A 72,089-nucleotide genomic window follows, 5' to 3' on the forward strand; every position below is an offset into this window, starting at 1 on the left:
TTCCTCCTTTTCCTGAAGCCTCTATACAATAATGCATATTGAGTTCCTAAAAAGTAATCCGGTATCCTGTCTCATTTCTCATTTCCACTCTTCTTTATAAATTTCATGCTTTCACCAAAGTCTCCAGGTGAATAATTTGAACTTTTTGGATGGTGGACTCCAGTGAGAAGGGAATATCCCAGATACGTCCAGACAACTCTCTTTAAGGTGTCTATCATTTTTAGAAAGTTGCCATTTAAATAATCCTTACTTTGATCTCAGATGTAGGTCTAAGTTTAGTCAAATTTATTTTACCTGTGTCTAAATAAGTCCTAAAATGACCCTTTTAGGGGCTGGAGAGATGGCTCAGCAGTTAAGAGCACTTATTACTATTGCAAAGGACCTGATTTGGGTTTCTACCACCCCCACGGCAGCTCACAGGACATCTGGCTTCTTCAGCCTCCAAGGGCATCAAGCATGGATGCAGAACATATACACATAAGCAAACTCAGACGCATAAATAAAATTAAATAAAAACTTAATGACCTTGTAAACAATGGCTAGTCCTCAATATATTCGAAGGGAAGGAACTCCTATCCCAGTTCACTGAAAAGAGCAGGTAGGGCTGAGTGGGGAGCCATGAAGGAAACTAACATCCCTATCAAGCAAAACCAAAAGAGTTTACCACCGAACCCTGTGTTCTGCTTGGAGATCATTGATAAACAGTTGTGATTCTGAGGGCTAAGCTCTGACCATTCTTAATTCAGACTAGCCAATGAGGGCTGTGCTCATGGCTCATCTTCTCTGTACCCCACCCCCTTGGGAAATTCTTATCTTACCTCCTGCTTTTCTTCCTCGCTGTTATGAAAACAAAAGCCTTTTCCATCCTCAAAGGCCACTGCCTCCTTCTGGCACTTTCTGTGCTGCACAATTTCTTCCCTCATTATACCTAGAACACCCTGGGAGCTTTGCCCTACAGGATTTCAGAGGATGTCGGATTCCATTGTGGTACATAGTTAGCTGTCGACAAATATACTGAAGTATATGTTCAACATGAAAGTTAAGTTGTTCTGCAAGAATTAGAAATACTATTTGTTTTATTTAATTGTGTTATTTCATTACCTTATGCAGATTTCAGAAGGAAGAGAGTCCTCCTCATTACTCAAAAAAAAAAAAAAAAAAGAAAGAAAGAAAAGAAAAGAAAATAGAAAAAATAGTCCAGGACTTTCACGTGTGTATGTGTGTGTGTGTGTGTGTGTGTGTGTGTGTGTGTGTGTATGTGTGTGTGTGTGTGTTTGTCTTTGTCTCTGTGTGTCTGTGTGTGTACGTGTCCATGTGTGTGCACATGTGTATGTGTGTACTAAGTTTCCTTTTTGCTACATATTTTATCACAACAGCATATAAGTATATTCCAATGCAAGAGACATTGAAGCCAGGTCAATTAGCTCTGTTTCAAGACCAATTCATTTTGAAGGCACAGCCAACTTGGAAGTGATATTGTGAATACAAACCTTGGAGACTTATGCCAGGGGCTACTAAAACAAAATTTTACATCCCCTTAGCTTGTGGTTCTTTGGTATAGAGGGATGTCAATGACTACTTTTCTAGGTTGTTGTGAGGAATTCATGAGCCTATGCATGAATAAGCAAAAACTTTGATGAGTCAGTGACCACAAACAGAACCTGTGGGTTAGTGTGTGACTGCAGCCAATCTGAAAATTTCCTTGAGCATTATAAACTCTGGGCGTCTGTGAGTTGGATGTCCCTGAGGATCGAGAATGTAAGAACTGATAAGCATTTATTCAAGCCGTATATGCATACCAAAACCCTTCATTATAACATGACTAGTGTTTGATTTTGGTGGAAAAATCATGATTGAAGGCATATTTAAAACTTGGGTTGAAGTGAATTGAATTTGTAGGGCTGCTTTCTGTTGGAGTAAACACATTGTAATAAACTGTAGAGATTTTTAGCCATTCATCCATCCAGGAGAAATTAGGCAGAGAAAGGTTTGGAACGAGAATGAGAGTTCTGGCCATCTTGTCACCTCACTTGGCCATTAGGTCTTCCCAGAGAAGCCTCATTCACAGCAGTGACTCATCCATGGGTCCCCAAAGGAAAAAGCTCTGAAGTGCAGCAAGAAAGGAACAAGATGAGGTAGAACAGATTTGCTTTCAACGCATGAGCTTAAATAAGAATTAGACTTGGCTCCATTGCCTCTAATGAGGTGAAGATAAATGAGTTGAATAGAGGAACCCTCTCTGCAGCCCCAGATCAGACCCCCTCTGAAGGAAGCTGCTTAACACGCTATGAGAGAGTGGTTCCAAAGCTGAGGATATCTCCCCAAAGAAGCCTGTTTCTATCTGTCAAAGTGCACTTGGAACTGATGGACTGGCTTGAAGGTGGACATAAAACTGAGGACTGAGTTGGGGAGGCCAGCAGAAAACCCATGAATGAGTCAAGTGCCAGAGAGCAGAGGAAGTCAATTGGCCTGTTCTAGGGTTGCTTACTCCTTGCTTCATACTGAACAGGCTTAGACTTGGACCCAGTCCCCATTATCATCTACTTAGTAGCAGAAACCCATTTGTTTCCCCACTACCGGGACCAAACCCAGGCCTCATTGGCAAGTACTGTATCATTGATTGATACCAAGCTCCTCTTTCTTACTTTTCTTTCTGAGGCAGGGCCTGAATTTTCCAGTCTGGCCTTGAACTGTCCCAGCAGGCCTTAAACTTGTGATCTTCCTGTCTTAGCCTCCTTAGTAGCTAGGATAACAGGTCTGTACCATAATGGTCATCCAGGCCAGAAACTAGTCCTTAAGGCATCCTTTGCTCCTTTACTCCCACAAATACAGGCATTGCCCAGATGGGGGGACCTGTGTCTGTACACCTCTACTTACTTTGTTTGCTTAGTGATTTTAGTTCTTTTGATATTTTCTCTGGTCTTAGATCTCTGCCTCAACCCTAGACTGTATTTGTTCTTCAGTTAGCAGATATACCTGATTCTGCAAGTGGGTGCAAGGTTGATTGGGTTTACTATTATTGTCCAGGTCTCAGCTTTCTTTTTTCTCCTGATATAGTTGTAATTCTCAAATGGAAAGAAATAAAATCCATGTTCCCTGCAAACACGTTCATGGCACAGTTATACACGCCAACGCATGTTCACTTAATTGACAGTCCCATCCATAAACATAAGCACCAGTGATGCCTTATCGCTGCTTCCCACATCATGTCAGCACATATCTATACAATGCTATGTAGTTCTCAGACACAGATCTTACCCTTCAGATCTGTTCTAACATCTCAGACAATTCGATATGAGTATTTTTCCTTATTAACTTCTATTAATCCTTTCAGACGCTATAGCCGTCCACATTCAGGAGCAGCATGGCGGATTTGACCACTCTTCTGTTCTGGCTCCTTTCTTTGTCTCCAGATTATCATTCCTACAGAACCACAGTGAATGGCCACAGCACACATGTGAAGGTCACATCAGGGGACAGTTGGCAGTAGTTAGTGTACTCCTTCCACACATGGATCCCAGTGATGTAACTCAAGTTGCCAGTCTTTGAAACAAGTCGCTTTACCCCCAATCCATCTTCCAAGCACAAGTGTTTCCCTTGAATAATAATTGTTAGCATATATTAATGGTACAAGTTAATGATTTCATCATGGCATTTTTTTCCACCCATGCACATCCAGAGTCTAGATTGCATCTTCTCTTCCTAACACACTCTTGCACTCTCCTGCCTCTCCTTTTTCTCCTAGTCTCTTCCCTGTTTGCCTCCTTCTATCACTTCATTCTTATTTGTTGCTGTTTATTTGTTTCCACATGTGAGGGGAAGCATGAGATTCTTCTTCCTGGTCTGGCTTATTTCCCTTGACGTGATGACCTCCAGTGTCATCATTTTTCCTGCAAATGATACAATGCCATTCTTTTTATGGCTGAGTAATACCCCATTGTGTGTATGCACTATTCTTTTTTAATCCATTCATCTATTGGCAGTCAGTCCCATCTTTCTTAAGGAGATACTATGGGAGTGAAATTGGCAGAGGAATAAAAGGGAATGGATATGTCAGCTTGTGCACGTCATTCTCAAATTAACCTAAAATAGCTAACAATTCCTCTTCTCATTACATCGTATAAAAAAAGTATTTTTCCTTAAACTTCACCAGCAGTGGACACAACCACTGCTCAATCTCTCTCTCTCTCTCTCTCTCTCTCTCTCTCTCTCTCTCTCTCTCTCTCTCTCTCTCTCTCCTTTCCATCCTCTCCTTTCCCCTCCCTCCCTTCCTCTTGATCTCTCTTTCACTTCCCTCCACCTCTCTCTCATCAGTTAATAAGTTGTTGTGCTTCTGAAGCAGTCTTAGCTTACATCATCTTGCATCATTCTTTTCAATTGTGTTGGACATTGCTATCTTTCTGCCATGGATTAGCTACTTAATGCCCACATCTGTGTTTCTCTTTGATGGCTACCTCATTAGCAGTGAGGCAAGCCTTCCTAAAGTATACCCCCTACACTTGGAGAATGATAATGAGCACGTGTGGTGTTTTCAGTAACGTATTATTAGTGTTATTGCTGTGAGGTGTCTCTTGGAAATGATGTACTGCTAAACTTTTTTTGCATGTTTCCATAGTCCTGACATCTTAGCAATTTATCACTCTTCTTGTTCTCTCCCTTTCAGCTAATATACCTGGCAGATGATTCCCAACAACCCCAGGGGGGAAATAGCTGTCTGTAGCAAATGCTTTTAAAAAGAAGAGAAACAGGGCTTGAATGTGGCTCAATTAAGAGAGTGCTTGCTTAGCATGTATAATATCCTAGGTTCCATCTCCAGCAGCTGCATAAATGGACATTTGTAATCCCACAATTTGAGTGCTTGGGACAGGGAGGGCTGGAAGTTCAGGATCATCCTCAACTACATAGCAAATTTGGAGCCAACCTAGGCTAGCTACATGGCATCCTGTTTTAAAAAAACAAAACAAAGCACACTCCAGAAGAAGAGGTGGAAAGGAAGAGAGACATTTGAGAGGACACGCTGGAGCTGTTACTCTTGCTTTCAAATAGCTACTAAGTCATTGATTATCTATGCATTTTCTCTGCCTGCAACTTTCTCCTCTTCCTATATTTCATTCTCCAACCTTCTTTCCTGGCTTCCCTTCTCTCAAAGAGCTTCCTCCCTCCTTTCATTTCCTTTTTTTTCTTCTCCAGGGTCAACTCTAGGGCATTCAATTATGTCTCCTGGAATTCTACACAGAAACTCTCTTTCTTCTTCTTCTTCTTCTTCTTCTTCTTCTTCTTCTTCTTCTTCTTCTTCTTCTTCTTCTTCTTCTTCTTTTCTCTCTCTCTCTCTCTCTCTCTCTCTCTCTCTCTCTCTCTCTCTCTCTTTCTGTCTCTCTCTGTCTCTGTCTCTTTGGTGTGTGTGTGTGTGTGTGTGTGTGTGTGCATGTATGTATGCTCAAGGAGGGTAGAGGTCAACCTTGAAGGTCTTCCACCTGACCTTTTTTTGACAGGGTTTCCCACTGAATATGGATCTTGCTGGACAGTCAGATCCCTGCAATCCTCCTGTTTTTATATTGACGCACTGGGATTACAAATGCTCCCTGCCAAGCCAGAATTTTGTTCATTTGTTTGTTTTGTTTTGTTCAGGATCTAAGCCCAGGTCCTCATGCTTGTGCAACTAACTGGCACTTCCTTAAAGGTGAAGCAGCAGCCACTCCATCAATGCTCTGGCAAGCCACAGAGCTCCCATTCAACCTCTCACTTGTTTCCCTCCCTGCAGAAAGCACTAAGTGAGACTCTTGGAAACTGCAGCAGTAGACTTGAAATTGGGAAGGGGACAGGGCGAAAACATCAGAACTACTTGTATTTCCAGACAAGCTAAGAAAATGAACTAAAACATCAGGCAACTTTAGTGCAGTAGCTTAGTCCCAAATTAACACCAAAAGACTCCTGTGTCTAAACAACCACTTGGCGATAGACAGAGTAACAGTAAAGAAAACACATTGTGCCGGGCGGTGGTGGCGCACGCCTTTAATCCCAGCACTCGGGAGGCAGAGCCAGGCGGATCTCTGTGAGTTCGAGGCCAGCCTGGGCTACCAAATGAGTTCCAGGAAAGGCACAAAGCTACACAGAGAAACCCTGTCTCGAAAAAAAACCAAAAAAAGAAAAAAAGAAAAAAAAAAGAAAACACATTGTGTCATGGACAACTAGGAACTAAAAGGCAAAAAAAAAAAAAAAAAAAAGAAAAAGAAAAAGAAAAAAGAAAGAAAGAAAGGTCCATGTTAAATAACTGCAATATAAAATAAAATTTATTTTAATATAAATGCTACAGCAATGTAATAATGTTATGTCTTCTTACATTTGGGTACAGGTTTAGCAAGATTCAAAAAAATTAGTAATCTGAGCCAGAGGGTGGTGGTATACGCCTTTAATCCCAGCACTTAGGAGACAGAGGCAGGCAGGTTTCTGTGAGTTAGAGCTCACCCTGGTCTACAAACTGAGTTCCAGGACAGCTACACAGAGAAACAATGTGAAGAAAGAAAGAAATAAAAAAGGAAAGAAAGAAAGAAAGAAAGAAAGAAAGAAAGAAAGAAAGAAAGAAAGAAAGAAAGAAAGGGAGGGAAGGAGGGAGGGAAGGAAAGAAGAAAGAAAGAAAAAAGTAATCTGATCAACTGATCATTAAAGCTCATTTGCCACATAAATAATAAAAACAGGCAAAAATGTAGCTAGAGTTTTCCTGCCTGGCCCACAGTCAGGACAAATCTCTCTCACCTGCCAGTCCCACAGCTGCTCAGACCCAACCAAGTAAGCACAGAGACTTATATTGCTTACAAACTGTATGGCCATGGCAGGCTTCTTGCTAACTGTTCTTATAGCTTAAATTAGTCCATTTCTATAAATCTATACCTTGCTACGTGGCTTGTGGCTTACCGGCATCTTCACATACTGCTTGTCATGGCAGCAGCTGGCAGTGACTCCCTGACTCAGCCTTCCACTTCCCAGAATTCTCTTCTCTGCTTGTCCCACCTATCCTTCTTTCCTGGCTACTGGCCAATCAGTGTTTTATTTGCTAACCAATCAGAGCAACATATTTGACATACAGAACATCCCATAGCACAAAAACTTTTGGTAAAGAAACATAAGAATACACTGATTTTTACAAGAGATTCAGATATATGTTATGATACTGAAAATTGTGTCAATTTAATTCTGGCAAAAAGAAATTTAATAGAACAGAATAGCTAATCTTGGTACTGACCCAGGCATGTGGGGTTTGCTACATAAGACAAAGGCATGAAATTACGTGTAGTTTCAAACTAATGGAAGTGTAGTTGATTTCTTGCAAATAAAAGTTACACTCCATTTTGAATCTTTTAAATTTTTTAGATGTATATTGGTGTAAATATTAAGGCCACTCCACGTAGTTAAAAGGAGATTTATTTAATGGCGTAACTTACAAATTAAGGGATAGGTAGGTCGCGGGGTCTGGGGAAGGTGTATCACAGTCCAGCGGTGTTCTCTGGAGCTCTGCTTGATCCACCTCCACTGTCCAGGGTCCTGGAACGGAGTGAGCGCCCGCCAATCCAGATCTCGGGTCCCCAGGCCCCTCCCTTTGCTAGAATGGCTACCCACTACATCTCCCCCTTTTTTCTAAATAAGAAAGTTCTAACCTAATACAAGACTATATACAAAGGAATGGTTATCAAATATTGTCCAGGAATAATGAGGGATAATGACCTAGATAAGATGGAACTACAACCAATGTAAACAATATCAAGCAAGAAACACATACTAAAATCCAGAGAAGTATAGAGCATAGGTAAATGGCATGTTACAAAGATCATTCCAAAAGGTGTCCTATCCTAAAAAACCTGAATCTAATACTTAATATGTTCTATCTACTAAGTTGTAACTATAACTGCTAGTCTTCAATCCCATCAAAGACCTGAGAAGGAATATAATGGTACCTGAGAAATGGTAGATGGATGCAAGCAACTTTCGGGAATCTTGCGAGAGTAGACCGAGACAGCTGGCAGCCTGGACAGTCACCTAATGTTTCTCAGCATTGTTGGTGCATTCAAATTGGCTACAGGCCTAAAGTATCTGACAGACCATTTTCAGAAGCAGGAATTCTGAGAGACCATCTTACCCTGTCTTGGCAGAGTACAGTGGTCACTTTCCTTGTGTCCCGCTTGTCCAGAAAGGTTAGCATTGCATTTGTACTGTCAGCCGTCGAGGCAAGGGCAGTTCTTTGCCCAGTAGGCCATTTTGTGCCAAGAAGACAAACTTCCAAATGGAAATGTCTTAGAAGCCCAACATTCTCTCGGGATCAAATTGGTACAGCCAGGAGCAATTGTGTCTCACATCAACAGAATTCTAAGTTATTTAAATGCCATATTCTCTAGGTCTATGAAGTGTTTGAAGATTACCTGTCCATCTGACCTATGTGTCTGTAAATCTGGATAACCTAACTAACGTAACTATAGAGATGACAAGCATAGGTGACTATAAATCTATAAGTCTTATCTACTGAAATAACCTAAGGACTAAGGCTTCACGTAAACAAGATAAACAGTCTATAAGCAAATGTATGGTAAAGAACGATGACTTCAAAAGTGTGACAATACACAAGATATTTATAACAGAGGTAGGAATATATAGTGCGATATGCAATATGACAATAATCTTAAATATATATCAATATACCGAATATCCTAAACAGAAGTAGAACATACATAAAGTATGACAGATATAAATTTACATTTGTATCAATATACAAATATTTCAAATAAGAGTAGAAATATATGTACATTATTAACAAATATAATTCTGTATTTGTATCAATATACAAATTATCTTAAACAGGAATATAAAAATAGTTTACATTTGTATCAACATATAAGAATCCATAACAGTGCAAATTATAGTACAAATTATCTAAGGCTGCTATTTTACTAAATTTGTATACTAGTATATACAATAATCTACCATAATATCTTATACCTATAATCCCAGGGTCATGGGTTCGTGCCCCACGTTGGGCGCCAGATATTGGTGTAAATATTAAGGCCACTCCACGTAGTTAAAAGGAGATTTATTTAATGGTGTAACTTACAAATTAAGGGATAGGTAGGTCGCGAGGTCTGGGGAAGGTGTATCACAGTCCAGCAGTGTTCTCTGGAGCTCTGCTTGATCCACCTCCACTGTCCAGGGTCCCGGAATGGAGTGAGCGCCCGCTGATCCAGATCTCGGGTCCCCAGGCGCCTCCCTTTGCCCTGCCTTGTAGGCGTGACAGTTGCCGAAGTCTCAATGGGGGTTGAAGCTTCCAGATCAAAGCTGGAATGGCTACCCACTACAGATGTATTTTATTTTTTGTATGTGTAGATGTTTTGCCTGTATGTATGCATGTGTACCGTGTATGTGTGTGTGTGTGTGTGTGTGTGTGTGTGTGTGTGTGTGTGTGCCTGATGCCCTTAGAGGTCAGAAGAAGATATCAGATATCCTGGAACTGGGGTTACAAATAGTTGTGAGTGATGGATGTGGGTGCTGGGAGTTGAACCTGGGTTGTAAGAGTAACCAGTGCTCTTAGCCACTGAGCCATCTTCCCAACCCATCTATTTTGAATCTTAGACAAAAATAAGTTCTAGATGCGTCAAAAAAAATAAATAAATAAAGCATCCAGCCACAAAATCATTAAAGGAAACACTGGAGAAATGAGCACCTGTAACCTTAGACTGAAGTTCTTTCTGGTGATGGCATGTAACCACCAAGAAATAAAATGAGACTGAATCTTATATTGACAACTAAACTTTCTGAATGGTAAAGATCATTTTGAAAGACATAGACCTAAGTGACATTTTGCTAAGCATGTCACCATCAGAGAGCTAGATTCCTCAGTACATAAAGAGTTGCATAAATCCATTCAAAAGTCAAATGAGGAGAGAAACCTCCTCCTTCCTCAGAAAGAGCTTCAGCAATCAGGAGCACCAGGAAAGAAAAGACCACAAAGACTGTCTCTTCACTTGGTACTGTGGGGTTTTTAGCAGGAGTTACCATAGCAACGCCTTAGTTCACTAGGGCTGTTGTAACCAGAATATTATAGATGAGGCGACATATACAGCAGAAGCTTGTCTCATGGTTCTGGAAACTGGGAAGTTCAATATAGAGGCACAAGCAGATTCTGTAGCCAGTGAAGGCCTATTGCCCAGTTCATAAATTGTCTCACTAGGTCTTCACACAGCAGAAGGTGTGAGTGCATCCTCGGGCGTCTCTTTTATAAGACACTGTGGTTTGAATATGTCCCCTCAAAGCTCATATGTTGGGAACTTATCCCCCAGATGCCAATGTTAATGGCATTTTGAAGTAAGGATTTGAGGAGGCAAATGGGGTTAAATGCAATCTTATTGGGGCCTCTATGAAAAAGTGAAGTAGAGGACTGTGTTAATCAGTGTTCTATTGCTGTGAAGGGACACCATGACCATGGTAACTCTTATTTTAAAAAGCATTTAATTGAGGCTTGCTTACAGTTTCAGAGATTTAGTCTATTATCGTCAAGGCAGAAAGTGTGGCATCACACAGGCAGACACAGTGCAGGCTAAATAGGCCATTAGGCCTGGCTAGGGCTTCAGAAACCCCCAAAGCCCACCCCCAGGGACATACTTCCTCCAAGAAGGCCACACCCACTCCAACAAAGCCATACCTCTTAATCTCTCTCAAGTAATGTTACTCACTAATGACCAAGCATTCAAATGTTTGAGCCTATGGGGGCCATTTCTATTCAAACCACAAGGACTGAGCTGGCATGGTCTTTCTTTTTTTTTTTTTTTTTTTTTTTGCCACATACCTCTGCCAGGCTGTGAGGCTTTACCAGATATAGACTCTTGACCTTGAACTTCTCAGCTTTGGAAATGTATGCAACTCATTTTCTGCATAAATTATCTAGACTCTTGACTGGGATAATACAAAAGAGGCTTAGACAGAGGAGCAAAAGTTCCAGTTATGGTTGGTCCACCCTGATAGCCTAATGTCCTCCTTAAGGCTCTCCCTCCTGAAACTATTGCCTTGGGAGTTGGGAGTTAATATATGAATTTGACAGTCATTCAAATATTCAGTCTATAGCAAGTAGCTCACAAATAAAGAGTATAGATGAGGGAAAACTGACTGAGATCCATTGTAAAAGATAGACAATTTAAAAAAAAAAAAATCTGTGTTCTCTTGAGCTCATATTGCTGCCAATAAGCCCATGTTAGAAAAAGAGGAAAGATGATGAAAACAGAAATAGCCTTATACATCCCCACTGCATCCCCACTCTTTTCCAGTATGTTTACCATTCCGGCATTACCCGTGTGGTGTCTCTGAAAGAGTCATGAAGTATGTCCCTTGGTGCTAAAAGAGTTTGTGTCTCCAAGATTAGAGAATTTTCTTTTTACAAGTATTGAAGAGCTCAGTCTTCTCATTTCTCCACAGGGCCTCCCTTCTTCACACCTTTTCATTCCTTGCTTTCAGAGCAACCCTGGTTGGATTTTACTCATGCGTGGTGAGAGTAAAATTCTCCAGCCAAAATTATGCTTTGTAAATGCCATAGGTTAGAAAAATGTCATGAGAGGCTTAAAGCCTGTGCGTTACAGGATGGCACACCTTCATACTAGTGTGGATGGTGAATTCGCTCTGGTGAGAGATGGCTTATTTGCAGTGTAGACTACTGCAAATAGGATGGTTGTATATGTGTTGCTTGTCGATCTGGCATCTTCTCCAAGTTGTGTGATAGTAATTGGAGCAACTCCTGCTCAAATGGCTATTTCTGTCCAGACTTTATTTCTAGATTTCTCAGGCCTAATAGCAATGGAAACTTAATACTTATTAGTGTCTCTCTTTACAATGTTGCTCCACAAATCTTGGTGGCCATGCTGCTGAGGGCAGATACCATATCTGTTCTGCAATGATGGGTGAAAAGTGAAGTCTGTGGTTGTTATTTTCAGCTCTTCAGTTGGACATCTTCACTGGCATCCTGCATGCTGGTCAATTCTTGACGTCCTTAGCAGTGGCTTCCTTTTCAAAAGTTTAAGTCACCATCCTGTCCGGCATGAGTGGAGAATGTGCCAGTTTTCATTGAGAGAGTGTCCAGATTAGAAGCCCTGAGATGTGGGATGGGATCATATTTCTACTTTGGGGAAAACAGGCCTCTCAAAGTCTTCTGTTTCTGCAGACTATGTCTCCCACTGGGTCCCAGCAGGGTGTTTTCTGAGCTCATTATGGATGTGCTACTTGACCTCCTGGAGATTTCTGTGTTCCTGCGCTTCGTGGTTTTCAGTCCTTGGAGAGCATTTGTTCCATGCCATTGTTACACAGCTCATAATTGGTTCAGGCTTGCGTTTTGTAGTTTGTCAGGCTGGCCGGCTTTGTAGATGGCATTGCTGACAAAGAATGCCTACAGGTTTTCAAGCACCTTCTCTCTAGGCTGCATTGTCTGCGAGCTCAAGATGTACTTCGTCATAATGTGTGACATTTTACGTTTAGTGACTTGAATGTCAGTCTGCCAGTACTCTAAACAGCCTGTACTTCGTTTTAGTTCCAATGTTCATGTGACTATAGAACTTTATCTTAGACTACATAATAAGAACACCAGCAAAGGTCTCCATACTATGCAAAACCCATTGGCACAGAACTAACATTTTGCAGATTGTCATATTATATCACCCTACGGCTTCTTCTCTAAGGCTGGTGTCCTTCGGCTCCTTCTTCTTCACTGTTCTCTGTCTGTTTTATACCCTAGTATCCCAAAGGCAACAGAACAGGGCCTGCGGAACTGATCAAGTTCCTTATGCATTTGATCCAACTGCAGATACTGGGTGAACAGGCTGGACTCTCCCACCTTGTCATTCCTCAAATTGTATTTTTAAGATAAATCTGTAAATCTGAAGAAACAAAATTAACTAAAAAGAAAAACAATCATATAAACTAATCCCTTCTTTGCAACCAGTGGGTGGTTTCTGGAGGCAGAAGACCCCAGGCTTCTTGAATCCCTCAGACCACTAATAACCACACTTGAATAATTAACCAAACTATTTTTACATTTTTACTCATTGTGTGTGTGTGGGGGGGGAGGGTGCATATATAGTCATCAGAGGGCAATTTTTAGGAGTTGGTTCTCTCCTTCCTCTATGTGGGTTCCAAGGATGCTCATGGTTATCAAGTGATGTAGGAAGAACATGTACCACTCAGTCTCTTATTCCCTCATCTACATGCAAAACCGCTGATGTGCACATGAAAAGAAGACTTCCGTTTTATTCTATTATGTTTTGATCTTAATCTGATTGAACTGCTACTCACTCATAGGAACTTTCCCTTTTAACTCTGGTAAGAATATAGGTTTTGAGAGAGAGAGAGAGAGAGTCTGAAATGTGTCTACTGGGAAGAAAGTCCTAAAACTGTTGTAGCTTGAACAGAAAATATTTCCATCTGTCACATTTGTGGATACCACATGGAGTTTTATGTAATGTTGTGTTTGGTCCTGAAGGCATACATAGATTAATTTTTACTTCCCTTGGGCAGATAGTCTCCCATTCTGGCAATTTTTAAGTCCTAAACAGGGATAAGAATCCAAATATATGAATAGAGCAAGGCCAATTAAATTGAAAATAATAAGCATGTGTCAAGTGAGAAGATGATGAAAATCTTAGGTAAGACCCACAAGGAAGGAAGAATGAGATCCTGTCTGCATAGAAAGCTCTTGCGGATGTGCCGAGCCTCCATTAATGGCCACGGCCTCTTGGAAGCCTCCCCTGATTCCTCCAGAGGCTGTGGGTGAGCACCCTGCCTTGCTGCCATCTCAGAAGATAGTTCACTTCATTCTAAATATTTACGTTGACTCCTTTTCCACAAGATTTCTTATTCCTTCATGAGGGACTGGGTTTTATTAACTTTGTGTCCCTGTTGCTATCCATATTTCTTTTTTATTTTATAATTTAATTTAATTTTACATATCAGCCATGGATTCCCCTGTACTCCCCCCCACCTTCCCCCAGCTCACCCCCCCATTCCCATCTCCTCCAGGGCAAAGACTCCCCTGGGGATTCAGTTCAACCTGGTAGATTCAGTCCAGGCAGGTCCAGTCCCCTCCTCCCAGGCTGAGTGAAGTGGTCCTGCTTAAGCCCCAGGTTCCAAACAGCCAGCTCATGCACAAGGATCCATGGCCAGGCCCCAGGTGGAGCTCCAGGAGTCCAATTGGTGAGAAAGAGGAAGGATTGTATGAGTGAGAATTGTTGAGACCAAGATTGAAAAAAGCACAGGGACAAATAGCCAAAGTAGTGGAAACACATGAACTATGAACCAATAGCTGAGGAGTCCCCAACTGGATCAGGCCCTCTGGATAAGTGAGACAGTTGATTAGCTTGAACTGTTTGGGAAGCACCCAGGCAGTGGGACCGGGACCTGTCCATATTTCATTCACATTTTGGAATCATTGATTGAGTTCCTATTACTCTGTGAGGCATTCTGCTAGCATGGAAAAGACACAGAAAGACACATAGAAAGGCAAGAAACAACATTGGACCATGGGTCTGAGAACATGCATTCCAACCCTATTCTTACTGCTCATCCGGTGTTCGACCTAGGCAATATTCCTGGTCCTTAGTTTGCTAAAAAGAATGTTTGGATTGAAAAACTTGGAAAGTCTCTCGATTCTTCAGGTCTGTTTAATTGCAGCTATCTGAATCCGATGTGTGTGTGCATGCCTGTAGAACCGCATGTGCTGTACAGTATCATGGTCTGCTTGGAATGGTAGATCAATGTGGTCATAAAAGAACCCAAATAGGAAGAAACAGATGCCCAGAAGCATGAGAATACTGAACACTGATGTGGACAGCAACAGGACTTTAAAAATTATTAGACAAGACCAGAAGAGGATAAGCACAAAGATTATAATGGCTTCTGTGTGGTACAGTGTTGCACATGGTACATAACACAGTAATCTCAATAAAGACAAAATGAGCTTCTACCTGGAAACAGTAGAATGAAGCTGGTTCAGAAGAAAGCAAGCCCAAGATAAGACATTAGAAAATATAAGGGCTTGAAGAAGAGTCCGCCTGTCTCCTTGGTAGGAAAAGTAGCAAATGAGATAGTATTTCAGTAGGTAAGTTCTGACATCTGTGATGAATGTTGGACACTCGTAAGATGGTAAAGGTGTGGGGAGACCCATGACTGTCTTGGTGGCAGGATGAGGATAAAGATATAATTTGTAAAGTTTACACTGATGCCTGTTGCTAATAAAATTGTGGCTGGTTTATGACGACTGGGAATGGAAAAAATAAATGATCCATAGGTAGCCATAACTTTATACTACTTTGTAAATTTTGGTTATCACCAGAATAATATATGCATACAGTGTTTCCAGGTGGTCTCTTTTGAATGCTCTCACAAGTCAGTACCAGGTGTGCATTTCTGTGAGCTGCGTCAAGGAGCAGCTAAACCGAGCAACAGTGCCTACTAGGTAGGAGGCCCCCAGTAGAATAGCACAAGGCTTTGCCCCATGCACCCTTCTGCTTCCCTGGGTTCCCAGCTTTTGGGAGTTGGATGCAAAATATTTGCAGGTGCATATAAACTGGGAAGAACAACAGAGTTTTGGAATGTGCACTCTGGGTCCAAAGGAATTACGTATAAAATCTATGCTCAAGTTAAAAAGAAATGCCCAAGGAAATAAACCTAAGATCAAGAAGGTTTATTTTGCCTCCAAGTTCAAGCACAGCCCATCATGGTGGCAGGGGAGGGAGGCAACTGGTGACAACACAGCTACTATCAGGAAGCAGAGGACTATGAGTGCTGCTTCTCAGTTTGCTTTCTACTGTTTACTCAGTTCCTGACTCCAGACCGCGGAAGGGTCCTATTCACCATTTGGAGTGGGTCCTTCTGTCTTGGCTAACTCTCTCACAAACATGGCCGGAGGTTTGTCTCCCAGGTGACTCTAGAATAGATCCTGTTGATATTAACGATAGTAATAATAAAATAATAGATCCTGAAAATATTAATCACCACAGAGGAAATGAGTCCCTGAGGCTCTGACAGGAATGATTGGGAATAAAAAAGAGGAGTGAGAAGGGGGAGTGGTCTCTCGAGGCTGCATCTCATTTTGCTGAAGATGCTGGAGGGAGTCTGGACAAGTACAGGAGACTGATGCTCAGCCACAGTCACACCATCAGCCTCACGCATCCCCTGTAGCTTTTCTCAGGTTGTAGTTTGAGAAGTACAGCGGTTTGCTGCACAGTCATAGTTATGAGAAAACAACATCCTTTATATATTATGGAAAACCAAAATCAAGATAAGGAAAAAAAAAAACATAGGGGGAAATATTCTCAGACGAAAGCAACCCTGGAAAGCTGATCCCCACCCAGTGCATGAAATTATCAGCTCCGCATAACCCTTAGGCAGGTTACCTAAACTCCCCGTAATGTAATTTTTCAAAAATGTATTTAAAGCTGGGCACGGTGGTACACACCTTTAATCCTAGCACGGGAAAGGCAGAGGCTGATCGATCTCTGAGTTCATGGCTAGCCGGGTCTACAGAGCAAGTTTCAGGAACAGCCAGGGCTATACAGAGAAACGCTGTCTCAAAAAAAACAAAAACAACCCACGAATGTGTTTAAGTGTCGGACAGAGAAAATGCAGGTTTTCATCATGAGCGTGAAAAGATTGGAGCTCTCTTTACACTTGCTGAACACCAAATGCCAGCTGTAGTCTAAAGTTGGGGACACCTGTAGATCTCATTCTGGTTTGTCTCCCTAGCGGAACGGCCTCCAGGCTCCTCTTTCAGTCAGCTCCGCTACACTAACTACATCCATCTCCTGGTTGGCATCGATTTTCCTAAAATAATGACTCTGGTATTCACTTCTTTGGGCACCTCCTTTGTAGATGCCCAGGGAAGTGAAGCATTAGGAGAGGAGACATTTACCATGTCCCAAGGCCCAGCTCTCCTTTCCCTACTAGTCTTCATATTGGCTGCCATGGCAGCAGGCAGCTGAGAGCCAAAGGGAAGGCCATCCTTCTGTTCTCTAGCCTGCTGGCTTTCCTCCATCCCACCTGAAATGACGGTAACCTGATTTCTCACCCGGATAGACGTGAAAGCGCTGTTTCCCATAGGCAGCCTGCAGCCCGATTCAAAGCGCTTCGTAATTGAAACTTACTTTCATTCCGGAGTGACCTCCGGCTGGTTGCTGCTGGTCTATTAGCTCTTCCATTAGGCTTCAAGCTCCATGAAGCAGTGACTAAACTTGCTTCTTGGCTTTTCCCTTGGGGTCTAGTTTGGATCTCTGAGAGTCGAGATAAGATTGTGCAGAGTGGGAATGCTTTGAATCAAGTTAAGTGGGGTGGGGATGGGGTGGGGGACTGTCACCAAACGTTGATTGGCTGGTTCTTGGGATCTTTTTATCCCTGTCTATGCCTGACCAAGGCCGATTCGTTTTGAGTGTGATATGATCCCTACCACACCTGCCAAGCATTTTTTTTTCTTTTTCTTTTTTTTTTTTTTTTTTGGTTTTTCGAGACAAGGTTTCTCTGTGTAGCTTTGCGCCTTTCCTGGAACTCACTTGGTAGCCCAGGCTGGCCTCGAACTCACAGAGATCCTCCTGGCTCTGCCTCCCGAGTGCTGGGGTTAAAGGTGTGCGCCACCACCGCCCGGCTTTTTTTTCTTTCTGAACTGCTCTGGAAGAGTTTGCTTTGGCTTTCTGCACGTGGGCTCCCTTCCTTCTTCCTCCCAGCCTAGCGTGCTCACCTTGCTTCCTCATATGAGGAAGGAGCCTAGTCCTTCCTCATTTCCTTCCATCTGCCAGTATTTATATCTCCTTCTAGCCCCGTTTCCCAACCAACCTCAGGAAAGGGGGAAATGGTTTTGCTAGTGAACTATTTGCACAGGTGGCAAAGACTGGGTCATCTCTTGGGAATGCAGCTCTCTAGGGCCACTGCAAATGGGGTCATCCACCTTCCCTTCCCTTTCTCTCTGAAGCCCATCAACTCAAAAAGATTTCCAGCTGTTTCCTTAGCTTTCCATATGGAAATAGCTAGGCTGGATGTCTGCAAGCTAAACTAAGCATTTCCTTCAAACATTCGGAACTGGTTTGGACTCCAGAAAGCAGAGGTTGACACTGAGTTAGTTTACCCAAGGTTTAGGAGCAGCTCTACACTCAGTATGTATACTTGGATAAATCTCATAGACTAGAACCATGGGTTACGTTCTTGTTTATTCTCTCAACATTAAACTACCTTAATCCTAGTTGTAATTTTGCAGCAAACTGGGTCTCCTTGCCAGCTCACTAAAATGGTACATCTCATCCACAACTTTGCTATTTAAGAACAGCTTAGAAATCATCAGTAGGAATTCAAAAGGACATCTCTCTCCTGGATGATGGAACTGGATGCCTTTCAGAAACTCTTCAAGACCTAGAGAATCTTAAAATACCCTTTGCGTCTCTACCAACTAAAGTTGGCTGTTTAAGGACTGTTATTATAAAACAAGACAGAAATTTTACCAGCTTACAAAGTGTTGCTTTTTGTTTGTGTGTTAAGTTTCTGTTTTAAAAAAATATTTTTAACTATGAAAGTTGGTGTAGTAGTAAGTCAGTTAAGCAGCAAATCCTGGGGAAAGGCTCACTATCATTTTAGCAACTATTTCTTGAACTGTGACTAAGTATAAGGTACTGTAGTGAATAATAAAAGTGTTAATTAAAATTGATTTTGACCACGAGGCATGGAAATGTCAGACAGTGAACATATGTATCAAATGCCCTAGGAAGGAAGCTTGTTCAAATGTTCCGAGGAATAAGGCTTGTGTGGGCTATGGGAGCTGAGTCATTTAAAGGACTTTATCAAGGAGATGGAACATGAGCTTGGATGATTAGTCAGAAGTCAGTAGTGAGGACAGGAGCTGATGGGAGTTAGTTAGATCTGGATGGTCCTGCTGAAACATTCTTTTGTTGTTGTTTTCAAGACAGGCTCTCTCTGTGTATCCCTGGCTGTCCTGGAGCTCATTGTATATAGACAAGGTTGATTCTTGAACTCAGTTTGACATGCCTCTGTCTCCCAAAGGCTGGCATGATTTAGCACTCCCACACTCAGCTGGCTAAAACATTCTTAACGGTCTCAGAAACAATATGGCATAGGGTATAAATAAGAAACAGAAAAACATCAGCCAGGTTTCAATTGTGTATGTGCTAAAGGGAACCGAGAGACTAAACCCATCTGAAATCCCAGATTCATCTGTAGGCAGCAAGGTCTAGTTCTTCCACTATTGTACTCTCTCAGGAGTGTATTATGGGATAATCTGCTACCTCCAGGTAAACTAGTTAGTACAGAAGAGGAACCTAAATGCTGGAGAGCAGTTGAAAGGTTACTCAACAGTAGTTAGTAAGTGCTGTGCACACCTGGAAAGGATGAGATTGTAATACAAAGGCGGAACTAAGATGCCGTGAGTCACAAAATTTCTATGATTTAGACCCTTGTAGAAAGGGGGTAGATAGGGGGGAAATGTACCATTGGACGGCCAAGCCTAAGGAATGGCTCCACTAATAAGCCAGTTGTGACAACAGGACCACCACAGTGCATGGTAGATGTGAGTTCAGCCAGCAGCATGGAGATACGCATGTGCTCCGCAAGAGGCAGTTGAAAATGTGAAATTGAAATTCCGGGCTAAGATCTGAAATACTGACGGGGACTCATCAGCATAAAGGCCATTGTGGAAGCTGTGGGGATAGATATGCATGCCAAGGGGGAGTCAAAACAAGCAGCCGAGGGCAGGACTCTAGGGGGTTATGATTTACTTTGTGGTGAAAGAAGAGCCAGAATGGAAATAGCAAGGTCTGTGTAGAGACAGGGAGACTTAGGAGGGGAGATTGGAAAGAAAAAAGGCCAAAGTTATCCAGGGGAGCAGGGAGAGAGAGAAGATGAAAAATTTAGAGAGGAACTGAATGGGTTTTTTGTTTGTTTCTGTTTGTCAAAAAGGGTGCATGGGTGACTTTTCACCATGGATGCTTGAAATCTTAACGTTCGGTTAAGTCTGAGATTTGTCTTTGGCCTGTTAGGTATTCTGTGTTTTTCGTGTGTTGGTCAGGATGCCATCCACCTTGCTTTTTGCTTTTTGAGACAGTCTCTCCTTGGCTTGAAACTGGTGGGTTCCACTAAGCTAGGAGGCCCTGGGAGCCCAACTACTCCTCCTGTCTTAGACTCCCCAGTACCCGGCTCACATGAGCATGCCACCTTATCCAGATCTGGGGGAGAATTGAATTTAGTTCCTCACCTTTGCAAGGCAGACACTACCAGTTGACCTGTCTTCCCACCCAAGTCCCCATTTCTTTAAAATGGCATCAATAATGACGGAAAGTTGTGTGCCTGGAGGTGAGGGGCTTGTGACTAAGGGACAGCTGAACATATTAAGTGACAAAATTAGGTGAACAAAATATGTCTTGAGCTCACATTGCGTTAATATGAGGAGAAGAGGAAGAAGGAGGAAAATCCCCAGAAATTCATATTAGTCAACCAACATAACCCTTTCCCAAACTGTGAGGATTTAAAAGTTACTCTTCCGTCTTCATGAATCACTGTTTCCTTTCTTTTCAGAGCACGAGAGGAAGTTATGATAGCCACTGGTGGAGTCATCACCGGCCTGGCGGCCCTGAAGAGGCAGGACTCCGCCAGGTCCCAGCAACATGTCAGCCTCAGCCCAGCGCCTGCTGCTCAGGACCAGAAACCAGTCCGAAGGCGCCCGCGAGCTGACGTCGTGGTGGTTCGTGGGAAAATCCGGCTTTATTCTCCATCCGGCTTTTTCCTCATTCTGGGAGTGCTGGTATCCATCATAGGGATCGCCATGGCAGTCCTTGGATATTGGCCCCAGAAGGAGCATTTCATCGACGCAGAAACCACCCTGTCCACCAACGAGACGCAGGTGGTTCGGAACCAGGGCGGCGTGGTGGTACGCTTCTTTGAGCAGCATCTACATTCGGACAAGATGAAGATGCTTGGCCCGTTCACCATGGGCATCGGCATCTTCATTTTTATCTGTGCCAACGCCATCCTTCACGAGAACCGCGACAAAGAAACCAAAATCATCCACATGCGGGATATCTACTCCACGGTCATCGACATCCACACGCTGAGACTCAAGGAGCAGAAGCAGGCCAACGGCCTGTATGCGGGCTTGCTGGGAGAGGCGGAGGTGAAGCAGAATGGTAGTCCCTGTGCATCCAGGCTGGCCGCCACCACCTTGGCCTCCTTCTCAGGGATGCGGAACAGCTTTCGCGTGGACAGCTCGGTGGAGGAGGATGAGCTCATGCCGAGTGAAAGTAAGAGCCTGGGGCACCTCAAGCCCCCTCTGCTAGCTGACAGCGCAGTCTCTGTCTTTGGCCTTTATCCGCCTCCATCCAAGGCCGCGGACGACAAGACCAGCAGCTCCAAGAAGTGTGACACCAAATCGATCGTGTCATCATCCATCAGCGCTTTCACGCTGCCTGTGATCAAACTTAATAACTGTGTCATTGATGAGCCCAGTATAGACAGCATCACTGAGGTGGCGGACAACCTCAAGAGCAGGTGCAGGAATCTTTCCATGGATTCCCTTATGGTCCCACTGCCCAGCTCTGGTGAGTCCTTCCAGCCTTCCAGTACATTACTCCCGAGGAACAATTCCGTTGGGGAGTCCCTATCCAGTCAATACAAGTCCTCTGTGGCCCTGGGACCCGGGACTGGACAGCTCTTGTCTCCTGGAGCTGCTAGAAGACAGTTTGGATCCAATACATCCTTACATTTCCTCTCCTCTCACTCCAAATCCCTGGACTTAGACCGGGGTCCCTCCACGCTCACAGTGCAGGCAGAACAAAGGAAACACCCCAGTTGGCCTCGGTTGGATCGAAGTAACAGCAAAGGGTATATGAAACTGGAGAACAAAGAGGACCCAATGGATCGGTTGCTGGTTCCCCAAACAGCAATCAAAAAAGACTTTACCAATAAAGAGAAACTTCTTATGATATCAAGATCCCATAACAACTTGAGCTTTGAACATGATGAGTTTTTGAGTAACAACTTAAAGCGAGGAACTTCTGAAACAAGGTTTTAGTGTTTAAAAAATAGATCATTTTTTCCAAGGAGATATCTATACTATTTTTACCAGTGTTTTCCTTCTTAAAGCATTGGTTCTAAGCCTTTTCAAATCCAATGGTACTGTGTTAGAAATGGCTGGTTAATTCTGTAATGAAGATGGCTGTATGTATGGGTTACTTTTCCCTGCGTTACTATAGATTATCATGTGGGGTTTTATTTTCTCGCTCTTTGAAAGCATGGTTTTTTTTGTTGATATGAAGGCAAAATACCTGCATTTCTATTAAGAACTTGGCTTTAGTTTTAATTCTACCACCAATGATCATCTTCATAGAATGAAGTAGCCAGTACAGAAAGTGTAAGGTACCAAAGTGTGGGCAAGAAGTGTAAAATTCAGGTCCATCCAATACTCAATAGATGTATTTATAAAGGAGGGTGAGTGCAATCTTAAATGTGATTTTTCTGAATTATTGTTTTTATACAGGATTGCTTGCATTACTTAAAAAGAGAACGAATTTCTATTATATCTGTTAATGAATCTTACTCTGAACTCTTTGTGGGCAGTATATATCTTTTTTCAACATCAGCTCTGTTAGGGTAATATTTTAATGAAAAAAAAATGATGGCTGAGAAAGGCCATGGTTTAGTCATAGATACCAAAAAGCTATTAGTTGTAACTTTACAGACTCAGAATCAAAATTTCTCTGCAAACTGATTTGGAAATTGAGTAGCCAACGTAGTTTGTAGAATTTCTGTCTTGATACATGCAGAGAAAATGCTGCCTAAGGAATGAAGATACTATTTGCTAGTATCTAACTTTTTCTAGCCTTCTCTGTTGTCCAGTACTCACTCATTCCCATTTCCTTATTTTCCTCCAATATTTTTTTTCTATTATTTGGAAAATAGTCAGGTAACCATGACATTTCTTCATATCTCCATATACCACTAGCTTGGGTGTTGAAGAAAATTTAGGACTTGATAAACTGCCCTGTTAATTTACATTGTGATGGTCTTCTGCTAACTCCAAAGACTTTCTCATGGTTAAGAAGTGTTTAGGGTTGTGGTTCTCAAATATATTCAGTACTAAAGGAGATGTTTCCGTCAGACATTGTTCGCGTTTTCCGTGACGGTAACACAGTTTTAAGAATTGTTTGAGGGGATCCTAGAAGGGTGGTCCAGCAGTCAAGAGCATTCGCTGCTCTGGCACAGAACCCCGATTTCATTCCTGGCACCCACACGGGTGATTCACAATCATCTGTAACTCCAGTTTCAGGGGAATCTAATGCTCTCTTCTGGCCTCCAAGGGCACCAGACATGCATATGGTGTACATATATACATGCAGACACTAACACACATAGGATAAAATAAAATAAAAAAAAAACCTTAAAAAATGTCAAATGGAATACTCAGGAAATTTTACTGGTTTTTCCCCAAAGCCTAAACATTTCTGAACATTCCTCTTGCCGTTACTAGGAAGAACAGAAAGGGTACATTCATAATTGTGGCTCCCCAGAATCCCACCCTGTGTTTACACAGACATCTTCTTTCTTGAGAGGTACCCTGCTTCGTAGAACCTCAAGCCTGTGTGTTATAATAGACTGAGCTCAATATTTTACTATAAAAACATTTAATGAATTCTGTTATTCATAGAAGTGTGTGTTCTTCATACCTTTGCTATTATTTTTAAATAAAATGTACATTTCTGCTTAAAACACTGTTTTGCAAACTTTCTGCTATACTCTATTGATGGCATTTAATTTTGTGGTACATGAGTGCTCTGATTTTTTGATATTGCTTCTGTTGAATTAAAGAGATGCCCAGGTGCTCTTTTTATTAGGCTATTTTCAAACTTGGTTATGTTGAGATGGTTTTCAACTCATTTTCATTGATTTCCCGGGAAAATAATCAAACCCCACATATATAACAGCAGGCAAATGTTAGTGGTACTCCCAATTTCAGCACAGTGATTCCCAACATGCCTAGTGTGACACATGGCATAATTTGCAAGCCTCTCCCCAAAAAGTGGTCCATAAATATGAAGAGGGTCAGGCAGCATGACTCTTGGAAGATCTAAACAAAACAACTCGGAGCAGAAAGCAATGATTCGTGCTTAACAGTCTTGTTGTCAAAAAGCCTCAGGTTTTTATTTACCAAACAAATTAACTTTATTAAATGATAAACAGTCTTCACATTTAAGTTAATCAGGCTCATATGTCACTATTAGCGTGAGACGGCTCAGCTACTGTATTAATTTGGCATCTTCCCAACCAGGAAGACGGCTTATTTCATATTTTGTATATGACTCCCATGCTCTTATGAATGCTGAAAATTATTTAGAACTTTGATTTCTCCCCATGAGAAGACCCAGGAACTTGATCATGGTTAGCTGCTTCCAGCCTAGATAGTTTCTAGGCCTGTAGCCTAATTGCAGGGTACAAGTTTTCTAGTGCAACGATAAGAAAATACCACACACTGGATCATTCAAAGACTAGAAATTGATTTTTCTCACATTTTTTTGGAGTTACTAATCCCAGATCAAGGTTAGGTTAGAGGAAGGTCCCTCCACTTGTGTTATTGGGCTATTTTCATATTTCCTTGTCTCGAGATCATTTTTCATGTTAAATTTCATTGACTCATCAGGATTGGTTTCTCCGGGGGACCTCTGTCAGCCAAGGCTCACAGATGGTGGCCTTATCACCATGTCCTTATGTGTCCTTTTCTCAGTGTGTACGTATCCTTGTTGACTCTTTTTATAGGACACCAGCTAAGTGGATGAGAGCTCTACCCCATAGGCCTCATTTAACCTCAGTTCTTTCTTTAAGTGATCTCTCTGCAAATATGGTTCTCATCTGAGCTGCAAGGTATTGGGGACATGATTCAGCCATAACGTGGCCTGTAGAATGCTGAGTGAAAAATCCTCAGCCTACAGTAGATGAGAAAAACAGAACATGCCCTCAGTAGTTTTGAGGCCCTAGGTGTGTAGCCTCAAGTATGACACTTAATCTCTCAATGTCAGTTTAGTTCTTAATTTCCAGCCAAGGATTCCTCAACTATGACATAAGGTAAGTCAGAATACAAACTATCGAGTCTTTTCTAATTCTAAGAGATCTGGCACTCTCACATGAGGACCCACTGCTTCTTACTGTGTTTATTAAGCACTTTGCTTATCAAGTCACTTGGAAGGTGACTATCAAGTCACTTGGATGGGCAGACACTGCAGTAGAGCAGAGTGGCTCTGTGGTGCAGCCAGGCTGTAAGATCCTAAACCCAGGCACTGCCACATTCTCACTACGAATGGGCAGTGGTCTCTCAGGCATGCTGATGTGAACTCATCAGTATGTGCCAAATGCTAGCCCTGTTCCCACGACTTTGTTGATTACATGAGATGACTTTTACAGAGGGTTCAGAATCGACATGGCAAGTACACAGTGAGAATAAATATCTAAATGTTATTACCACATGGAAGTGTTATGTGAGAGCTTTCTCAGCCTTCATTCCCTTCCCGCCCTGCTCCAGTATGTCGTCCACTCTAGGATGAGTAGGCATGCCCTAAGGCATGTCTGTGCCCCAACCCATAGAACAGATGAACGTTAACTTGCTTGGCAAAATGGACTGGCAACATTGATGAGGTCACAGATCTTTCAATGAGGGGTTACCTTGGATCATTCTGAGGAGTATTGTGCAACAACAAAGGTCCTTGTAAGAGAGAAGCTGTAGGAAAATCGCGAAGAAGGTGGTGATGTGACCAAGGTCATTAGGGTCCCAGCTTTGAGGGTGGAAAGCAGGCCCTTGTGCTAAGAACTGTAAGCTCTGAGAACCCGAGAAAGCAAAAACAAAACAAAACAGATTCTTCCCTCAGTTGCCAGAGGAATGAGCTTGGCTGTTTTGACTTTAACCAGTGAGAAGGATGTGGACCTTGGATTTCTAGACCTGAACACGAGTGTGAGGCTTGAATCTGTTCGGTTTATTGTAATTTGTTACAGCAGCCAGATAACATAAATCCATCTTTCCCAACTGCAGGGGTTTCTTCAGCAGCTTTTCAAGGACATCTGAAATGAGGTATGTTGTATGGCACTGCTTCCAGGGAGAAGTAAACAAATGTCTAACACATCCCAGATACAGAGAAGACACACACCAAACTAATGACGTCACCCAAATCCAGTTTGGTGAATCAATGAGTTTTGATTTGGTTACTTTTAAGAATATCGGTGAGGGGTTACTTATGAGAAGCAGAAATGAATTAATGACAGCTGTATCATCACAGTCCACCACAGCATGGGTGACAGACCACAAAAGCTGGACATCTACAGCATACTACACAGCCCGCAGGCCGCTCAACAGGTTGGGGGCTGTCCTTTCCAGGTAGCTCATGTGGTCTGAGTCTCTTCCAGGCAGTTCAGCCTGTCTCTGCTTCTTCTAGGCAGTTTGGCTGGTCTCTGCTTTTTCCAGACAGCATGGCTGATCTGTCACTTTGAGGCAGCTCAGCTGGTCCGAGAGTCTCTCAGCAGACTTTACAGCTTACATAGGCTTGGGGAGGAAGAGCCTAATGTATCTGGTCAGTTTCAGGGACTTCCTGAAACCTTTGAGGTCCTTATTTCCTGAGCTTAAGGAGCTTCCCTGCAGAATGGAGTATTTCATCTCCCTTTAGAAACAGTCTGTTTTCTAACCTTTCTAACATCCTGTGTCTTAAGGAGCTTCCTTCCAAGAGGGATGATTTTAATCTTGGAGGAAACAACTATCGAACAAGGTCTCAGATAAAATATCTGACCAGCATTACATTTATTTTTGCACTGATAATCTTTTTTTTTTTTTTTTTTGGTTTAGCACTGATAATTTTAATGCAAGTACAATAATTTCTAGAAAGAGGCATAGCTTCTCTGAGGCAGGCAGTATTATTTTTTGAGTTAATAAATCATATAATACAGTAACAGTCATCAATTGTAAAAGCTGTCAAGCTCAAATATTTGAAATATTTGGAGAAACAATGCTGATTTTAAGTGAGAAGAAAGAACTTCCAAACAAATTTACTTGGTAAACATAACTTTTATGTTATTTGTTTTAACAATTCAAATTTAACATTTAAAAATACCCCAGAAACATACTACGAATAAGAAAAAAAATACACTTTAAAAGAAAATACCTACCAGTTTGCTAATACTTTTCCTATAGCATTTTAAATGTTAGTGTCTCTGCTAGCCCAGAGCTATACATCCACTGGCTATATGGTTTAAGTTGCTCAGGGAACTAATTGATGCTCTTGTTCTCTAGGGACTGGGAGAATCACCAAGGTTACCCTGTCTCTTACAGTGGGTCACCCTGTCATCCTCCCCTCCTCTTACCTCTGCTCCCATATTTTACACCTCATAGCAAGGTTTCGGAGCAGATAACTGTGATGTTGAATTATTAAAGAACCTTGCCTCTAATCTCCCATTAGAATATTAAAGCTCTTTGTGATTTGCATTCACACTGAAGTAAATCGTTGATTTCCCTTTCTCTGCTTTCTCTCCCTGCAAGATGCACAAGACAAAAACTCTACTTCACAAAAAAAAGTTTGTAATCGTTACTGTGGTCTTAAGATGAGGTATGAGTTTTCCAGAGCTGTTAAAACAAAATAGTCCTCTATCTGCTACCAAGAGGCCTAAATACTTTCAGCTCTAGAGTTTGGAAGCCCAAGGTCACACATCAGTCATTTGGTTTCTCCTCTTAAAACCTCTCTTTTTGGCTTTCAGAAGACCACCTTCTAGTGAGAACTCACTTTGTCCTCATAGGTCTTGTACATTCTTAGTGTCACTGTATACATCCAAATCCCCTCCTTTTCTAAGAATAACAGTCAGGTTGCATTAGGGCCGCCCCACAATGCAACCATGTCATTAACTAACATAATTGTCTCCAAATAGAGCTGTATTCTTAGTTACTGGGGGCATTGAGGTTTCAATACAGAAATTGGAGCATGATTCAGTCCATAATGATGGTGATTTAAATATCAGGTGTGTTCAAGAACAGCCCTTAAAGGGACAGAACTAGGTCAATCAAGGGGAGGATCGTTCCTCTTTCTGAAGTGCTTCGTAGGTAAGCTAATTTGCATTTGTATATAAATGTTCACTCAGTATATGAGGAAAATAATAATAAAATGGCTATCAAAAGCCTCTACAGTCAGGGCCTTATTGTTCTTATATCCTTAAGGTGGTTTTCAGAAAACTACAGACTACCACATCATCAGCTTGGAATATTTTTCTGTTTTCATTGCTTCCCTTTGTGACTAGTTGGCCCGTTGGTTGTTTTAGTATAGAAATGACTGAAGTTGCTAATATTTTTTTAATCCCTTGCCTCATGAATTGTTCAATAGTTTTGAAATGTATAATCTTTTAGTTCCTTCTCATTACCAGTGTATATTTTATCCCTAGGTGCAAGAAGCATGTGTAGTACACAAATGCATAAATTTTGCTTGCCATGCAGTAATTCATTGTATTCTATTGTAATCAAAGCTACAGCGTTTCCATTATGATGTACAGAATCATTTGCTAATAGAAGCATCTGGAATTCAGAGGCAATAGGATGCTTGAGCCAACACTCAGAGGAATATATGAGTTAATAGGAATATTAGGACCTGCATCCATGATCTTGGATTCTTAGCACTTGAGGTTTGTTTGATTTTTGTACAACTCAGGACTGTGTAGAGGCTTGCACATGCTAGGCAAGTACTCCATAACTGAGCCGTATGTTCAACCTTTGATTCTTCATACTTACATCAATGAAAGTAGTTCTGTGGTTTTTAAATCGTATCGCCAAAGTAAAGTAATAATTAGATTTGGAGTTCCATAATAAGGACAAAGAAAAACATCTAGAATTTTGGGAGGAAAGTTACATACATTACTGTAAGGAGCTTAAAGAAGTATGGTAGAGACTGATCTTAAAGAAGGCACATACCTTGCAATGGAAAATTCAGGCACTGTATTATCCTTTGACTTCCTGTGTTTTAATATATTAGCTCCCCAATACTACCATGAAGATTATGCCTAAAGGCTCTCTCTTATGCTCTTTCAATGGAACTATAGAACTAGAGGACATTTCTATCCATATTCAATAAATCACTTGTATAGAAGGAGTAGGAACAAGAACGAGTATGCAATCTGGGAGATGGGAGAAGAGGAGAGAACACCATATGTTTTTCTTGCTTATTGAAAAACATATGCATGGCAAAAAGGCATTCCATTTATACTTTATTTTGGAATAAAACCAAGCTCATAATTTTTAATTACTGGAGTGTGAGAAAATATTCTTAGTTGGTTTAAAAGCACATTTTAGCAGTGTTTATTAGCCAGCTCATAGAGTCAGTCACCCTAAGGGCTAGAGACTTGATCATTCATTTGAAGTTGTCAACCAGCAAATCGCCAATAACTGAAAGCTGTTTGGAGAATTTTATAGCAGTAATAAAATCACTTCTTTTTCCAAACTTCAATATTTTCTGTGGTCATTAGGTATATTTTCCCTAAAGCTTTTCCAGTTTCTAAATGTGTTACCATGTGCTGTCATTTACACTGTTAATAACCTGGGAAGGCAAATTGACTTTCCACCAGTTCTTGAAGAGTGAAGGAAAGCTCTTTCAAAGATGCCTGTATTATTTGAATTTGTTATAAAATATTAAGAGGGTCAAATAAAACATATATGAGCAAAAAATATAGAGGACATTAAAATGTAAGACCATGTTAAATATAGATTGTGTTCGACGTAGGCTATAGTTTTTCTCCTGTCATATAGCATGTCCATTATCATCTTAAAAACACAACCACATTCTCTTATGAACTAATGTAAGTAAATTATATGCTCTTTGGCAAGTGAATACTGCATGTTGTTTTATAGTTGCCACAAAGATGTTTAGCAACTTACAAAGCAAATTTAATATAAGCCATTCTTTTCTTACTGTACACTTCTCCTGGCAAAAATGTGCACTCAGAAATTATGATACAAAGTGGTTGTGTACTTACGAAATTCTGTCAAAATGGTCTGGTCTCGTTCTAAAAATACAGCCTACTTTCAAACACTTCATAGTTAGCATTTCATCTGTGAGTCATCAGAACTCTTCTCTTCCAACTCGTATTTATATATTTGCTTCTGTCAAGCCAGTTTAATGCCCGGGCTGGCTGATTGGCAAGTTGGAGGAGAGGTCAAATTCTGTATTGACCATTCTACAATGAAATGGTAACGTGTAGAATTACAAAAGAAGTCGAGAGAGGCTAGGTGAAAGAAAAGGAGTGTACCTCACTACGTCCTTGATGTATGCTGCCTTTGCCCTCTGAGTCTACTCCATCGTCAACCAAAAGGTTATTCAATGGTCGGAATGAGGCCACTGTAAATCCATCCGTGTCGTTGAATTATTTGCATACTGAGAAATCCCAACAACTCTGAATTAATTTTAATATATCAGGGTCTTACTCAGAGCTAGTACATACTGGGTTTCAGTGACTAACGATAGAACTTTATGGTGAAAAACATTAGCTAAATTTAATTATCATGGTCTTAGGGGTCAGTTTGCCTCCGACTATCTGGCAGTAAATGGAGAGCATGTGTGGCTGGTGATGAAATTGCCAGGATGGCTGGGCTATCAGCCACTCAGTGGGGTGTAAACCAGTTACAGGGATTTAGAGAAGGCACCAACACAGTGGTATTCTTGTTCATTTCCATCTATAACCAAAGAGGAAATGAATTTCAGAAGCTATGAATATCATTTTCGAAACAAAATATAAAAGCTCTCTCTGAAGTGGAAAAGGAATTTAATATGTAAAGAATGGGCAAGAATCTTTGGAATTTCATATTACATTATAGCCCCATATAGTTTTACTTTAATCTTAGGGTCTCTGCTCTCTGAAATAAAAAGACAGGTTTGCATTCATTGGTTAGTGTTTAGAGAGTTGCAGGTTACATTTACCAAGGTCCTAGGATTAGTTGGGGACATTTCACCATTCTCTAGTCTCACAGGAACTCCAGGATTACCTGTGCATGCAAATTACCTTCATTTCTTGGATGTAAGCTTAAAATAGAAACCTGGTCTTAATTAAACTTTTACACACTTGAGCTAACATCAGATACCAGAAAAGCAGGAAAACAGAAATTTCAAAAGCAAATATTCACTCTCATAAGTAGAGTAGGAAAAATACCTTGACCTTATTAATTTATTATAAACAAGTCATTAGAGTTTTTTGTGCACACTCGGACAATTTCTGTTTATGGTATTTGAATTGACTATGAGACTTGGACCCTTCACACCCTGAAGGAATATTAAAAAGAGAGAATGTTCTCTGGTAGAATAACTTGAGGTAGACTTTGAAGGACTTAAATGAATGAAGGTAATGTTTCAATGACAATCTCATACAGAGAAAATGCAGCCAAGATTCAGGCTTACAGGCTGGAAGCAGTCAAACCCATCTCAGGATGGACATGTCACCAGGGTATCAAGTCTGAACTGGAGAAGAAAAGATGAGGTCGGAAAGGTATGTAGACCAGTAATGACTCAAAAGCCAGGCCAAGGAACTCGGCTCTAAGGCAATGGTAGAACTTCCTAAGCATCAAAGAAATGCATGGAGGGAGGTTTGTTAGGAATCAAACTAGATGGCCATCTACATAGTGACTGGGTAAATACTGCAAGAAAGGAGAAAATACTACGATCTAGATCAATGTTGCAGCAGGAAAAACAGGGCTGGGTGTGACTCTCCATCTCCACTTCAGTGTGCCCACTGCCTTTGTCTTTACCCCACTTCTGTCTTTGTGGATGGATAGACACACACACACACACACACACACACACACACACACACACACACACACACACATATTCAATCCCAGAGGAGGCTTTGATGAGCTCTTCCTAACCTACAAGCCGCATTTTTGTGGGTTTTTTGTCTGGTTGGTTTGTGGGGTATTTTTTTTTTTATTGTTTTTGTTTTTTTTCCTTTTACCCACTACCACTTGACGTTGGACTGGCCTACGGCTCCATCCTTGGGTTTCTCTTCTGAAGTTACCAGGGCTAGCTGCACTCTGATGGATTTAGCATGTATGTCATGCCTATGAACTTCAGACCCTCCGACACACACCCCTTGTCTGATACTGAGAAAAGAACCCAGGCCTATGATGAACTAGCAAGGTCTTCCCCACTAAGATTCATCTCAGACCCAGACTATGCTTTACCAAGACTCTTATCCTTTCCTCTTGGGTGTCTGACTGAAGTATTTAACTTTAGCATACTAAGAACCAAACTCCAGACATTCCCTCTAAATCTGGTCCACTTTGTAGTCTTTGTCTTCTCAATGGCGACAGCTCTACTGATCATTTGTTGCCAGGAGGTCAATCTTTCCACTAAGTGGTACTTACTTTCTCAGCCTTATCTCGGGTTCTCTTTGTAACATCACAAGCTATTACTTTACCTTTACTTTCAATGTTTTCTTTAGTTTTTATAAATACCTTTAAAGGAGTATCTGGGTCTGGTAACACACACTTGCAGTCCCAGCAGCCAGGACAGGTGAAGGCAGAAGGATCTCTATTCTGGGCTGTATAACAAGACCCTGCCTCACCAAAAAATTAAAATATATATATATATATATATATATATATATATATATATATATATATACATTATCTATATGATCTTACTAGTTACATAAACATTAACATGCAGTTATTATAAAAAATGCATCAAAATAAAATGGAACTGTGCAAATTAAAAAGTAAGACTCCCCCAGAACCCAACAATTAAATAACAACTATCACAGTCACCTTTTGAGCTAATTGTACACAAGGTATTATGTAAGATATTGGAGAAATAAAACCAGGTTAAGAGAACACCCTACCCTTCAAGGATCTTGCCAGACTTAAAACACTAATGTCCTCTTATGCCACATGACATGGCCACTGCATTGTAGTGCCCTTCAGCTCACTTCCCACCTCAGACACTAACCCTTCCAGTCTAGCCTGGGCCTTCCTCCTGCCTTTGTGAACTACTCCAGTAATGTGAGTGTAGAGAAGCCCTTCCGACAAAACAAATGATTAGGGGGTGAACAATGGACTCAGAATACAGAAGCTAGATTAAACCAGGAAGAGTAAAGACAAATAGTTTTGAAAAATGTCTGAAATGATCTAAACCCTCAAAAAATATTAGGTCACGACATCTGTAAGGAGTGGATCTGAATATATCCAAGAAGTGTTTTTGCTTTCTCAGTGGAACATCTGAAAACTAAAATCATGTTTATTAAAAAGAAGACGAAAGGAAAGGGTATCCCCAACCTTTGGAGTGTAAAGTAGGAGTTACTCCCAGCCACACTGGAAAAACCAAGCAGGCAAGGAGGTTGAAGACCCAGCCTGGAGGCAACTGCAGAGAAATATTCAGGATGTGTCAGTTTGCCCACAGGCTTCACTGCTGCCCCCTTTCACATCTCTGTGGTAAATCCTGTCATCCTCCATCCTCTATCCCCTCTGCTCCCAAAAGAAAAGATGCAAGACAATTATTCACGCATGTTAATTGATTGGTTATATTTTCACTTTCATCCTCTAATCTCTACCTATGTAATGAATGTCTTTGTTCTCCAGTAAACAGCAGAGGCCTGGCAAGAAGGGATAGGGGGGAACTGTACCCTGTAGGCTCAACTTCCCCTCAGAGCACCCCTTTCTTCAAACCAGAAAGCAGCGTCCAGCCAGGACAGCAGCCAGAGAACTATGTTCAATGCTAGGAACAGAGGAACCCAAGGCCCACATCTCCAGATGGCTCCCATTTTCTGCATACCAATCCTCCATCCTTGGACTCCACTATCTCTTCCAGCTCTTGGCCCTTGGCTCCCTGCTGCCTTCTAACCTTCTGTTCTGCATCTCCTGAGCATAAGCTCATGGTGTCCATTATTGGCATAAACCAAGTTAAGCTTTTCCGTTCATGTGTAACCATCAGATTATTCATTGGTTGACTAAAGCACTAATAGCTCCAGGTGGGTGTAATTCGCTCATGTCTTGCTACTAGGTTATGTTACATGAAATGTTTAAAACAAAATGTACAGGCAGCCAACCAGGGATCAATAAACCAGAGCAGAGCAGAGTCACTCAGGCTGAGGTTCCACACCAACAACCCAGAACTGAGCTATTGTTGATCAGACCTTCTGAGAAATCAGAGAACAGAGAGTCAGATCTGCTCTGGGCCAGAGTCAGCCCACTTTAAGCAATTCTGTTTTAACCCTCTGTGGAAATGACCAATCTGCCTTTGTAGTATGTCCCCAATTTCTTTGGCCTTTCTCTGCCTATAAAATCAAGCTTCTCTTTCTCATGGGAGAAGCTTTCTATGCTTTCCAAGCTTTTTGTGAGGTGCTTCTCTGATTCATGAGTCTCAGATAAAAAGCCAATTCAGTCATTTAATTAAATTTGGACTTTTGACATACATAACAAAGCCCAGGTTCCTGCCTGTGGTGGTTTGAAAGAAAATGGCCCCTAAAGAGAGTAGCACTATTAGGAGGTGTGGCCTTGTTGGAGTAGGTGTGGCCTTGTTGGAGAAAGTGTGTCACTGTGGAGTTGGGCTTTGAGGTCTTCTTATATGCCTAAGCCATGCCCAGTGAGATAGAGCACTTCCTGTTGCCTGTGAGTCAAGATATAAGAACTCTCAGCTACCTCTCCAGCACCACATCTTCCCACACACCGCCATGCCCCCCCACTTGATGATAATGGACAAAACCTCTGAGACTGTATGCTGCCACCTCAATTAAATGTGTTCCTTTATAAGAGTTTTGAGGCCAGCCTGGTATACAAAGGGAGTTCAGAACAGCCAGGACTATATAGAGAAACCCTTTCTCCAAAAACCAAAACACACACACACACACACACACACACACACACACACACACACACACAAGAATTTCATGGTCATGATGTCTCTTCACAGCAACAGAAACCCTAACTAAGACACTGCCTTAGAACTCTATGGCAATATAAACATCTTATTAGCAGTGTAGACACATTGTAAATAAGTAGATGAAGCTGTTTGTTATGTATTTTCCAAAACCTATGTGCTCCTATAATATTTTGCATTGTAGTGCCACTCAAGGCACACACAACAACAAATTAAATAATAGTTTTCAAGTTTTTAGCCCCAGGAGCTTCTTATATTCTTAATAAATGCGTTGAAGACTCAAAGACGTAAACTTATATTTTCTGTCTATAGGCATTTAATGTATTAGAAAATAAAGTCAAGAACTTAAAGAAAAAAAAAAAGAAGAAAAAGACAAACAGGTTTCCCACCACTGATCTCCAGCAGCCAGAGGAACGGCATTTTCACATTTCATGACAAATCTGGAAATCCCCTAGGTTTGCTCGAGACAGAAAGAGACAGCAGAGGAACACATAACCTCAGTATCATGAGGGAAATGAGTTTCACCTCCTCCCTGTAAGGCCCACAATGCCTCTGGCTCATCCTTGGAGAATGACTAATCTGTAGTCAGGATTCAGTTATTTGAACGTGAGCCCAGGGCACCAGGATCCTCTAAGCCAACACCTGAATGTAGGGAGTTCGGAGTGAAACCTCAGGTGCTGTTTCTCAGAGTGAAAGTTGAGCAGGAAGGAGCCCCTGCAGGCCCAGGCCTGTTCACACACACGGAGAATTAAAGCCATTGTGCCGGGTGAGTCCTCTTTTCTCGAATGCCAGGGGCTCCAGCACGGGTTTCTTCCATGTCCAGCTCACTATGAGAAAAAAAAAAAATGAAGTTTTTAATTTTCAATACTGAAACTCACTGCTAATGTCGATTTTGCTAATTGACAAAGTCTCTTCTGTTGATGAGTTTACGGAGCAAAGGTCTCACCTGCACTGCTACTGTACCCCGAAGTATTTTGAAATGAATCCAAATCAAATCATCTCATTTGTAAACAATCTCATCACTTGCCCTTCAAGGAGTCTCCTTTCATTTTAATTGTTTTTTTATTTGCATGTTTTTAATTATATCCATTTATTTAGAGAACAAGTGCCATGATATGTGGTGGGGGGGGGTCAGATGACAACTTTTGAGTTCTCTCCTTCTACCATGTGGTCCCAGGTGTCGAACCCTGGCCATTAGGCTTGGCAGCAATACCTTTATCCAGGGAGCCATCTCACAGGCTCTTCCTTTTATTTTAATTTATCCTAATATTTTTCTTACCAAATATTTAATGATTCGTTGACATTATCAAATATCACCTAGTATGTCCCAGTTGTTTCATAATTCCTTTCTTTTTGTTGATTTCTTCGTATCAAAATTTAAATAAGGTTCATAGTTTACAGTTAGTTAATATGTCTCTTTTGGGCTCCTCCTGTAGCACGAATCTAATAGATCTTATTAATAAAATTAAACCGGAGCCAGGTATTAGGGTTAAAGCTGGAAGATCAGAGAGACAGAACAAGCCACAACTAACTAACTAACTAACTAACTAACTAACGCCAACTTCTCAGCTGATCCTGTTTCCTCGGACTGGAAGCCTCTGAGTCCTCATCTGGAATGAATCTCAGCTGAACTGCTGCTCAAAAGTCTAAAAGCTTAACAGGCTCTAGTTCCTGGTCCTCACACCTTATATACCTTTCTGCTTTCTGCCATCACTTCCTGGGGTTAAAGGTATGAATCATCATACCTGGCTATTTCCATTGTAGCTTTGAACTCACAGAGATTCAGACAGATGCCTGCCTTCAGAATGTTAAAATTAAAGGTGTGTGTGCTACCATTTTCTGGTCTCTATATCTAGTGGCTGTTCTGTTCTCTGACCCCAGATAAGTTTATTAGGGTGCACAATATATTGGGGAACACATCACCACATCTTCCTCCTCCTTCCCCCCCACCCTCTTCAATTTCTTTGTTGGATAAACTGGATCATTTGTCCAGTATCACTTTTCACATTCTGCATACAGCTGATTGCACTCCCCGATGATGCTTCCCACATCCTCTGCTTCCATGTGTCCTGCATGTGGTTATTTGATCTGCTAAGTTGTGTGGCAAGAACACTGTATAGATGGTATTATGAACTTCATTTGATCTCCTTAGGATACATGATAGCCATGGTATCTTGCTATGGTGTAAAATTTGATAAATGGGATATCAAATTGGAAGATGCTGGAAGTGAAAAAAAATCTCCTTATTAAATGAAACAAAGATGTTCAGGGTTTTCTGTTACAGGCTCCAAACTACTCATCACTACTAATCGACCTATAAACACATCATTTTATTCAGCTGGAAGTATTGAAAAGTGAATTGTATGCATTGAAACAATCTTTGACATTAGTTAACTTGAATAGCATTTTTATAATGTAATCCTCTTTATGTGAAAAAGCATAACTACTTCCATTTTTATCTCTCTAATACTAAAATTTGAGGTAAGTATATTATTGGGACAGCCTCTTTGGTGATAATGATTGTATTGTCCTTCGAAGCCAGGACAGTCTGACCTCCACAAGGCATGCCATGTAACAACAACCAAAAAATATTATCCTGCCTACATTCAAGTATGAAATCTTTTTTTAAAGAGTAACAGTGCTTTCCTACCCAATAACAAACTTTCTTGTTGACAGTATCGTGTCTTTGATGTTTTGGCAAAGTTCTCTTGGGATAGACCATTTTTTTTTTTTTGTAAAATCCATAAACATTTAAAACTTCAAATATGATAATTCAGAGTCAAAACATTTTCAAAGAGAAGGACTCATCACAGAAGAAAAATAATAGAAACTAACCCTAGGTGTTTGCAAACTGACAAGGTACGCTTTCATTTGGGACCTTCTCCACCCTACCTAAAAGCAACTTTCAGAACTGGAAATGATTGATCTAGGAAGAAGTTGTTCAGTGGTTAGAATGTAACCATGTTCTGGAGGAGTGTCACATTCACAGAGAAACACATCGCTATGATTCTAAATGGTCTCAGAAAGAAAACTCTGTCTCTCATGCCTTATAAAAATGTTTGCCGCTCTCTGTTTGGTCATGATTGTTTGCAGCCTTCACTGTTCGTCCGACTGGTGTTAATCATCTCCAAGGTGATTTCTGTTTCCTTAGCAACTGTAATGTTTACTTTTGTGTGACAGCCCTGGCCTGTTCTGTGATGGTTGACATGGTAAAGCTATCCTGCACTGTTAGGGTGCAGGCATAAGTCTTCCATATCGCTGATTTTAGAATCACATTTAGTCGGTTCTAAGCATGATGACTACCCTGTCTTCTGATGTTTGGATTACAGGATGTTCTCAGCTAACACTCCTCTCTGATTCCAAGAAACCAGGCCTTAAATTCCACAAGGCTTTCACTGGCTAAAGAAACTCTTGGTGTTTTATCTAAATTTTCATAACTTCAAACATGCATAATGCATCATATCATATTTATATGGAAATAGCCAGAGGAGATCAAGGTATAATGCTCCAGGAAAAAGAAATAAATACTAAGTGAAAATCACACATTCTTTAAGCCAGAGATATCAATCAAGTACAACTGACATTAAGTTAAAGATTCTGAATTTCATTAAAATTAATAAAATTCAAGAGTGAATTGCAAATGAGGAAAAGTCTCTCATCTTTCCTGTCTTCACTGGAAGTAATAAATATCTCAGTGACTATAAAAACTTTCCTAGAAAATCCCCAAAACAATGAAAGAGGGCAGGCAGTCTCACACCACAGTTGATGTAGAGGTTAAAATCATTTAGGAAAGATGGGCTCTGGAAAATTCAAAATTGTTGTCTCCCAACTTTGCCTTGTTTCTATCCCTGTTATGCTTCTTCAGATCCTTTTTATCCTGTGCATCTTAAACTATTTGTCATTAAATTAAGTCATTAATAGTAATAATAATAAAAATAATAATAAAAGGCATTGAAGCCCAGCAGAAATAAGTTATTCTAAGGAGAAAATTGTGTTTCAATCTGACTAACTATTGGAATCTCATGCTGGGCAAAAGAAAAGGCACCAGCCAAGAAAGAGATTTTATATAGCACTAACAACTTGTTAAACCATCTCACGGGATAAGACGAATGGCCAGACAATTAGTCAGAGGTGGATGGGACCACACCTTCACCAGCAATACTTAGATCTCATATTAAATCTCACTTCAGGGCCCTGAGAGTAGAGTTGGGGGAGAGTCTCTTTTCTCTCAATGTTGAAAAAAATCTCCAGTCTCTCCTTTCTCCTATTAATTTGGCCCTTTGAATTGGTTTATTAAGGATGGGTAGCCAACTTAGTTTGGGCACAGGCTATGACTCCTAAGTTTGGACTGATGGGATTTTTAAATGCTAGCTTTCTTCAGGTTTTTAACAACCATGCAATGCAGGTATTTTTCAATTTACCTATGTACAAATTTTCTCTCATTTTCTCCCTCTGGCCAACAATTAGACTTATAGCAGCATGTAGCTCCCTTCGAAACATGTTCTTCAAACCCCTATAGTAGTAGGCAGAGAGATACAGATGACTAGGGGTCAGAAAGATGAGATCGTCAATGCTGGCCTGGACATTTTGTAGGGTCATAAGCTGTGGATAGCATAGGAATGCTACTCAGGTCCTTAGGAGACTTGTCCACACTGAATTTCTTTTCTTTTCTTTTCTTTTTTTTTGGATAGTGGTCTTTTTCCCCCACTTTCTATTTTATTATTATTATTATTATTATTATTATTATTATTATTATTATTATTTGGCTCTTAAATGGCATCCTTTTTTTTGAATGCAGTTTATTAAAGGAGGGAGGAGGTCTTAAATACAGGCTTATAGCACAATGGGAGAACCCTGGAGGGCAGAAGTTTGCTACTAATGTTTTGCAATCTTGCACCTAAGCTATTAACGCCCAATATGCAGGATACACAGACAAGGAACTTCCCTTAAGCATTCAGGAGGGTGGAATTAGCATAGGGAGGATATCAAGGTCAAGGTCAGCAAGCAAGGCAACAGTTACCTAAAACGGAGTAACTAAAAAATGAGCTTCTGACTTAGGTTGCATGGGACGTCAGCAGGTCACCTTACCTGTCATGGAGACACCTACCCAGGCCACATAGGCGCTCTGTCTTAGGTTGGTGAGCACCCCCCAGGCCTTACCCATCTCTGAATACTCATTATCATACAGGCTTAATCGTGTGTGAGCTGCGGTGTTAACTGCTGCCAAAGATCTCAAAGTGGCGCTGGGCTTGCAATCTGTGTGTTCGACACAGAAAAGACCAACAGAAGTCTTAACCCACCCATAGCCAGTAGGCTAAAGGCAACTGAGCCATTCCCTTCCTTAATGAGTTTTGCTGCAAATTGGAGTCCTTGTAAGATGGTATCCCAAAAGCAAATGGAATTTGAGTTTATAAATTTATAATTTTCAAAGCCATTCAAAATGTATATAACTATTGAATTAAATTTATCATGCCCAATAGAATGAAAGATTAACTAACTGTGGTAGCTACTTTTGCTGCCAGGGTCTCCATTGTGCTATTTATAGTAACCAATTATGAAATGGCAATCCCAGAAACAGTAGCAGGTGTGGCCGCCACTGCTATAACAGCAACAACGGCAGCAGCAATGTCAAATTCTCTTCTGGAGCATGTGGGCATCCACTGGTATGGACATAACTGCAGGAACACAAACCGCCAAGGCCCATTTTTCTTGATCCCAGCACGACTTAAGCTGGCAGCTCTGCAAAAGAACAACTAAGAACCATAAAGAAAAAACAGGCAGCTCATAAGGAGCAGAACTAATGGATTCATAATGGCTACATTCAGGCTCACAAATTTTAAGGTATCTTCAAAGGGGGCTAAATGAATTTCAGGAGGCCAATAAATGTTACAGACAGCCATTCTGAAAAGTAGGTACTACACCAGTTTGAAGAGGATTGTGAAAATTAAAAGGCTTAGCTGGCATGCTACTGTTAATAAATGGAGGTCAGTGACCTTCAGGGTTATCCTTAATCTCCAAGGTGTCTGGGTGACATGTTCTCAAACATACTTGAAAAAGCAGTTACCATACATTATCTTCTGGAGAATCTAACTGCATGGCTACAGTTCCTAGGCTTATGTTAATGTTTGCCAAAGCTGGCCATATTGGGCTCTCAATCCCCATTGGCATCAGAAGGGGAGAGTTTTTCACGAAGGCCCAATAGATCTCTGCCATGTTGGGCTTCAGCAGCAGCCACAGGGCCCACACAGTGCTCAGGAACCCAAAGAGGAACCATCAACTGAAGAATGGATTAAGAAAATGTGGTACATATATGCAATGGAGTACTACTCAGCAGAGAAAAACAATGACAGCATGAAATTTGCACACACTGAATTTCTAAGTGTTCATAGGTGTAAAGATACTTGCAAAGGATTAGAAGCTTGCAGAAACTGAGCATACAGAAGGAGCTTTGTTTTAAGATTTTAGTTTTAATTATGTATATGTGTCAAGGAGGTATGTGCATACAAGTGCAGGTGTCCACTGAAGAAGAGAGTCGGATCTCTTAAAGCTGGAAATATAGACAGTTGTGAGCCGCAATGTAGATCCTGGGAACTAAACGAGTCCTCAGTAAGAACAGTACACACTCAGAACCCCTGAGCCATCTCTCTGGGCCCCAGAGGATGCTTTACCTAGGAGGTGCTCGGAGTACACACTGAAGAAGATGGGAGGAGAGAACTAAGCAATACATTATCATATTCCCATCGGGGGCACAATATTTAAAACAACAATCTCTTAGATTTCACATATCAAACATTTGAATTTTTTTACTATATCCCTTAATATCAGAGGCACCAGATATCACCAAATGTGAAGATATTACTCAATAGAATGATTCCTTTTGAGTTTAGGGTATGTCCTACGTTGTTACTCTATTTTATATGAAAGCTTGGTTTTTTTTTCTGGCTCTGCAGGGCTCTAGGAAACTCCTGTGACAAGCACTCTTTGACTCTGTTTTGAGGAAGAATGATGGCTGCAGTCCCTGGGTGGACCTAGAACCTGCATCATTTATCAGGCACCACCCTGGCAGCACAGACGGATAATGAATCTTATTCCCAAGGGTGGGAAGGGAGCCACCTCATCCGTTTATCAGAGAAAAGTGAAACTTTGAGGACAGGTGGGCATATTAAAGTCTTATCAGAAAAATCAGGCCCCGAAACTTACTGGACCTACCAGATCTAGTACAGTGCAGCTTCCTTGTCTGGACCCGAGAAAGTGATGGACACCTAGCATTTTGATGACATGGCCCCACATCAATCTATCATCTTGTGTATGTGTGTGTGTGTGTGTGTGTGTGTGTGTGTGTGTGTATGTGTGTGTGTGTGTAAAGAAGCAAGAACTCCCCAGCTTGGATCTGTTTCCTGCTGTTGATACAGCCAAGTAGACCACCTGTCACCTACCTGCCACCTACTAGGTCTCCCATCTGGGCCTGCACCGTTTATGAAACCTATTGAACTCTGTGGCAACATCTCTAACCTGTATTCATTTTGTAACCTATGTATATGTATAGAGATACACAGAGCTACTTATTGCGTGCTGTGTATAAGAGAGAACATTTGTAATTAAGCAATAAAGAACTTTCACTCACCTCCACCAAAGCTTCCAAGGTAGGTAGGAAGATTTTTATGACAAATTGCTGTCATTGAACCCATTAAACCTTGTGTTTTTATTGTTTTTCAATACATTCTGACACTGTGGAAAGACACAGCACATCTGATTATGCTTCTGGCCAGTGCTCAGGACAATTCTCTGCTACTTCCTCCAATCTTCAGAATGCCACAGTGAAGTTATTCTGGTTGTTTGTTTGTTTGTTTGTTTGCTTTTTGGAGCTTCTAATATCACAAGAGGTAGGAGCAGCATTTGGTTTTGGGAATTAGGTGAGCTTCCCTGCCATGGTCTCAGGCTCCTATCTAGGAAAACTCCCATAGTCCCATCGTAGACTCTCAGACTGATTTCAAAGTCCACTGTCATCATGATAAAAGGGATCACTTGAATAAGACATGAATGTAATTAGCTCCATTCTCTGGAAGAGAGTGCTTTATCTTGGAGGTGGCAGTTCTCACTGTAGACACTCCCGCAGGGAAGCCTTTAAAATAGACAAGAAGGATGTAATGCTTTAAGACCAAATTATTTTGTGGAAGCAGCAGCCGTCTTCCTGGTGGGGACTGCTCTCCAGGTTTCCCTCCTTTGGGTTTCGTGGGTTTTTTTTTTTTTTTTTTTTTCTCTTTCTTTCTTGGAACTCAGGGAGTCGCTCTGGGTGGAAACATAGGGCTGTTATGCTTGCTTGCTTGCTTTCCTTTCAACTTTGAAGGAAAGGTTTTGTTTTTTTTTTTTCTTATTGTATGACAGGTATCTCCTTTGCAAACACAGTCACCACAAAGACACTGAACTGTTGTTGGAGTGGAGCGCTTACAAAGCGTGAGAAGTGTGGCCTTGAGTTGGATGAAAGCCTTCCCGCTGAGCTGACTGACCAAGTGCCCCCACCTCCTCCCCCCCAAACCCCCCCCCCCCCCCCGCACCGTGTTAAATGGCTCACTTAGGGCCCTAAGTTCCACGCCAGGACATGTGTAAGCGCTTCAACCTGAAGAGCAAGAGATGCTGAGGCAATACTGGATGTGCCCCGCAGGGTACTTGGCTGTGCAGGTGTGTTGGGTATGACCTTGTTCGGCTACACAGGAGGAAGGACCCTCTGTGAGTCCCCGGTTTTCTGCTATTCTGGACACAGCATGAAGTGCTAGATCGGCTCTCTGGGGAAAATGTTCCAGCTAAAGACCCTGGCACTTATTGAAAACTAGCTACAGCGTACTTTTACGTGCTGATAAATATTTTCTGGGTTGATTATAGAGCTTAACCTTTGAGGGACAGGGAACAATCAGGGTGCCCTATAACACGGGTTGGGATGCTGGCAACCATAAAAATCATCTTTCTGAGTTCTTAGATCTCACTTCCCCCAGATGCTGTGTTCTCGGGGCAAAATGGGCCAGGGAAATATAATTCTTGGGCATTAAAATCATGTGGTCCAATCAGAGTACCTTGTGTTCCTTCTCTGCTGGATCTCCTCTCTCTCTCCTCCCTTCCCTCTCTGTCTTCCCAGTTAGCTTTGAACAAAGTTATCTTTGCTTCAGACCCTCAACACTACCTTCCTTTCAGCCCAGACATCTCTCTTTTGGTGATTGACCAACTCCCAGATGGGTTCCAGGACCCTGGAGCTTAGGCCTGCTCTGACTGGTCCCAGAGCAAGAACAATCTCTTTGAACGGTTTTCATGTTCCTCTTTATTTTTATATGAATCAATTCAGATGAAAGTGGATGTCTTGAGGGAGAAAAAGAAGGCAGAGAAGGTAATTTGCGTGCAAAAGACAGTGTACAGAGAGAATCAAGGTGGCAAAGAACTGTTTAAAGTACCCAGTCGCTTTTAGCAGTTAAGATCTTGGTTTCCTCTTCCTGGGCCCTGGGGGTTCAGACCCAGGCTTGCCTGCTGGACTCCTGGGAGCTGACCCAAGAGACTCCACTACTATTCCTGCTTTACTCAGGACCACCCTGCTAAGGCACAGCAGACTGACATAGTGCTGATATGGGAGAAGCCTGAGTGAGGAACTGGATTAAAATCTGTTTTCACAGACTAGATTGACAGCCATATCTGTAGAAGTCTGCTGGAAGCTTTGTCCCACCTCTGCTCAGTCGGGGATTTTCCTTGTGAATCTGAACAAGGTCACCAGTGTTTTGCAAGTAGAATTGCATGGAACCCAGGCATCCCATAATACCCTTGAGAAGATCCTAGGTCTGAGGGGGAAAGAACTGTATTTTGTCTCTCTGGCAACTTGAGTTTTCCAGCATCCTTAGAGGATAATAAGGGTGCCTTTCTTTTAATCTATTGAGAAGATTAAGTGAGCATGGAGCAAGCACATCATAAATCTGAACTATTGTTATTAGCAGCAGCAGCCTTAAAGCAAAATTTAAGGCAGAATCTGTTAAATTTTAGGGTCCTTTTGTTCTTTCAGGTCCCCTAGCCTCCAACTGGCAGGGATCCATATATGTCCTTGCAGCCACCACCACCCAGCACATTGATAACATCTGAATCCATTCACTAAGCACATAGCATCCCTGAGTCATGTGCTCCACACATCAAGGCATGGCAAGATAAATGAGTGAAATTGTTTTCACAGAAGCCTCTTAAGGGGTTGTCTAGCAAAGACAAGCCATTGAAAATAAACATGTGTTCTATTGAAAACTCAAAATCCATTTCAGACTTCTTCTACGTTGAGGTCATCTCTACCTAGTATTCTTCCATGCACTGTGCCAGGACTCGACTTAAAACTAATAGGTGCCACGTTGTAAAGGGTTTCCTCTACTAGGTGAGTCATTGGCACCATAATAATGACTTTCCTTGACTAAAAGTGGAGGGATGGCAAGTGATAGGACCAGCAAGTTGTCCTGGCCATACAGGGTGGAGGGAACATTGATCAGGGCAGGAAAACTGTGTCTTCCTACCACCAGTGATGTGTTGACCGCAGATTATTGGGCTATCAATCACTAAATTCTCTAATCCCACTACCGGGGAAGACTGGGTTGCATATGTGACTTTCTTATGTAGGTGAGGTTGTAGCTCCATGGTCAAGTGTATGCCTGGCATGTGTGAGGCCCAGAATTCTATCCCAGAACCTAGAAAAATACCTTAGTCTACTCATTAAAATATAAGTGCTGGGAGTCCAGTAATTCTGGGCTGGCCCCCCGGATTCTACATTTTATCAGAAGAGTTCCTGTTTCTCACAGTTTAAGAAGAGCGTTTTGAGAAAATCCACTATAGACACACTCTCCATAGTAGCTACTTTCCAGTTACTCTCAGCATTCATTATAATATAATAATGAATGATAACAGTTATTCCTTAAGAAGGAACTTGCCAGAAGGGGATCAATGTGTGCAGACATTTTTCATTGTCCAGAATTGAGGAGACAGAGGACTGCTCCTGGCATCTAACAGAAAGAGGCCAGAAATGCAGCTGGACACACTATGATGCACTGTTCCCCACAACCCAGCTGATTCAAATGTCAGTGGTGCTGAGGTGGAGAAAGGCTTGGGTAGCCACACTGCTCTGGTCGGATGTGGTCCCGTAACTTAGTACACTCTGTCTTTGACCTGTTACTTCTCCATCATGTAGGTTTGGTGGTGGTACCTATTGACCACTATCCCAATCCCTCTTGCTTAGTCCTACAGAGCATCTGTCCACCTTGGCTCAAAGACTTAGGCTGGAAATTGCTGGCTCACCTCTGAGCTTTTGGAGGCTTCTAGGGGAATAACCGGGGAGGGGGAAGGGTGCTCCTGAGTCACCCTCCTTTTGGCAAACAGACAGAGGCTGAGGCGGGTTCTCTGTTAGTCATCCTGAAGGAGTGGCGTTGGAATCATAGATGACAGGAAAGCATAAGTAGTCTTACCCCTGAAGGGCTTACTGACCAGTTATGTCTGTCCAACTTCAACTCAAGTCAACGAACACTTCAGTGCCAGGCAGAGCAGGAGGCACAGTGAAAGACTTGACATTGGCCAAGACAGGCCAGTTCTCAAGGAGGTGAAGCTTGGTTCCCCTGCTCTCTCTGCTGCCTGCCTCCTCCTTCCATGCCCTTCCTTCTAAATTACTGATAAGTGTTTTTTGTTTTTTGTTTGTTTGTTTTTTTGTTTTTTAATCCTGGTAGTGGGTAACTCCGCAGATGCAATAAGCCAATGCAAGTTGAATTAAAAGTCTGTATTTAATGAACAAAGCATCTGGGGAAGAAAAGAAACCACAGGTAAGGGCTGTGAACCCAACCTTAAATACCCTGGAGGCGTGGTCTTAAGGAGCTCTGAGGGAGAAGCAGCTGCTTACCAGCCTTTCTTAGGCAAAGTCTGGAACAGAAAGAGTGGGGTTGAGTTCCCAGCGGAACTCCTGGGCAGGGTTTGGAATGGGCAGGAGCTAGAGATTCCCTACAATTACTTCTAGTGACTAGCTGCTTAGGAAATGCAGAGCTAAAAAGACCCAAAGAGACCAATCTAGGAGCTCCATAAAATGCAGCAGAACAGTGTGTCTTCTGTATCGAAGATTCTGGTAACTTATCATTTGCAACGTAACAGGCTTGAGCAGGGCCATTGAATACTGCTTCTACATGCAAGAATGGTCTCTTAATGACCATTTTAATGACTAGTTTTACAGAATGTGCCCACTGGCAGACAAGGTCATTCTGCTAGTTTAGGCATAAAAACACAGGATTCAGTTATTCAAATTGCAAGACAATAAAATATCACCTCAGAAAGAACAGCCAGTTCTGCTGGCCAGCTCTGCAGGAGGTCCCACCACACCCAGAGACCACCCAGGTAGCCTCTGCAGCCTGAAGACACTGGATTATGCTCAGATTTTATAGAAAGGTTTTCACGAGGATGACAAATTGTTCAATAAAACTAAATTCACTCCCCTTTTACTCATACCATTATGATTTACCATTTTGTCTCCTTTACATTCTTAAAAACAACAACAAACTCATATCTTTGGGCTCTGAATTCAGGGTAAGATCAATATTAAACAGGGGTGAAGAGAGGCCAGCTGAGAGGGGCACCCAGGGAGCTTCAAAAGTGGATGATGTCAAAGTTTTACAGTTACATGGTGAGATTGTGGGGGTTGATGTATTCATTAACCTTTAAGGATGTGCTACACATATTCCATGCATTGTATACAATGGTTTAGCAAAGCGAAATGGAGAGCAGGTATGGAAGCACTCTCTCAGCCCTCAGGAGGCAAAGACAAAATCATTAAAAGTTCAAGGCCAGCCACAGTTAGATTATCAAGACCCCGTTTGCAAAAACAAAACAAACAAACAAACAAACAAACACCACAACAGTAAAAGAAACGGGAGAATTCCCCCCAGGTAGTTCATATGCTCAGGAGGATTGCATGCGTTGCTTCTCTTCATTATTTCTTCCTGCTAATTCCAAATGCTCATTTCTCTGTATTTTCATTCCCATTCATCTGCTCTCTCTCTCTCTCTCTCTCTCTCTCTCTCTCTCTCTCTCTCTCTCTCTCTCTTTCTCTTTCTCTTCCCACCTGCCACTTCCTCCCACTGCCTCCTCTACCCTTCTGGCTCAATGTCCCTTTTCTGTAAAGCTTCCCACTTCTTCCTCCCACAGCCTGGGCATCTGCGTGGAGGGAGGTGCTGGTGTGAGCAGGCAGTCTCAGGTTAATTCTAGACCACACTTTCACTTTAAGATTGTCTACACGGTCCCTAAATCCTCAGTTGTATTCCAACCCATGCTTTAAAAGGGTCTGCCACTCAACTGACTGCACTAAGGATTAAGCTATTTGCAAAGGGGTGGAGATACCAGAATGGCTGAGGGAGATGTGCAATCACAGGTACCACATGTGGGCTCACATGTGTTTGTGCAGAGGTCAGAGAACAACCTTAGGTATTAATCCTTGCCTTCCACGATGTTTGAGACAGGATCACTTGTTCACTGTGGCAAACACCATGCTCTTACCCTCCACCCCTACCTCCCATCTTACTGTAGAGCACCAGAATTGAAGAGCTACACTATCTTGTCCAGATTTATTGGGTTCTAGGGATTCAAACTCAGGCCCTAACAGTGCTTTACCCCTGCCCCAGCCATCTCTCCAGCATCAATTTAATTAAACTGGAATGATATGTCCTGGAATAATTATCTTTGAAAGGTTCCAAGTAAGAAAAGGACATTTCTTACTTGAGTGTAAGAGTTAAGAGGCAGAATTCAACTACAGCCTCTTCCTCTGAAGGTCAGGTGGCTAAGAGGTGCCAGAAGCTTCCAGCTCTAACTTTTGCTTCTTTTCTGATGTTTCCCTACTTCACATCCTACCAACCAACAAGTGCCTCAAACCCATCCTGAGCCGCTTGGCTGTGGATCTACAGACTTCACCCACACACACCCTCTGTAACTCACTTGGGTAGCTGGAGTGTTGGCTCCTCTAATTGACGAGTCATTGACTTCCTTCATCCTCTAGCTCTTTCGTCTCACTCTCCAACACCTTCCTGCTCCCCAGCGCTGGGAGAGCTCCAACTTCTGTAAGAATTCCATTCACTCAAGTTCCCAGTGGTTCAGAATTCTGAGCTAAGGCAATGATCACGGTGCTCGGGAGCAACCAGACAACGTAAGGAAGACCTTCTCTTTGAAGGCTCCACTGGAAGCCCCGTAGGGACAACTCCACCGAACCCATTCTACAGATGATGAAACTGAAGGGCAGAGCCCTGCAAGTTGGTACTCTTAACTACAGTTAGAGCACTCGATGCAGGCACTAAATGGTTTGACTACCCTAAGGTCACTCAGCGACCCTAGCAGGCCTGGGGACTGGATCCAACTTACAGACTTGCACGATATTCAGCGTTTTATCTAACAATGACTAGAGCCATATTTTGTTAGCCTTTATTTATTTTTCTCTCATATATTACATCCTGACCTCAGTTTCCCCTCCCTCCTCTCCTCTAAGTTCCTCCCCCACCTCCCCACACCCATCCACTCCTCCTCCATTTCCCTTCAGAAAAGGCCAGGCCTCCCAGGGATATCAAAACCAAACATCAGCCATATTTTACATTACTGACTTAATAAAAAAAAATCATGTCAAAGTAGTAATTAGTACTCTGACCTTGCTTGAAGCTAGTCTTAAAAGACAGAGACCTGTTAAAATTATTTTGTTTAATGTCTGACGGAAAGTTATTAGAATTAAAAATACTTAAAGCATAAAGGATCTCTAAGTCAATTCTGGATCTGAAGTTACTATGGTAACATTACTACCAAAATCGTGTTATTAATCATGTGGTTCACTGAAAATATCAGCATCTTTGATATTTAAAAATAAACACTAGTTTCAAGATGTTCCTATTTATATTCTTAACAAGTAGATATATAGAGGACAGAGTATATTTCAGTTGTCATTAAGACAGGCATGCAAACACTGGAGTTTCCTCGCTTCTAGCCTAGAAGTTTTCCTTCTTAACTCAAATTTGCATTTATGAAAATATAAATAGAATCTGTGTTGATCCAAACAGCAGTAGTTGCCTGAAATTATTTTCTGGGTGTGAAAGAAAAGAAATACTGAGATCATGCTGAGCGCTGTTTACATAGCCCCTGAGAAGGGCCCAGGAACCATATGGAGCCTGGTGGGCTTGATGCAGGTCCTGGGGACTGGCCCAGGGTGGCTCACAGTGTGAAGATGCACTCAGGAAGCCAATCCCTTTGTCACTCCTTACTGCAACCCTGAGTAAATTGTGTCACCCCTGCCTGGGTCTGCTCCCTCATCTGTGAGTAAGAGTGAGTCTGGGTAGTCTCTGAAATATATTTCTGTTCTTAAATCCCGTTTCTTTTTTTGTAGCGCTGCAATATAAAAATAAACATTCCTATACACCCAGTACTTGAGAGACTGAGGCAGGAGGATACCAAGTTTGAGGCTAGCCTGGGCTACATCTCTTTGTCTTAAAATATTTTGGGGGATGTCTTTATGTGTTGTGTATGTTTTCTCTGTATATATGAATGTCTGTCTGTCTGTGTACCACATGTATATGCTGTGCCCACAGAGGTCAGAGAAGAATGTTGGATCCCCTTGGATCTGAAGTTACAGACAATTGGAATCAAACCCAAGTTCTCTGTAAGAACTCATGCAGTATCCATAGAAGCCAAAAGAGGACATTGTATTAGATCCCCCTAGAACTGGAGTTAAAGATAGTAGTTAACCTCTGAGTCGAGCCTGGATCCTCTGGATGAGCAGCCAGTGCTCTTAATTGCTAAGCCATCTCTCAAGCCCTTACGTCCTTCTCTTAAAGAAACAAATAATGGTATAAGTGGTTTTGCTGAGGGTATTTTGCTGGCACACATATACTCCACTTTCTCTACTTCAGTGTGTTTATACTAAAAAAAAAATTCTAGATAGTGTGGCAATCTTTAGCAAATTTAACTTTGGATGAGCCTATGGTGTAGGTACAATTCATCTTGAGGGAATCTTTTTCCACAAGGTAGCTTGGCTCCTCAGAAAGTGAAGTGTTTTATCGGCTCATGTGTGAGGTCCCTGCAGACTCATCCTGGAGCACAATAGTGCAGGCACCATGGCTGGGATATCCAGAGTGATTGACAGTCCATTTTCACAGAGAAGGATTTCTTCAGAAACATGTCAAAAGAGCAGCACAGGAGCTGACATCTCCCTCTGTCTTTGGCTCACCTGCCCTCCCTTCGAGTCACTCACTCAAAGCTTGAGACCTACAATGGTGCCCCTGACACCAGAAGGCCAGTGCCAGTACACCAAGGGAGAATTTAGAAGAATCTGGGCCCTGACAGCATCTCTGATTCCCTGTGCAGTTAAACATGATTTAGCTTCTACTGGGAAGGCAAAGCTGGGACTGGTTTAAGCTTTGCAGCTTCTAGTGTTGTTAGCCGAACTCAGTCTAAACTCATACATATGGATCTGTGAGCAGTGTTAAAATAGAGACCTCACTTGCATAGCCTGAAGTAGGAATAGAGACAAATAAAGTTAATCACTATGCCTCAGTGTAAGAATGTTTGTGTAGATAAAGCAAGCCAAGTCCAAAGCCAGAGGGAGAAGGTGGTGAGTCTGAGAGAAGGTGGTGAGGCAGCAGTTAAAACCCCTGCTTCCCTTCTATGTGAACTGTACTAAAAGATGCAAGGTAATGCGAAGAGGTGTGTGTTATTTAAGTAGCTGCCTAAAATAAATACAAGGGTCCAGAGGGATGGCTCACTGATTAAGTTCCCATACTGTTCTTTCAGAGGACCTGAGTTCATCCCTTCATTTCCAGAGTGCGTGTTGGGTAGCTCACGACTGCCTTTAACTCTGATAGCTTCTTCTGAACTCCATGGGTGTGTGCACTCACTTATGAGCTTTCTCTCTCTCTCTCTCTCTCTCTCTCTCTCTCTCTCTCTCTCTCTCTCTCAATATTTTTAAAAAGCAAATGCAAGGCTTTTAAAGCATTAGCCATTTACATGCTCTGCATCCTCTCTGCTGTGTCCTACACATTAGTAATGTGGACAAGTCTCATTTCTCCACATTCTGAACAGCACAGTGTCCAATCTTTGGGGTCACTGCTAATTCCATTATGGTGAGATGAATAAAGGCCCCGGGAGATTTCTACAGCTTAATCCTCAGAGCTAGTGAATATGGTCCTTGCATGCTTAAAAGGGATGTTACAGAAGACTAGGTGGACACCACAATAAGACGGTGATACCAAGCTCCACTCAGGGATAACCCCAGATGGTTTCAAAGGAGGAACCAGGTAGGTCCCAAGGCCTTCCTTCTCCTGCATGTCCTCTCTAGGACCAGGTGCCCCAGACCTCCTGCCTATTCTCTCACTAACTCATGCCCAGACCTCTCATTCTACCACTGCTGATAACATTCTCTATCCTATTTCCTATGAAGTATGGCTGCTTCCTATACACTCTAGTATATAATTGTCCATACAAAGAAATGTTCACAAGTGCAGGATTTGGAGCTGGCCCGCCAAGACTCAACTACTTACTGTCCTTGTAGTCTTATGCAAACCAACTTCGTTTCCTCATTTCAAAAACAGGGATGATAGCAAATGCCTTCTAGGGAAGGGACTGAGATTTCTATGTTTGTGACATGTTTAATGCAGGTGCCTAGTAAGAGTTAACACTGATGATGAATGCCAGTGGCACGCTCTTGTCATTCACTCATCTGGAGCTTAAAAAGGACTTTTTCACAACTGCATTTTAGCATGTATTAGTTTGGGGGACACTGGGTAAGGAAGACCTTCCTTGGCCCATCATATCACAAAGTCAGCCATGGGGCAGGAGAGGCAATGGGGAGGTGATGGGTGTTATTGGGGGGGGGGTGATGAGAGAAGAATATGTATATGTGATGTGTGTGATGTATGTGTGTGTGACAGGGAGAGGAAGGGAGGGAGGAAGGTAAGGAGAGAGGGAAGGAGAGAGATACATGGGTATGATATGAGGAGGTGATGCCAGGGATGAGTGGCAACAGATAAGGAATGGTTTCTTCCCTCTGGTCTTTGTTGAGAGTTAGCCCACCAGATATTCACCTAGCACTGGTGGTAGTGTTGAACATTTACAATGGGGGAGGACGTTGTGGGCAGGCTCTTCGAGCTACAGTAAGACTCCTGAGAGCACAAACTCTTTTACTTTGGGGGGGGGGACTAGAAAGTAGGAACACAACTGGTTCTGTTTTGTGCCAAATCAACTTTATCTTCTACTGCTTGTGCAACCAGCCGAGTCTACTTCAGATGCTTGGAAGTGGCCACTGGCCCCAGAAGGAAATGGATTTCTGAAGTCCATGTTATAATTAGCTACACTCCCAGTCTGCGGTGCTCCTTCCAAGATTAAGATGATTTTCCAGTACCAAATGCCCTAAATTTAGTCCAAACAATTTCACCGGCCATAGGGGGTAGGTAGGGAGCCCAACTTAGGACTAAGAAAATTAAAAATAGGACCGTTCTCACGGACAGCGAACAAGAGTGACAAACAGGTAATTAAGGCTTGCATGTTTCCAATTAAAACTCTAATGGCATCAAGCTATTCTGACCCAAATAGCAAGCCACAATTCCTACTGCTTAATGAACACTAAACTCGTCCCAATCCATGTTCACCTGTAATGCTCATTCATTTATAGAAAGGTCAATTGCCCCATCATATTCACTGCTGGTTGCCACCCACAGGAAATGTGCTGGGAGGAAAAGAATGCAGGACTGTGAGTTCCTGGCTTTTTTGCAGTGCCCCTCTCAGACGATGAGTACACCATGCGGTCTTGATTGCAGCTTGCTTGTCGGTAATGGATTGGAAAGCCTTGTCTTCTCAAATGTGGTAATACTGTATGAGCTCGTGCCTACAGGACAGCCAGTCCTGTTTGTTGTCATTATCGTCGCAGTTAGTCATGGAATACGGAAGCGCGTGGCTGGCTCAGTTTCTTAAAATGCCCTATTACTCATTGGAAAAGCATCATCAGACACAATTCATGTCCCCACCTGTCAAATATTCAATCCTCTTTTCAAACAGTGATGGAACAAGATAACATACCATACACCAAACGAGAGGGGGGAAAAATATCTCAAAGGAACCCACAGCCAAATCACAGGGCAAATGCTCCTTCCAAATGCTAATCTGATGTGCATGCATAGAACTGTGTCTGCTCTGCTTGTTAGATGGCCATGAATTCAGAAGAAACCCCCTAATCCCAGAGATGGTAGGGCAATCTTGCAGCGCAAAATGGAAGGAACTATTATTTTTGTTGTTGTTGTTTTGTTAATCAATGGAACTAAAATCGGTATGACAAGTTCAGCTGAGAGCTGGTATTTTTATTTCCTGAGACAAGTTCCACACATCCGAAGGCAAGGAGCATGAAACCAGAGGAGTGGCTGGGCAGGTGAGGGTGTGGGATTCTGCAGACAAGAGTAGATCAAGGTTTGGTGTGCAGGGTTGGCTTCAGAAGCTCTTCTAAGTCATGACAGTTGTCCTGTGGGCTAGCACTGTCTATTGTGTGACCAGAACACCAGTCTATTGGTCACACAACAGTAAACAGACCAAATGTAACTTCTAATTTGAGTGTCTTAGGACCCTAGTTTCCTCTCCTTGCTAGGGTCCGTTGTAAATGTTAAGAGGCTCACACATAAAGGGGCCTGCCTCTTCTCATCCTAGATCTGTTCTTGGCTTCACAATTCAGATCACTCCACCCTCCTTTACCTAAGACTTACTTCCGTTCCATTTCTCTCAACCGATGGTCTTACAAACCTCACCTGAACCTATGATGCCCAAAGCACACAAGGCTCCTGTGATGTAACTATGTTGTGACTCTCCAACTCTGACCCCCGTGTCCTCAACTCATCCTCATGACCACAACCTTCACCCCATGACAAAATCCTTACCCCATGATAAAACCCTCATCTATAGACAAAACTCTCACCCCCATGACAAAATCCTTACCCCCATGATAAAACCCTCATCCATAAGACAAAATTCTCATCCCCATGATAAAATCCTTACCCCCATGGTAAAATCCTCATCTATAGACAAAACTCTCACCACCATGACAAAATCCTTACCTCCATCATTCTAACCTTCACCCTGCTTTCCCTAACCCTCACCTCCATTATCACAACCCTTAAATCCTCATGACTCCAACACTCACCCCCGTTATTCTACTCTCATGACCCTTGTGAAGTTGAGAAGGAGTTTTCTTGAGATGATATTCTTTTCCTGTAGCATACATTAATTTTTCAGAATAAGAGGTTTCATTATAATATTTTCATACATGTGTATAACATACAATTCACCCCCATTACCCTTTCTAATTCCTACTCCCCTCTCCCGGATGTTTCTTTCCTGTGGTTAATAGTCTTTTAATTCCATTGCTTCTCCCCAATAGCCTCCCTTCTATATTCATACACACAACACACACACACACACACACACACACACACACACACACAAACACACACACACACACACACATATAATCTAGATTCCACATATGAAAGAAAACATGATTTTTTACTTTCTGAGTCTGGCTTATTTCATTTAACACAGTGATCTTCGGTTCCTTGTCCTTTCCTACAAAGAACATGATTTTGTCCTCTATGGCTGAATGAAACTCCTTTGTCTATATAGACAATATTTTTCTTCATTCATTCATCAAGACAACATCACATACGTGATAGTTTGAATGTAATTGGTCCCCATAAGCTCCTAGGAAGTGGCACTATTAGGTGGTATGGCTTTGTTGGAGTGGGCGTAGCCTTATCGGAGAAAGTGTGTCACTGTGGGGGTGGACTCGGAAGTTTCATATACGCTCACGCCATGCCCAGTGTCTCAGTTAACTTCCTGTTACCTGCAGATCAAAGATATAGAACTCTGAGCTCCTTCTCCAGCACCATGTCTGCCTGCACACTGCATTGTCCCACTATGATGATAGTGGACTGAACCTCTGAAGTGTAAGCCACCCAATTAAATGTTTTCCTTTATAAGAGTTGCTGTGGTCATGACATCTCTTCACAACAATAGAAACCCTAGCTAAGACACAGTATCTCCAACCAGAGGATAGGTATAGGTGTCTCAGTAACCAGACACAGTTGCTCTGGAAACAGAAAGTTGTCTCAGGTAAAATTGTTGGAATGACTTACACATACTGCCACCCATACCCATACCCACTTTCTACGCACATTAATCAGGAGGCTTCTGTAGCTGCAGTGGTCACAAGGACACTAAGGTTGAGGATCTTGGACTGTAGGAGTACTCACAGCTAGCTGTGACTGGACTAAGGTTCCAAATCCCCGCACAGATCCTCATCCTCTTGGTGCAGATTAGCATATGTTTAAGTGAGCTCAATTTTCTTTCATGTCCCTTTACATAATGTAAAGAATTTTAAAGATAGCTTTGCTCCTTGTAAAAGACAGAATGATCTTTCAAAAATGCAAATCTGATCAGATCACTGTGTGGCTTAAAACACTTCAATGCCTTTCCATTCTCTTTTAACAGAGGCCCAAATCTTTGATGTGATGTAGGAGGCTCTGCCTGCTCTGGCCCCATCTGCCTCCTGGCTTTCTGCCCCTGCTTCGAGCTCCTACTAGTCTCCCTGCCTTGGCTCTTGTTAGAGCTACAGACACAGAATTCAAGGGGTTCTCATGCTAGATGCAGGACTGCGGCATCAGGGGGAAGGTTGAAGACTTATAGTCAACAAGTCAAGTGCGGGGAGGGGTAGGAAGCACTAAGATCAGACACTAAGGACAGGGGTTCTTGTTCATGATCACCCATATCAGATACCAAGGGTAGGGATTCCTTCAAGGATGCTTGCTAAACCTAGGCCAGGCCGGCCAACATGAAGAGGAGGCCAGTTTGACTGCCTTACTGAAAGGCTCACTACAGTTTAGTCAGGAAACAATCTTTGCCATTCCCCAGCCTCCAAGGCATCCTCCTTTCCAGTCCCCTGATCCCTGCTCTACTGCTCAGAGGGGGCATTCTTCACCGCCCACTGCCGCAGCATCTTTATCACCTGGCTAGCACCTCACAGGAAAGTGCCCACCCACACATCCCTCCTCAGCCTTCCTCAGCCTCACAAACCTCAGGCAGAATATTCTCAACTGTCTCCTCTATCAACACAACACAGGACAGAAGCACTTTATCACACACTCGGCCAGTTTTCACAAAATGCCATCTATTCTTAGACACTGAAAGGCAGAGCACAAGTACAGGAAACACTGTGAGACTCGTGGAACCCTGCTCAGGTGTTTGTTTTAAAATCTTAGTCACTTACTGAAAAATATTTGTTACAACTTTCGTAATTTAGGAGTATATCTTGATATAGAGTGAAAGTGTTCCGTGGCAAAAGAGTATCTCAGTGAATGGGGGTCAAGGAATACCGCAAAAGTCACACCATGCAACAGATCTCGAGCAAGAGATTTATTGGGAGGGAGGCGCAAAATGACTGCTTCTGAGCAGGGATAGGGACAGCGATAGGCCAGGCCGTGATGACACGTTTTAGAGGAGCTATGGAGCCTGAGCATAGAGAAAAATACAGTGATGACGTAATGTGTCAGATTAGCTGTTAGTGACGTCCAGGCTGTTGGTGCTAAGTCACTGATGCAGGGTGGAGGATGGGGAACTCCAAGGAACCTGGTTGCAGAATGTGGGCAAGGGAGTTTTGGTGGTTCTTAGAATTGTAAGTGTTGCAGTTCTGAAGGAAAAGGTATCCTGGTTTTCAGAAGCCAGGGAATACCTATGTTACAGCTCTGAAGGGGAACGTATCCTGGCAGTCAGAAGCCAGGGAATACCTACAGCTGGGAAGGGAAAGGTATCCTGGCAGTCAGAAGCTTAGAACAAGCTCAACGATTGGTTGGTTTTCATGCTCAGGGGTCGGTTAGATTTCAAGTCGTGAGTTGGTTAGGGGCAAGGTGTGTTTCCTTGGCTCTGGTCTCAGGGTCAGGGTGTTCTTTCACTGGCCCTTTTTACCCTAAAAGAATGTCCAACATTGAGGACTTGTCTTTTTCCCCTTCAATTTTCTTTTTCCTATGTGGCTCAGACACAATGCCTCATGCACAGTTAAGTGTTTATTTTTTCATCATTATCTTTATAAGATTACACGCCACACAAAGTTAGTGGGCAACATTGAACTTAAAGTTATTTCTCATTTATTTTTTAATTTTAATTTTCATTTTGTTAGTTAGGTTTGAACAGGACTTTATGCATGCTAGGCCAGTGCTCTATTAAAAAGTTGCTGCCCCACCCTGCACCCTTGTTTCTTACCTGAACCCATTCCATGCCAAGTCTGTGTAATTTAAATATCTACGGATAGTTTCCCTCATTTCATGTAGAAGATGATTTCTTAATTAGGAAAAAAAAAACCAAGCTGATTTTCAAGGATATTGTAATCTCTTCTAGAGGTCTGATAGTGTTTCCATCAACATTTGATGATTTCTGTATAGTGTGACCATGAATTTTTGCTTTCTGTTCCTTAAGCCACACCACAAGGAAATGCTCACAGCTGTTTCTTAAGCACAGGGAGTCCAGTTTAGTCCCCACCTTTATTTTTTATTTTTTTGTAGTGACCCAATTTCCAAGCTTCCTTAATAATTACAACTGAAGACTTCAGAAAAGTCTTGTTTAGGGATAATTTTAGGATTGTAAACCTTTTACCATAGATTTTTTTTAAGTGTGTATTTGACATCACCAACAAACTACCTTGTAAGATCATCTACTTTAGAAATATTGAACTGTGTTCTCTTGTGCAGGTTCAGTGGGTCCTTTGAATCCTATGACATTGTTTGTGTGGGCATGGGATGGCCCACTGGGGATTGTGGCTAAGCTTCAAGAGATGAAATAACTACTTATCTGATTTGCAAACAGATGCCAAGGGTCTTGTCTATCTCCTTCAGTGTGACAGGTCAGCCACCACAGTGCCCAGTGATGCCCAGGGTAAGCTGAGCCAATAATCCTTTGATACCCATTGCTAGGGTTCAAAACAACAATACCACAAACTTGTAGTTTTTGAGTCAGGGGAGGTAAGGCATGTTCCATACGATTGCATTAAAAGAACTTGGAAATTTCCTCAGAACCAAGACATTTCTAGGCTCGGTTCCCTTCCTCCCATGCAAGTTCAGGGAGAGGCTCTCTGGGCATGCTGCTCAGTGGCAGAGTACTTAAGAAGCACGTGAGAGAAGTGAGAAGCCCAATCCAGCATTGCAACAAAGAAAAGGAAAAGCAATTGCCTTAAATCTCCTCTTCACACAGCTAGGAACTTCCTTCAATTTCCAGGAAAGAGAAAAAAGACATTGGGGCTTTCTTCTGAGGGCAGCTCTGAGAGGTTACCTACTCAGGGCAGGCCTGCCTCCTGCCTCCCATAGTCTGTGCCCAGGCTATCATATGTCTATACCGACCTGTTTACCAAGAAAATCACTTAGAAACCGTTGTTTGTGCTTTGGAGTTATCCAATTTCCTCTAAAGCTCAATACAACCCTTCCAGATCACCCAGGTGCCCCTCAGCTCCTTCAGTAGGAGGTGGGGTGTCACAGCATCTGCCCTCACTAAGTTAATTGGTATTCACCTTTTTATGATGCCCAATGCACTTTCATAAAATCATATCCCTTCCTCCTGCTGGGCTGTTGACAGTCCATTCATTCCCTTTATTTGTCCTACAGATTGTGAAGGGGAAATGTCCCAGCAGTTCCTTTACCACACAATGCTCACTGCTTTACACTGTTTCTCTTGGCCTCCGTCCTACCTTGAACTCGTAAACTGTGTTATTAAAACAGTGAAGTGTACTGTTACTGCGGGCGATCATTATTGAGAACACACACTTGTAAATTTGCCACGTGGTAAAACTATGTCATCCGCTGCCCTGACCAGTTGTGAATATCGTAACCAGGCACTCACAGTTCTGCTATGGAGAGCTAACATTTAGTGAGCACTTCCCAGGGCAGGTGCTGTGCTAAACATGTTTTTCCAGTGCAGTCTCCCAGGGTGGTGATTATCAGTGAATGGGGAAGATTCTTCCAGAACCATTACAGTTTTTAAAACCACAATGCCATCATTACCTTGAGTTTTAATTAGTCATGATAATTGACTTCTTTTGGAATAGATATTGGACCCTCTCTCAACAGCACATTTTAAAGGATTGAGAAAGCAGCACTTTCGAGGAAAAGGAAAACAAACAAAACCAAATACACACATAGCTATAGCACAAAGACTAATAAGATAAATACCATAGACTGTCTGATCAAAAGGTCTCAGCTGACTTGAGACGGGGCAGGGTGGTGGCTAGAAAAAAAAATCTTAATAAGAGAGACAACAGTGGGAAGAGATTTCCTGAGGCTGGGAGCGTTTTTCTTGTGGGAAAAATCCACACAGGAGCAGAGTGACTGGGCAGGGAGTGGGGTGTGTGTGGACTGCACATATAAAGGCAGGGATGAAATGGGGGTGGTTTGGTAGGTAGGGGACAGGCTGGTGATATGGAGGAAAGGTAAAGGAGAAGGCCTCTGAAGTTTAGACTGAGGTCCCCAGAGCAACACATGGAACAGCTGGGAAGTAATTTGATGAACAGCAGGAGCATCCAAGCTTCTGAGTGGCAGGGTGCAGACAGCTAGCTGCTATGGAACGGGAACTTGCAGGGATATTCCCAAGGCCCAGATGCATAATGAGACCGATTTGGATAAAAGCAGTTAGGTTATCAGGATGGTCCAGATGAGATCTAATGAGGACCAGCGTGAGGTTGTGGCCTTGGTAACCGGAAGCTGGGAGAGAAAAAGATGCCCACACTGAAGAGCCTGATCTTGGAAGCACACCAGTGATGGATGCTTGGCATGGAAAGTTCTGGAAAGCTGTGAAAACTCCTCAAATCTGTGTTTGGCAGGGTGCTCCCCACTTTCAGTCCAGGGACACCCATTTCCTCCTCGCTTCCTTGTAATGGAAGCTGGGGCAGCTTTCCTCAGAACAATGTAATAGGAATTTGACTTTGAAAAACAGAATCACAAAGATGGTTTTAGTTTATTTCACTAAGGACTATGAGAATGAACCAAGTGTGTGAAGTCCAAGTTTAAATGAATGCTGTGGCTACAGCAGGTTTTTATAAGGAGCATGTGTGTGGCATATATACTAGAGAGCTGAGCTATATTTAACTTTCTAAAGAAAACCATGTGTAAGAGGTGACAAGTCTGGCAAGGTGGCTCCTTTGTTGACATATTATAATTGTCTTCGAGCTGGCAGAATGCACAGAGGGAGAAGCTAAGGCTTCTGATGATGCCCGTGACAGCGGGACCACCATCTAGTACCTGCAACACAACGAACTCATTACAATTGTGTTTTTAATTAAGTTATACTCACTTTCCATTCTAAGGCATCCAATGCATTAAACATTTCATGCTTTGTTGTGGCGATATTTTATTTGTGCTTTAATAAAGTTTGCCTGGAGATCAGAGGAAATAGCAAGCCCATTTTAAATAAACAAGAAGTCAGGCAGGACATGCCCTTAGTCCTATCACTTAGCAGGTAGGATCTCTGTATGTTCAAGGCTACACTAGGGAACAGAGCCAAGCGTGGTGACACATACCTTTAATCCCAGTACCAACCATAGAGACCTGGAGGTCTATACAGACAGACAGAAAGTGACAGAGCTGTGTAGGAAGAAGAAGTGAGGTAGCTGGGCTAAGAGAGCCAATGAGAGGGCAGAAAAGCAAGGCAATAAAGCCATGGGTATACAGGAAGTAACTCGCATTTGGAAGCTGCAGAGTTGGTGAGGTAAGGTTGGCTGGTGGCTTTCCCTATTTCCCTGATCTAAGGCTTTCACCCCTATATTTGGCTTTGTGTTTTTTATTTAATAAGACCATTTAGAAATTCATCTACACTTTGTGGGGTCAATTGTTTAACACCGATAACCTTGTGAGTCTCCTGCCTCAGCCTCCTGAGCAGTTAGGATTGCAAATCTCTCTCTGTCTGTCTCTGTCTGTCTGTCTCTCTCTCTCTGTCTCTCTCTGTCTCTGTCTGTCTCTCTCTGTCTGTCTCTGTCTCTGACTCTGTCTCTCTCTCTCTCTCTCTCTCTCTCTCTCTCTCTCTCTCTCTCTCTCTCTCTTTCTCTCTCTCCTCATAAGACCCATTTCCGGAATAGAACCCCTGAGTCCTGCCTTCCTTCCCTAAGCCCTGTGTACCTCTCACCGCGTCCCATGTCTCAGTACCTCCACCGTATTCTTACTTTTTGTCCACCAGTGAGAACTTCGGATTTTCTATAAACACTCCCTTTCTTTCTTCATGAACCTCAGCCTCCAAGTTCCAGCTATTTTTATGGTCTTGATATTGCTGGACTACGTGATCGTCTGCTAATTTCTGCTGTTACTTTCGTGGTTCAGGCTCACTTTATTCTTGACCTCCGACAACCTTCCTATTTTTTTTTATTCAGTAGATAGGCAACTAATATACACACCTGAACTCCCTAGGAAAGCTGCTTGGTTATTAAAAGAAAGGCATGTGCATCCTAAAAATCCTCCAGTCTCCATCTTGTGCTTTATCTTCTAGCATCATGAGTAAGTATGATCGGACTTAGTGGCCAAATGAGAGATGAGAAGAAAAAAGTTTGCCAACCAGCTAGCCTGGTGTAGGGCAGGGAACCCAAAACTTCCTTTCAAGGTGGAAGGTGAGGACTGATACCCGAGGTTGCCCTCTGACCTCTACACACCCAGCATGGCATGTGCACACCTGCACCCATTCGCTTCTTCATCTTGTACACACACAGAGGTGGAGGGGAGCGGTGGAGAGGGAGAGAGAGAGATGGGGGGAAGGAGGGAGGGAGAGAAAGAGAGACAGACAGACTGTCAGAGATTTTAAATAAATCTCATGGCCCATGTTGGTGTGGACCTATTCCAACAGAGGATTATGGAAGTACTGTTTTCAGCTAAGCTGCAGCAAGATCACAAGACAAATCTCAGGATACATAAAGTTTACATTTCGAGAAATGTCTGCTGCGTGCTTTGCTAACCACCCCCTCGATGCTCAGACTGAAACGGGCTCCGGGAAAGTGACGGCCACCCTGGGATGAGCTTTGATGCCGAGCGAGCTTTTCTGATGTGTTTCAAATACCTTTTCTGTCCTACGGATGTTCCGTGAGGTATACAGTCGTCTTGGCTATTTTTAGAGCCATTGTTGCTGGCAGTAAAAACCTGTATTAAATAAGCCAACGCCTACTGCCTGTGGTAAAGACGCTGCGGAACAGAGTGCGCTGCATTCTTAACAGAGCAGAGAGGAACCATTGGATCGTGGCCAGGCCAGACGGCTTCCCATGTAAATACGGTTCAAGGAGTTAGGATCTGTTTCTTGTTCAAAGTTTTTGCATCGGGCTCTCTCGGTGGACTTTTCCCCCTCGTTTTATTTTCAAATGGAATATGTTTGACCCTTCGGAATTCTTTTTTTTTTTTTCTTTTTGAAAAGCTGGCATCAGTAAAATGGTAAAAGTGAAATCTGCTTAAGGGGCATCCGTGCCCATCTCAGGACACTGTTAGAAGATGAGGCATCCAGTGAGTAGAAAACAGGTTCCAAAGCTGTCTGTCTGCTTTGTTCCTTGCTGATCACCCTAGCTTTCAAGCCTCCTTTAAATCATCATGGCCATGCAGCTGAGACTAAAGGGCCTCCCTGCCAGACCCGTAAGAGTATGTATATCTTAGCTGAGACTAGTGGGGCCTGGGGGTGACGTCAGCTAACTTGTAGAACAGATATCAAGTGCCCTTGTTTCTTCTCACTGGCTGGTCTCATATATCTCACCCCAGGTGGGAGGCAGAGAGCAAGAGACAGAGAGAGAGAGCAAGAAAGAGAGAGACAGAGAAACAGCGACAGAGATAAAACGAGGGAATTCGAGAGACAGATAGATGGGGAGAGACAGACAGAGGAGACAGAGAGACAGAGAAACAGAGGAAGAGAGAGAGAGACAGAGATCCAGAGACAGAGAGACAGACAGAGAAAGAAAGAGAGACACACAGACAGAGACAGAGACAGAGACAGAGACAGAGAGAACGAAACAGACCTGAACCTGCAGGAGAACAGAAGTCCTTAGTATTGAGAGGCTCAACCCTGCTCTCAGGCTGCTTCCAATAGCAAGGAGGTATTGCAGCTCAGAAGAGCGTCCCCGGTCCTCACGCCTGTAGTAGAGGGGCAGAGGCTCCCAGTTGTCCAAAGATGAGCTTGGTGGTTGTACCCCTTCATTGCTACAACCCCAGAGTTTGTAGCATCGTTTTCATGAAAGCAGCCAATCAGGCCTTGCAATAATTTTGTTCTTTGTTTGTTTGTTTTGAGGCAGGATTTCTCTGTGTAGCCCTGGCTGACCTGGAACTCCCTTTGTAGATCAGACTGGTCTGGAGCTCACAGAGATCCACCTACCTTTGCCTCCAAGTTCTGCAACTGAAGAATGTATGAATCACTAGGGCTGCCCCACCTCTTGAAAGCATTTTGTGAACAAAGCTCTTTCTCTCAGAAGAACAATTTATTTACACTTACTCAAATGGAAACTAATGTTGGAGAAATTTTATAGCCAAGGTCACAGATATCATTAATATGAGGCTTAAAATAGTAAAACCCAAACCCCTTATGTTTAGCCAAACATGGTTAACTTATGCCAGAAATCCCAGCACTTGGTAGGCTGAGGCAGGAGGATGCTGTGAATCTGCACCAGTCTGTGTTACATAGTTAGTCCCAGGCTAGCCTAAGCTTAAGAATGAGACCCTGTCTTAAAAAAAGAAAGAAAACGGTAACAATAAAAGGTTAGAAATTCCAACTATGAGTGTGTTACGTTTGCACCAAATAGAAGATTTTCACAATGCTAAAGATCTTTACCTGGCTACTGTGATAGAGCATGAGTATTTTAGAACTATGATGATATGTGAAGAATTGCCCAACCTACCCCAAACCAATGGCATCAATGCTATAGCAATATTTCACTTTCCCTCTTCTCATCCCTTCCTCTGGCTCATTTTCTTGCTGTATGTCTGTCCTTCTCTGTCCTGTATGTGGAATCTTTTTGTGTGGATTGTGACTTGATTTTCCAACTTCTAAGACACCCATACTATTGCTTGTAGCAGAAGAACTGAATAAACAGATGGTTAACTTTGGGGAAAAAAAAGAATCTCAGAGATCATTCTGTCTGACCTTGGGAAGGCAAACTTTATTCAATAGTGTATGCTAGTTGACAGTCATGGAGTAACATCCAAGGACAGGAAGAGTCGGGGAGAAGAGAAGTTGGGAGCGTGAGAGGCCACAGGCCTTCAGAGAGCAAACTAACTTGTGTCGAATCTTCTTTGTTGAGCACTGTCTGGAACTGTATATGTAATCAGTCTTTTTAACCCTCATACACTTACTGTAATAAATGAACTTCAGTTATCCTCGGTTTATAAAAGAGAGACTCTGAAACACAGAGGTTAAGCCTCTGCTTATGATCACTGAGCCAGGAGGAGCCACGATAGGCTTAGAGCGGCCGTCTGCCTCAAGGCACTACATCTTTCCCTCTGCTCCTTCACCTGTAGCCATGGAGCCAGCCATAAATGGTTAACAGAAGATACAAGATTTGGCTCACCCCCTCTATAAGTCTGAAACATTGATGAACACATAGATAAACCACATACTCATTAGCTTTGACTAAAATCTGCTCTTATGCAGAAATCCTTCTCTGAAAGTCACCTTATCACTAATACATGCAGGGAACTTCTCTTCCTAAAAACAAACTTAGAAATTGAATTCACAGGACATAGGATGCTTTTGTGTTTAGGAGAAACTAGTGTGTGTGTGTGTGTGTGTGTGTGTGTGTGTGTGTGTGTGTGTGTGTACACATGTGTACATGCTCTCTCATGCAAACACATGCATGTGTAGTGCTAGCAGTCAAACTGGAGGCATTATACAAACTAGGCATGTACTACATCACTAATCTACACCCTTAGCCCTAGGATAAATTCTTATACAAGTAGCATTTTGATCAAACTTCTTAGATCACCTTAAGTAGGCTTCCAGGGACATGGTGGCCTGTGTGATTGGAGAGTCTAGAGCAACAGTCGGCCATTCACAGTGAGGAAGGCCAACTGAATGACTCCTGGTAGGGTTTCATCATATGAAGAGTTACGCTGGTCCGTTTACATCCACTAAGGGATACTGTCAATGTCATTTTGCTTTCAAAGGATCCCTTGCATTTAGTTAGAGAATGCTGGCTCATGCTCTGTCGTCTTCCTTGTCAATTTGATTTCTCATTGTGTGTTTATAAAGTAGAACTCAATGACTCGGCCTCCTGTGGATTTCACCAGTACGAACCTATCTGTAAAAGTCTTTCCAATTCTTGATGTACTGACAAAAATGACCTGCTAGTTCTCCAAAGATGTGGAAAGGACAGTTTTGAGGGGAGACAGATGTGAGTTTACTCCTTAACTCTAAATGACAATGTGGGAGCTTAAGCAGGTGACTTTTTTTTTTTTTTTCCTGAATCAGTTTCTTGGTTTCCTGTTATGAAAATGTGAGCAGTATGGACATCAGATGAAATAATCACAAGCAAGGATCCTGGGAGTCAAAATAAGTGCTCAGCTCTTTCCTATCAGCAAGGGGGAAATAATGAGGCAAGCTGGTACCGACTCAGAAATCACGCTGCCCGCCCATATGCTGCCAGACAAACCTGTGGGTATCCCTGGAGACACTGCTTTTCTACATGTCTCAAACTGGAATGAGCTAGACTTCATAGCCGAGTTCGTATGCTTCAGATATCAGCCCTGGCTTGATCTCACTAGGATATTAAAGAGCCCACATCAGCCTGCAGGAAGGCTCGGCGGCATCTGTCAGTCAGTTCTGTTCCCACATGCAGAGGAGATCTGGATGTCATTTACTTGCTCTCAGACAATTGTGGACTGCAGGGCATTGCAGGTCTACCAACGCACCACACCCAAATTTGCCCAGCTCTGGGGAACTCTACTGCTTATCCTCAACTGGAACTCCAACCTTTTCTTACTTATTATCCTTTCTCTGACTTCGAGTCCAGAATATGTTAAAGTTGGTGCCACAAGAGTTATATTATTTATTGTATGAACAGACTTACTTTAGTTTACCTTTTTGTGGGGGCCCACAGAGGCTCCCTAGTAAGGCCTCACTCAAGGTCAGAAAGTCTGAGCTTGCTTTGCCCAGCAGAGCTGCATAATGGAATGATTTGGCCAAGGGCTTGGTTACCAGGTGTTTTGAAGGGTCTACACTTGTTGGTACTTTATACCTCCACCTTGAAAGGAGGAGGTCTTTTGCTGGTGTATAAAAAGCCCATCATGAATAAAGTTGAGGCGACTGAATATTGGCCCAGGGTCCTCCTGAAGCTATCCTCTGTCTCTGTCTTTCTTGTTGTCTCCATCTGTATTTCTAATACTTCTTCATTCCTCACTCTTCCCCCCAAGAACCCCTTGACAGGTCAGAGCTGGTCTTCTACACCTTTTGATACATCTAGTATCCTTATTAGAATAATAAGGAAAGCCTTACTATTCATGTTATAGAAACCTACATTTCTCAGATTTATTTCAGTAGCAGAGAAAATGGGTCAGCTGGTATATACAGAATGTAAAGAATAACTTAAATCCAACATTATTTGATAATAATATGTTAAGTGAAAAATTATAAAGCATTTAGAACATTAGAGTCCTTAAACAAAAACTGAACACAGGTTTAAAAAAAAACCTTTTAATTAGTATTATTTATGTACCCTCAGGAAAGGGTGTAAGTCATCAATTATAATTCCAGTCAAAACAAACTTTATATTACAACAGTTTCAGCCTGTTATTTGTTGTACTGATGCTAAACACAACTATACACATTCTCTAAGCCTGGCTGTACACAAAATACATGCTACCAACATAGGCAAATCCTCTATCAAAAACCATGCCATGCAATTTGCACCTGAAAGATAAATACTTTTTAGCCACATATAATTAAAAAACAAGTTCATTTCTGATCCCATTGGCTCAGCCAACCAACTCTTAAAGTATTTAGCAGTTACCAAAACTAAACTCTTAAAAGTCAAATTAATTGAGACAATGATGCTATCAAATATGAGGCGTATGTTTGAAGTATACAGTGTTGAAATCTACAACGTGTAACTTGTGAAACCAACACCACAATTCTAGTGTAGAGTATTTCTGCTCTTCCCACTGCCTGCCTCTCATGCTGTTTGTACTGTAAAACTTTCCAGTTCTCTACCTTTTGACATTCATTCATTCATTCATTCATTTATCCTCTATCTATCTATCTATCTATCTATCTAGTGTGCATTTTCGTGGGGGTCCATGCATGCCACAGTGCACATGTAGAGGCCAGAGAACAACTTGTACCAGTCGGTCTTATCTTCCCACCACCATCAGGCTTGGCAGTGGACCCCTTTAGCCCCTGAACTGTCTTGCTGGGCCTCTTCACCTACGTACCCTCAAGGAACCACTCCTTGTATTTCCACTACTACATGTTAGAGCTGACTTTTCTAGATTTTTGTGCAAATGAAATTATGTGATATATAATTTTTGGTGTGTGGGTTTTTGTCAGTCACCAAGTAGAATGCTTTAGAGACCTGTTTATGCATAATGGCACTGTTTATGGTCTCTTTTCTTGGTGAGTGGTATGTATTTCATCGTATGTGTATGTCAAGATTTGTTTCTTCATTTATACTATTGGACAACTACCTATCCTTATGTTTATGTAAACTTTATTTTCTTTGGGTAAATGCCTTGGAGTGCAGTTATGGGATCATACGGTGAATGTATACTCAACTGCACCTACAGTGTCAGATAGTTTTCCAAAGTCTTTATGCCCTTTAACACTCCATCATATATATGGGATTTCTAGTTGCACTAGATCCTTAGCAAAGCTTGATTTCAGACATCCTCCTGAGGTTTGGGGGTATCCTGTCATAATAGTTTTTCTGACCAGTAACGATGCTCCATGTCTTTTCCTGAGATATTTAATTGCTTATCTTTTGAGAAGCGCCTTTTTTCCCCTTCATTTCATCAAAAATAGGTATCGTGGCAGCCCCCACTCCCCTAAAACACACACAATCTGTGGAATAACTGTTTATTTTCTTGATGCTATTTTTAGCAAAGCAGTGGTTTTGATTTGGGCGAGGTCTAATTTATTACTTTATTTATTTATTTATTATTTTACATTGTGATTTTCTGTGTCCCACTTTAGAAAGATCTGCCTAGCCTAAGGTTGCAAAGATTTTCTCTGGTTTTCCTCCAGAGGTTTTATAGTTTTTGTTTTTCAGTGTTTAAGTCTACAGTGCATTTGAAGTAATTTTGCATATGGCGAAAGATTTACTTCCATATGGAGATCCAGTTGTAATGGCATCATTGGTTGAAAAACTATTTTCCCCTTTGAGTTATCTTGGCACTTTTATAGGAAAGTAATTGACTACATATGTGAGGTTCTATTTCTTGTCATTGTTTTTTATTCTACTGATCCAATTGTCTATCCTTCTGACAATATTACATTGTATTAATTACTATAGTTCACAATAAAATTTGAAATCAGATAGCATGGGCCCTGCAACTTGGTTCTTCATGTTCAAAATTGTCTTAGCCAATTTTGGCTTTTTGCTTTTCTATGCAAATTTTTAAATCACTTGCCAGTTTCTAGAAAAACTTTGAAAAAGCCTGCTATAAATTCTTATTAAGATTATATTGAACAAGGAGATCAATTTGTAGATAACCAACATCTTACCTACAAATCTTGAGTCATTTAATCCATGGCAGCTCTGTATGCATCTTAATTAACCTGAGTCTGATCTGCTCTTTCTCAGCAAAGTTTTGTTGTTTGAAGCATACATTTGATACATTTTATCAAATTTGTTTTCAATAATTTCATAGTTTGATGCTATTAAAGGAATATGAATATTTTTAGGGGCTGGAGCCCTGTGTCAGTTGGTAGAACACTTGCCTGGCATGTATGCACAGTTCATTCCCAGCACAATATATACTAAATGTGGTGTCACCTGCCTGTTATCTCAGAGCTCAGAAGGTAGAGGAGCAGGAGCAGGAGCAGGAGCAGAAGCTAGAGGCCAGTCTGGGATACATGAAAATCTGTGCCAAAAACCCCTAGTACTTTTAGAATCCAAAGTTTTGCGCATTGCTCGCACATAGAACTGTGGTCAGTTTTTAACCTCATATCCTATGACTGTGTTGATTCATTTCTGGGTTTTTTGTTTTCATAGATTCATTAGGATGTTCTGCATCACGACCATGTGGTCTAGGACTCACTGTCCTTTGCTTCTCTCCCTTGCCATAATGAAGTCACTGAGATTACAATATCAAAAAGATCTGCTAAGAGCTGGTCTTATTCCCAATATTACAGAAAAGAAATTGAGGTTTCCATTATGAAGTACAATGTTAGTGGTAAGTTTCCATAGTAATTATCAAACCAGATGAATTCTCTTCTGCTCCCAGCTGATAAAAGAAACCTTTATCTTAAATGAGCATTGAATTTTGTCAAGGGCTTTTTAGAGTCTAAGCCAGCATGCTTTTTCCCATGTCATCAATAAGTTGACAGTGATTGATTACAATGCTAAACTACCCTTCTATCTGAGGGTTAAAAAACCCACTTGGTCTTATTGTTTCATCTAGATGTTTTCTAATTCAATTTGTTAGCAATTTGTTATGGGTTTTGAACAAGGTTAACAAGGAATTTTGATCTTTGGTTTTCTCTTGTTACAACACCTTTATCTTATCTAAGTGTAAGGATGAGCTACCCTCATCCTTTATTTTCAAAAAAAAAAAAAAGCTGTGTGGAAATTGTATTGTTTCTTCTTCAAGAGCCTGAAAAAATTCACCACAGAAGCCATCTGGTCTTGAAGATTTCTTTTTGGAAAGATTCTAAATTTTGAATCCAAATGTCTATTTCTTCTTGGGTCAGTGTTGGTAACTTGCATATTTAAAGAAATGTGTCTAACTTGTTTTAATTTGCGGAAATATTGCCATACATTCCTTTATAATATCCTCCTACTTACCATTTTTTCATGTGAATAGGATCAACATCTGTGCTTATAGTCCTGATGTTGGCACTGTGTGTCATGTGTTTAACGAACTAGATTCATGTTATTTAACCAGTATTGAAGTTTATTGGGTTTTTTTTCCCCTGTTAATTCTGCCTATATCCTGTCTTTGCGTGGCGTGGGAGCTAATGCTAGTTTTTATATTTTTATAGTCTTAAAAATGAAAAGTAAGAGAAGGAAGCATAGGACACCAGAGGTGCCAACCTCCAAATATTACCCCCCTGTCAGTCACCCTTTCTGATCTTACTGTCATAAGCCACACAGTGAATCATTATTTTTAATTTCCCATACTAAATTATTTTGGGGGGAGAATTTTCCTAGGTGAACAAATATCTTTAGCATTTCTCCACATACATACCACTTAACATCTTCATTCCCTTGTGGGACCAGACTTCCATCTGGATTATTCTCTTTCCTCTTGAATAATTTCCTTAAACCTCTTTTGTAGCGAGCGTGGGTCTTCAGCCAGACAAAAGTGTCTGTGTCGGTGGCTTCATAAAGCAAAATCTCTTTCCAATCCCCATTTATATACTTGCTATATAAATATCGCCTATGTCTAAATGTAAATATGTATCTACACTTAACTGTGTCTGTTTATGTTTCTAACAAGCTCTGGCTCATTTTACCTGGCAGAAATGCCACTCCCGGGCCCCACTGCTTGCTTCTGGAATCAGGCACCAGAAGCCAAAGGCCGCTGATATGTTTGCCCCTGATTGGTAAAGATCCCTCTCTAAGTTTATAGATCTGGACGAACTTTTAAATTTTTAAATTTTCTATTTTATCTGTCATTACTTTGAGTTTAAAACAGAAGCTAAACGTAGAATCTCAGTTGGTATCTTCTCCAAGAGCACAACCGTGGAAACGTATTTAATTATAAGTAATATTAGCATGTAATATTAACATGAATTGATCTTGGTAGAGAGAAAAATTGCAAATAAATAAATGAAAGAGGGCGCAATTCATATCATAACTTGCTAAAGACATTGTGTCAATTTTTTATTTTTAATATTTCAGATAATTATAAAATTTTTCTAGCAATCAGCAATATAATTTTAGTACTGTGTATTAAAGTTTCCTGTATAACTGTGTGTTCTAAC

The 72,089-nt window shown here is 41.9% G+C and overlaps 1 protein-coding gene across 1 annotated transcript; it reads left to right on the plus strand.

Moving 5' to 3' along the window:
- The first annotated feature begins 20,596 nt into the window (after window positions 1-20,596).
- On the plus strand, window positions 20,597-23,673 carry Tmem200a (transmembrane protein 200A). Its single transcript, XM_059273010.1, has one exon. It carries the CDS (start codon window positions 20,597-20,599, stop codon window positions 22,070-22,072), a length of 1,476 nt encoding a protein of 491 aa, XP_059128993.1. The 3' UTR covers window positions 22,073-23,673.
- Window positions 23,674-72,089: the final 48,416 nt, after the last annotated feature.

Source organism: Peromyscus eremicus, chromosome 8b, assembly GCF_949786415.1.
Source record: "Peromyscus eremicus chromosome 8b, PerEre_H2_v1, whole genome shotgun sequence".
Classification (NCBI taxonomy): domain Eukaryota; kingdom Metazoa; phylum Chordata; class Mammalia; order Rodentia; family Cricetidae; genus Peromyscus; species Peromyscus eremicus.

Excerpts from the sequence above, each read along its gene's own strand:
- Tmem200a (XM_059273010.1), top strand. The coding sequence starts at position 20,597 with ATGATAGCCACTGGTGGAGTCATCACCGGCCTGGCGGCCCTGAAGAGG.